The 69,259-nt window shown below is 37.6% G+C and overlaps 4 protein-coding genes across 5 annotated transcripts in view; 2 read left to right on the forward strand and 2 right to left on the reverse strand.

Moving 5' to 3' along the window:
• LOC109216920 (annexin D5-like) overlaps positions 1-4,020 on the forward strand; it is a 14,922-nt gene extending 10,902 nt beyond the window's left edge. The window contains exons 4-6 of the mRNA XM_019381144.1: positions 2,749-2,964; positions 3,037-3,126; positions 3,348-4,020. Of these exons, the coding sequence (XP_019236689.1) occupies positions 2,749-2,964; positions 3,037-3,126; positions 3,348-3,551 (510 nt within the window). The 3' untranslated portion in view covers positions 3,552-4,020. The remainder of the gene's footprint in view (positions 1-2,748; positions 2,965-3,036; positions 3,127-3,347) is intronic.
• A 27,556-nt stretch (positions 4,021-31,576) lies between these two features.
• On the forward strand, positions 31,577-38,618 carry LOC109216919 (purple acid phosphatase 3-like). Its single transcript, XM_019381143.1, has 7 exons — positions 31,577-31,918; positions 35,325-35,481; positions 36,751-36,858; positions 36,947-37,074; positions 37,493-37,621; positions 37,993-38,060; positions 38,168-38,618. The coding sequence occupies exons 1-7, from the start codon at positions 31,727-31,729 to the stop codon at positions 38,379-38,381; spliced, it is 996 nt and encodes a 331-aa protein (XP_019236688.1). The 5' UTR covers positions 31,577-31,726; the 3' UTR covers positions 38,382-38,618.
• A 1,834-nt stretch (positions 38,619-40,452) lies between these two features.
• On the reverse strand, positions 40,453-45,897 carry LOC109216922 (purple acid phosphatase 8-like). Its single transcript, XM_019381146.1, has 7 exons — positions 45,520-45,897; positions 43,522-43,678; positions 42,975-43,082; positions 42,604-42,731; positions 41,195-41,323; positions 41,013-41,080; positions 40,453-40,924 (listed from the first exon to the last, which is right to left on the reverse strand). Exons 1-7 carry the CDS (start codon positions 45,721-45,723, stop codon positions 40,708-40,710), a joined length of 1,011 nt encoding a protein of 336 aa, XP_019236691.1. The 5' UTR covers positions 45,724-45,897; the 3' UTR covers positions 40,453-40,707.
• Positions 45,898-48,224: 2,327 nt separating this feature from the next.
• LOC109216918 lies at positions 48,225-56,107 on the reverse strand. 2 transcript variants are annotated; one of them, XM_019381141.1, is made up of 9 exons: positions 55,214-56,107; positions 53,123-53,239; positions 52,683-52,795; positions 52,268-52,385; positions 50,616-50,651; positions 50,422-50,541; positions 50,226-50,338; positions 49,985-50,139; positions 48,225-49,280 (listed from the first exon to the last, which is right to left on the reverse strand). In XM_019381141.1, exons 1-9 carry the CDS (start codon positions 55,740-55,742, stop codon positions 48,647-48,649), a joined length of 1,935 nt encoding a protein of 644 aa, XP_019236686.1. In that variant the 5' UTR covers positions 55,743-56,107; the 3' UTR covers positions 48,225-48,646. The 2 variants fall into 2 exon arrangements, with proteins under 2 accessions (XP_019236686.1, XP_019236687.1); XM_019381142.1 differs by lacking the exon at positions 50,616-50,651 and having other exon boundaries at positions 48,511-49,280; positions 55,214-56,106.
• Between the last annotated feature and the right edge of the window lie 13,152 nt (positions 56,108-69,259).

Raw genomic sequence — 69,259 nt, forward strand, 5'->3', positions numbered from 1 at the left:
TAGTTAGCTTAGGAACTGACAAAAGATTGAATTTAAACTCAGGCACAAATAGCACATCATCCAATTCCACTTTTTCAAGAATGACTGCTTTTCCAATATGTGAAACACTAGCCTTTTCTCTTGTGGGTAAGTGAACTTGTTCATTGCTATATGCATTTACTTTGTCTTTGACTTCTAATGCATCTAAATCACCAGCAATATGATGTGTAGCTCTAGAGTCAATTATCCATTCTGTACAAGGAAAGTTTGTCATTAAAGAGGTAGCAATACCTGCCATGTTGGCTTGACATCCAGGAGTTTCTTTGTTCAGCAATGCTTAAGATCTGCCTGTACTGATCTTCAGTGAAGTATGGACCTGCCTTCAGTCCATCACTGCTGCTTTTCCCTTCATCTTCCTGCGTTGGCTTATCATTTTCAGAACCTCCGGTCACTATGTCAGCTGCATATGATCTCTTATTTTTGAAATCATTTGGGTAACCAACAAGCTTGTAACAGTTTTCCTTAGAATGGCCAGGCTTGTTACAGTATTCACACTTCACAAATGGCTTCTTTCCTTTGTATTGTTGTCCTCTATTGGTTTGTATTCCTAGTTGTCCTCTACCTGCTTGCATAGAAATAGGATCTCCTCTATTTCCTACAGTGGAATTGGAATTTTGACTTTCATCTTCAATGATTAGAGCATAAGCTTGATTCAGTGTTGGCTCTGTAGTTTTCATTAGGATCTGTTGTCTTGGCTTGATCATAGGTCTCATTCAGTCCACTCAGAAACTGCACTAACCTTTGCTGCTGAAGGTGGTCAACATATTCCTTCGAATTAGGAATGGGCACTATTGCATGATATTCAGCCCACAGCTCTTTAAGCTTAGTGAAATATGCAGATATAGAATCTGTTCCCTGTGAGATGGTGGCTATCTCTCTGTGCAATTGAAAAATTCTCACCCAATTCACTCTGTCAAACCTTTCTCTCAGATCCTCCCAAACCTAATGCGCATTAGATGCGTACACAATGCCGCTAAGCAAATCCGGAGAAACTATGTTCATGATCCAGGGCAGTAAAATTGCATTACATGTTTCTCAGTCCTCATGTAATTCAGACTTGAATGAGTCCTTCTTGCATATCCCAAGCACAAACCCTAGCTTCCTCTTAGCTTGCAGTGCAATTCGCATTGATTGACGCCACAGTCCATAATTTTCTGATCCTATGAGCTTTACAGGAATCAAATCGAACTAGGAGTATCTGAAGGATGGACGAACAGAGGATGCGTGTGATCAATTTTATCGGCCGCCATTGACAATCGTCAGTCGGAGCTTCGCGAGGAAGACGATGATGTAACTACTGTTAAATTGAATGAAAATTTGCGGAATTGTAGATCTTCACCGCTCTGATACCATGTGAGTTTGATGAATCTGAGTTTATCTCTCAGATTCATCCATGCATTCTCAGATGAAGCTCAGTTGTGACTATGCTTGAGAGAAGAAGATGAACGCAGAGAATGGGAAAATGAAATTCTGTATTTCCACACAATGTAATTATAAATATATATACTCTAACTTAACTCTTGTTCTAACAACCTAACCATGGTCAACTGGGACCCACCACTAACTACTTTTAACTAACTAAAACTAGCTTAACTATTTTAACCACCTAGCTTAAATACTTGTTCTTCACACTTATGTGAATGGGATCTAACAATTTAATATACGTGGAGCAAAATTTCTTTTTACCCCATTCACGAAGTATAACTTTTTGAGAAAGATATTCAATTGAACCCCTTCGGACCATGTAGCTCCGCCTTTGCGGCCTTTAGTTATGGGGCACCTGAAGTCACTGGTGCTGTCAATTAGGAACTGAGGTCCATCCGTGGGATGCTGAACTTCCTTTCATGTAGTATCCGTTATACATTAGAGAAGAATATAGAAAGAGTCAGCTTCTCCAGTTATGTTCTTTCCTTCACCTCTTATTGCTCTAACATATTCAAGATGCATGTATGATCTTATTAGCTGATATTAAGGCTGGGAGGTTCATACCTGATATCTTTTGAAGATGTGAATGCAATCAGTTGCTTATGGTAACACTGGAGAATGCCCTGATAAGTTTTCATGTGCCTTTGCTACTATGATGGTAGTCATTGTTGGTACACTTACATTAGATTAGGTGTTGCCAAGATCCCTTTTAGTCTGGTTAGAGATTTATATGTCGGTGCAGGTTTATGATTTGGTGAATCTCCAACCTTAGGAAATCCTGATTTATATTGTGAGACAGATAATTGAATATTGGACCGGTGCAGTGTTATCAAAGGCGAAAAGCGCAAAAAAACTTTAAGGTTCGTTGGGGCTTTAATCGCAAAGCCAACTAAAGATGGGCTTTAATGATCAAGAATATAAAAAAATTGTAAAAAAAATTACGATAAAGTAAAATATCAATTGTTCGCCTCTTCATGATTACACTTATTGTCAAGGAAAAGTATGCTTTGAGTCTTGATGACGACACTGAAGCGCCCGCTAAGCGAGGTGAAGCGCTCAACATGTTTTGCGCCTTGCTTCAGGGCTTAAGCGCGCCTTTGACAACACTGGACCAGTGGCTTAAAATTTAAATAGAGGGCAACAGGTAATTTGGGATTTAGACGTAGTAGTTGTGTATCTAACTCCTTTTGTTGTCTAGAATTTAAACTAAGTCATCAATCCATAATGCTGAGATTTCTCAAAAGAAGAAATTGATATATTGGTATCTTTTCTTTATATTTATAGTTGCTTCTATCATATGTACGTACAATACGCTACGAAGGACCAGAAGTTGACAGTGTTATGGCAGAATGTGATGCTAAAGCTCTTTATAAAGCTGGGGAGAAGAGATGGGGAACTGATGAGAAGACTTTTATACGCATCTTTTGTGAAAGCAGCAGTGCACATTTGGCTGCTGTTAGTTATGCTTATCAAAGCAAGTATAAGAACAAATTGAAAAAGGTAAATCTCTTATCAGCTTAATTAACCTTTATGATAACTAGTTAACTAATGGATATATACCTGATATTGCAGGCTGTAAAAAGTGAAACCTCAGGGCTCTTTAGATTTGCACTCTTGACTATCTTGCGATGTGCTAAGAAACCAGCAAGATACTTTGCAAAGGTATTGTCTAATTCTCCAAAGTCCTCATGAAATTCACAAAAGCAAAGGTAGTAGTGCCTATCATGATGTTGATTTTTGTGAATGCATTTTTTGGATTTGTAGTGTTATATTGTGTTTAACTTAGTAAAACCAGTATCGACTTAATCTTATACATGTTCAAATGTAGAATATATGTTCAAAGCACTACTTTATATAACATAAACTATGTTTACTGTATTCAGCAATTGCACAAGGCTATGAAGGGCTTGGGAACAAATGATGCAACTCTTATTAGAATAATAATAACACGAGCTGAGATTGATATGCAGTATATAAAAGCAGAGTACCGAAAGAAATACAAGAAATGTCTGAATGATGCTGTTTATTCGGAGACTTCTGGCAATTATCGGAACTTCCTACTGGATCTTTTGGGGCCAAATTACTAGCGGATATGTCACACGTGAAAATGAGTGTATCATACAGTTTGAGTGAGGCCTTAGCTTTGTGGAGTTCAGTTTTGTTACAAATTCATGTCCTAAGCAGGCAGTGTTGTTTGCAATTTTGGTAAGCCATAGGCCTAGAAGCATTTTCATAATATTGGACTGGGACGGGCTTAATAAAATGGAGCAACCTGTACAATGAGAATTCATATAGCTGATTCCAACTTGTTTGTGATTGGCGTGATTGTTTTTATAGGCTAATAAGCAGCTATGCATTTTCCGTTTGTGTTTAAATGTTGATCCTGCTGGCTCTTGATCTTGAACATCATTCGGAAAACATCTGTATATGTTTTCTTTATTGTAATTTATGTATAAGTTTCCTGGTTTGTGGCTAATGCAACTGTTTCCAAAAGGTGCTTTCTTAAGATGCTTATTAAAGGTGCTTTAATATGATGGTGTAAATTTTGTTCCTTTATATTAAGTGTATCCTTCCGAAGATAACACAGAGAAAGGTACTTTTATGTTCATCTGTATAACAAGGATGTCTTTAACGATGACACTTTGAGTCCAACCCCATTTAACCCACCCGAGGTTGGGTCGGTCGTTGATCGTCAATTTGTTGAACTTAGCCCACCTTGACCCAGTCCATCTCAGCCTATCTAAAGTTGGGCTGATTTTTAGGCCAAATTGATCCATGGGTAACTTTGCTAAAATGTCCTTAAAATAATTCTTTTTTTTGTTATATATGTTATATATGACCATAACAAAAGGAAAAAAATCGTATTTGATAATTACACAATTCATAAGAAAATGATACATATTAATAAAAGCTTGGTAAGAGTTGGGCAGGTTAGGCTATGACGCAAATTTTAGCTCATCTTAACCCTGCCCAAATAACTTTTGGGCAGATCATTGACCCGCCCATTTATTGATTCTGCTCATTCTGACCTGCCTAAAATCAGCCTAACCCCATCTATTTGACATCCCTAGTATGTCTTCAGTGTTCTATTTCTAAGTATATTTCTGTAACAGCCCAGCCCGCTAGTGATATTGTCCGTTCTGGGCCTAGGCCATCACGGCTTTAAAACGTATCACTAGTGTCTAAGGGTTGTTAACTTATATACCCAGCATCCCTCTTGTGTTTTGCCGATGTGGGAGACACCCCATCTTGTGGACTCAGCGTCCTCGCTGATGTTTGCCCTACCGCATGGGATTCGCCTAGCCTCAGCACTAAGATTTGTCCCGCCTAATCGGGATTTACCTAAACTCAGTTGAACTCTGACCTACCATCGGCAAGGCTGACACAAGAGTGGCTCTGATACCATCGTAACAGCCCAGCCCGCTAGTGATATTGTGCACTTTGGGCCTAGGCCCTCACGCGTTAAAACGCATCACTAGGGTCTAAGGCTTGTTAACTTATATACCCAGCATCCCTCTTGTGTTTGCCGATGTGGGACTCTATCTTAAGTCTGGTGGGTATATAAATTAACAAGCCTTAGACCCTAGTGACGCGTTTTAAACCCGTGAGGACCTAGGCCCAGAGCGGACAATATCACTACCAGGTTGGGCTGTTACAGATGATCAGGGGCGGATGCACGTAGGCCCAAGAGATTTCACGTGACACTGCTTCGTCGGAAACTTTAACTAATTTTGTTTATGGTAGATGATATGCAAAAACAGAACAAGATATAATAATGTAAAGTGGCACTGCTTAACAAATCTAGTTCTTAGTCCAATGGTTCAGCGCCTGGTTCTCCTACTGAAGGTGGATTGTTCGATTCTACATGCCTGCATGATTTCACTTATTTGAGTTTATTTTTGTTAATAAAAAAGAGGTTCAGTTAGCACGGATTATAGTATCTAATCAGTAAAACTCCCTTTTCAATGTTTGGGCTTGCTACTACTGTCACCTTCTACCGATTAATTTTGACCCCACTTATGAAATCACCGTCTACGATTAATTGTGACACCGCTTATGAAAAGTTTTACGTACGCCACCGCAGATAATATCAGAGTCATTCTTGTGTTAGCCTTGCCGATGGTGGGCCAGAGTTCAACTGAGTTTAGAAAAATCCCGGTTAGGTGGGGCAAATCTCAATGCTGAGTCTAGGCGAATTCCATACGGTGGGATAAACCTCAGCGAGGACGCGGAGTCCATAAAAGGGGGTGTATGTAACACCCTAGACTTAAGACAGAGTCCCACATCGGCAAAACACAAGTGAGATGCTACGTATATAAGTTAACAAGCCTTAGATCCTAGTGACTCGTTTTAAACCCGTAAGGGCCTAGGCCTAGAGCGGACAAATATCACTAGCGGACTGGTTGTTACATATATATAACACCCCAGACTTAAGACAATGCCCCACATCGGCTTAACACAAGAGGGTTGCTGGGTATATAAGTTAACAAGCCTTAGACCCTAGTGATGCATTTTAAACCCGTGAGGGCCTAGGCATAGAGCTGCCAATATCGCTTGCGGGCTGGGCTGCTACAGATGGTATCAGAGCCACTTTTGTGTCAGCCTTGGCGATGGTGGATCAGAGTTCAACTGAGTTCAGGCAAATACCGGTTAGGCGAGGCAAACCTCAGTGCTGAGTCTAGGCGAATCCGATGCGGTGGGGCAAATCTTAGCGAGGACATTGAGTTGATAAGAGGGGGTGTATGTTACACCCCAAACTTAAGACAGAGTCTCACATCGGCTAAACACAAGAGGGATGCTAGATATATAAATTAACAAGTCTTAGACCCTAGTGACGCATTTTAGGCCCGGGAGCGCGTAAGCCCAGAGTGGACAATATCACTAGCGGGCTAGGCTGTTACATATATGTAGCACCCCAGACTTAAGACATAGTGTCACATCGGCAAAACACAAGAGGGATGTTTGGTATATAAGTTAACAAACCTTAGACTCTAGTGATGCGTTTTAAACTCGTGAGGGCCTAGGACCAGAGCCAACAATATCACTAGCGGGATGGGCTATTACAGATGGTATCAGAGCCATTCTTGTGTCAGCCTTGACGATGGTGGGTCAGAGTTCAACTGTTTTAGGCAAATCCCGATTAGGCGGGGAAACCTCCGTGCTGAGTCTTGGCGAATGTCATACGGCGGGGCAAACCTCAGCGAGGACGCTGAATCCATAAGAGGGGGTGTATGTAACACCCCACACTTAAGACAGAGTGCCACATCGGCTAAAAACAAGAGGGAGGCTGGGTATATAAGTTAACAAGCCTTAAACCCTAGTGACGCGTTTTAAACCCGTGAGGGCCTAGGCCCAAAGTGGGACTATATCACAAGCGGGCTGGGCTGTTACAGATGGTATCAGAGCCACTCCGCGTGCAACCATGAACGGTGGTAGGGCAAACCTCAGCGAGGACGCTGAGTCCCAAGGGGAGGGTGTATGTGACACTTAGGCGAATCCCACATCGATAAAACACAGGAGAGATGCTGGGTATATAAGTAAACCGACTTTAGAGTCTAGTGACGCGTTTTAAACCCGTGAGGGACTAGGCCCAGAGCGGACAATATCACTAGACGGCTGGGCTGCTACAATTTCTTACATGGTATTGTTTCTGCGCCAACAAAATATCATGATTCACAGTTCGATAGCCAAGTTGTCTTCGAGTTTACCTAAGTTTTGACTTGTTTACATAAAACTTATGGAGAATGAGATATATTGATAAACTGCGTACAAATTAATATAGATCACATATTATATAGTTCATCGAGGAAAACCTTAGAAGAAATAGTTATTTCTCTTTAAATAGGAGTAGTTGTTGTGTAAATAGGGAGTTAAACAATCCTATGGGCCTCAAACTCACGGGCCATTATTGTGGTACCGCAGGCTAACCCAATTTACATATTTGTAGAGATATAAGAAAATGACAAAAATGGGTAAAAATTGCACGGGGCGCCCTATCTGGTCGCCCCCATTTAACCTATACCCTTTTTTTTAAAACTTTTAATCTGTACCCAGTTTTTAAACAACTTCAGCCCCTTTCTCCTCCTCCTTCTCCTCCTTCATTTTCTTCTTCTTCTATTAACAACTGAAAGGCACTATGATTAATTCTCTAATACTACCACCATTCTCAAGCAATGGCTTAAAGAAGAAGAACTCATCCTCAAATTTGTCAAATTTGCAGGAAAACTTTTCCACCAGTAGTTAGTCACTGGAGTAAGAAGAATTGCTCCAGCCAATCTGTTACATATTACTCCTGTTTACATTGATCGGAAACCCTTCTTCTTTGTAGGGCAAATAAAGCTAATTTTAATATCACTACAATTTGTTCTAACTAAGAAGACTCTAAAATTAGACTACTTGTTTCTGCAACTGAAAGGAAATGATTGTGCTCGCCTTCGTACGTAACAATCAGCATGGTGCAACTAAGCAAGTTAACAACAATCAAAAACTTCAGCTGAAGTTCGCTAGTTATAAAACAAAAACTTCAGCTCTAGAGCTGAAGTTCGCGAGTTACAAAAATAAAAACTTCAGCTCTAGAGCTGAAGTTCGCGAGTTACAAAACAAAAATTTCAGCTCTAGAGCTGAAGTTTGCCAGTTACAAAAACAAAAACCGCCAGCTACAAACAAAAACTTCAGCTCTAGAGCTGGAGTTCGCCAATTACAAAACAAAAACTTTAGCTCTAAAGTTGAAGTTCGCCAGTTACAAAACAAAAACTTCAGCTCTAGAGCTGAAGTTTGCCAGTTACAAAAACAAAAACTTCAGCAACAAAAACTTCAGCTCTAGAGCTGAAGTTCGCCAGTTACAAACAAAAACTTCAGCTCTAGAGCTGAAGTTCGCTAGTTACAAAACAAAAACTTCACCAGTTACAAAACAAAAACTTCAGCTCTAGAGCTGAACTTCAGGCCCGACTACTAGAATGCTGAAGTTTTGCGTGATTGCCTTTGCTACTTCAGCCCCGTATGCTGAAGTTATGCGAAAAAGCAGGTACGCTTGCAAATTTTTTTTGCAAAGCGGGCATAAGTTAAAACGTGACACAAAAAGCGGGTATAGACGCAAATGCCCTAAAAATGGCCCCTTATGTTTGGGGTTGGTCTAAATAGTACCTTAAATGTACCTTTGAGCAGTTTTAATCCTTTAAGTTTGTCAAAAATAAGCATTTTTATCTGTCGTCAAAATATTCAATAACTTCTAGTTGCTAGATTTATCAAGAATTTTGAAAGAAAAAAACAAGAATTAACGAGATCTCATAGTTAGATCTGTAGTTTTTGTAATCTTTGCTTTTTTGGTCTATTCTTAATGTATGATTTAGTTTTTGGGGGTGTATTTTTTATTTTTATTTTTGGTATATTTCTGGGAGTTTAGTGTAGCTTTTCGTATTGCGGTTTGGGGGTTTTGATGGACTTTCCTAGAGTTTCTATTTATTTATTTTACAGTTTTCGCTAAATCTAGCGACCAGTGTTTGTTAAATATCTGAAGAAAACAAAAAAGATTTGCTTTGACACACTTAAAGTGCCAAAACCGAAAAAGGGATCAAAATTGCTCAAGAGTATTAGAGACTATTTTACACATATTCTCAAACATAAGGGATCGTTTGTTATTTCACTAGAGATGTATATTGGTGCTAAAAGATTGCACTAAATAAAAGGTGAAAACATGTCATAATTTTTTCTTTTTTAAATCTACTTTTTTTTTTGTAAAAAAAAACTAAATTCTACCTTGCGGATCAAAGAATGTTAAATTTGAAGGTGTCTTTGACTTTTGAAGAATTAACGAGCACTTCTACAAAAGGTTTCCCTCTGGCTTTGTTTCGTTATATTTACTTCATCTTCATATAATTACACTACTATTAATTAAAGAGACAAAATTTTGAATTTTGGACTATACTAGCTTATACTAAAAAATCGTGTAGTTTCTAGTAGATATATATATTAATTTAATATAAATTTTTTTGAAGCATTTATATTCGAATTTACACTAAAGATTAGATACTTTACCCTCGTACTCCAAATCTCTCCACTTAAAATAGGGCTGAGAGAATAATTAATTCCTCTTAACTTTTTAAAGGTACATTTACAACTTGTAGCATATACAAGAGAGTGATTTGAAGAAGCTATTTTCTCCATAAACTTGCAAGAAACCTTTAAAAGCGTGCGTAAATTCACTATATTACGTGAAAGTAAAATTAGAATAAGGTGCTTTAAGAGGGCGTTTGGACATAAGAATTGTAAAATTTCCAAAAAAAAAAGTGAAAAAATTTCAAATGAAAATGGTATTTAAAAATCAGAGTTGTGTTTGGACATGAATATAATTTTGGGTTGTTTTTAAAGTTTCTTGAGTGATCTGAGTGAAAATTTTGAAAAATAACTTTTTGGAGTTTTTCAAAATTTCGAAAAATTTCAAAGTTCATCTTCAAGTGAAAATTGAATATTCTATGATCAAATAATGATTTCGAAAAAAGTAAAAAAAATTCCAAAAAAAAAAAATTGTATGTCCAAGCGGGCTATAGACTTCATATAAATAAAAGTTGTATCCGCAAAACGCCAGAGAGTATTTCTAACATTCTCATTTGTAGATTTCATATAAATAAAAGTTTCAGTCAAAAAAATTCAAACATGTCTAAAAATAAAACAAAAGGCAAGGATTCTCTTAAAGGCAACTTGTGCACAAAGCATTTCGCATTCACGCAGGGTCTGGAAAAGGGTTGCACCCTAGGCCCTATTGTCAGGAGTGTAATGTAACCTACCCTAATGCAAGCATTAATTAGTGCCTGCTTCCACGCCTCGAACCTATAACCTATAGGTCACACGAATACAACTTGTTGATATGAGACTCCTCTTAAAAAAAAACAAGGCTTTCTGGTTCAAAACAATTCAAACTCGATCCAATAATTCCATTCACAGTTGGGCAATGGAACTATCTGTCAAAGGCAGATAATGCTAGAAATGAACAATTTTTTTATTTTTTTATTTTCTGAAGTATTTGGGACAAAGGAGATATGGGTATGATTCAATGATGTTTCCACTAAAAGAATAATAAGAAAAAGACAAAAGACAACCGAAAGAAACTGTTACCTAATTTAATAAAGCAAGAAAATGAGACTTGTCTGGTTCAGAAATCAGAAGTAGTTCAAATAATGGGAAATGATGCTACGACTGAACATGATTTGTCCACATAGAGTTTATATCCACCATATTAATTCTTCAGCTTTTTATGAACCATTCATTAAAAAAATAAATTTAGTGGGTTCATCCTTGTTCTACCTGTTTCCTCCACTTTGTTAATTCAAAATATCGATAGAAATAGGAATAACTTAACAACTCCTTCTAGTCTATTTTGATTGACTAGAAAAGTTTCTTTCTGAGTGGAGTGATCACTCTATAAATTGTGATAAAAATAGAATTGTAAATTTTCTCATCTCCAATTGAGTCACTTGTTTGTTAACCTACCGCTAAACAAGATAAAATTCTTGAAAAGAGTTTTACAACTAACATTAATTTAATAAGATTCTAAAACAATGAAATATATGTGAGTGACACATCATAATATATAGTTCAGACTTCAGATTTAGCAAAAAAAATTGGATAGGATAGGACTAAGGGCACATGGTTTTATCTCACTTATAGTTCTTGTCTTTGGGACCACCATTATCTTGCCATGTCATTATATCATAGACATAAAGAGAATACTTTCAGCAAACTTTTACATAGATAATGTATTTAATTTGAAATCAAAGAGACTATGGAAGACTTACTTTGTTTCTTTGTAATTAACAAAAAATTATGTTATTTTATGGTAAAATACCTTAAAACCTCCCTAAACTTGGCACGCATTATTGTTTACATCCTTGAACTATCTATGGCCTTAATTACTCCGCTATACTTGGTTATTCGATAGTTGTTACCTCCTTGGACGATCTCATCCCAGGAAAGTGGCATGCACTCGCCTGCCACCTGGATTTTCTGTCTATGTGGCATTTTTTTGAAAAATAAAATATATTATTACATTTTTAAGTATGTTACTTTTTTAGATAAATTTTTTCGAATAAAATTCATATAAAACATGGATAGAACTACATTATTTAGGCTAATTTTTTATTTGTCTAAAAATAATAAACTTTTAATTATTCTTTTGAATTTGACCTGAAAATAAAGATTTATACAATTGAAATAAATATTCAAGTATTAAAAAGTTATAAAACATACATTATAGCTCTAACTTATAGTGCTCTAAACATATTTTTTTTTTACAGATTTTACCTGAAAAAGTAAAAATACACAGTTGAAATAAATAGTCATTGCTTCAAAAGAAGAAATAAAAAGCGTGTACAATTGCAAGTTCATTATTTTGGCTATACTTTTTTTATTTGATAAAAATAATGGAGCTATGAACAATTTTTTTATTGGTTTGACTAGAAAATAAAAATACACAATTAAAAAATAGATATTATATATAAAGAAAAAAAACAGGAAATATACACAATTGGTACTCCATTATTTTTGCAATTTTTTTTATTTGGCTAAAATGATGGAGTTCCTACTAAACGTATTACAAATTCGGCTAAAAACAAAAAAAATATGCAGTTGGAACAAATAGACATTATATCTCGGAGAAAATTAAAAATAATAAAAAATAGAGTAAAGTCCACATTGTATGTTAAGGCGAAGCAAGAAGAAATACATAGTTGTAACAAATATATCATTATATATGACTATATGACAACTAAAAATTAAAAAATAACCTCTTTGGAAGCTGATTATTCAATTTTTCCTCACTCCCACGCGCTTAAAAGAGAGTGCACCCACACTCTTTGTCACATCAGCGTCCAGAGGGGTAATAGCTCTCAAAAGATCAAGTTGAGAGGGGTAATAAAAACCACGAATAGTTTAGGGCTATAAGTAATAATCCATGCCAAGTTTAGGTTTTTTTTTTAGGTATTCTGCCTTATTTTATTTACAACTAGAATAAAAAGTTGGGTGTGGTTCGACATTATTTCCTTCAATAATGATACATGTTCTTCATTTACTACTATATATATCTTAATAATTGTGTAAATGTATCAGTGGAGTAACAAAATATTATGTCGAGTAAGAGGCAAACCCGAAAATAAAGAAGATAAAGAACACAAAACTTTAACGTGAAAAACCCTCCAAATCGAAGGTAAAAACCAGGATCACATAGATCAAAAATTCTCCACTATAATAATAAGAGGTTACAAAAGTTCTCCAAATTGGCTACACAACAAGTTCCAAACACGGAGCAACAAGAGCAGTGACAAATCAATTGAAGAAAGAGGAGAAGTCATAAAACTGGAGCTACTGTTCGGGGCTCGAAATCAGATGCTACAGGCCCTTAATCCAATCTCCACCTTTTAAATCAAATATCAAGATGTTACGAACACTCAGTTAAAATATCAGCCCGATCCAAGGGTTAACGAATCGGAAAATGCGATTTGAAAGTTGGCTTGTCGGAATAAAAATCTGCAGCAAAACAAATACTTTTCTTCTCTCTCGATGAAAGCTCTCTCAAAAACCACTCTTATGTGCTTAAGTCTTTCAAAGACTTGTACCAATAAGCATAGAACAATTCTCCAAGGTTGTCCTATTTATAGATAATGAGTTGTGCTTTCTCTTAAAGCCAAAACCAACTCAAAATAGGAATAAAAATCGAATCTAATTTCGAATAGGAATCGAAACCAAAAGAGAATAGGATTAAGTCATTGGGCCTTTGGCTGGACAACATAGGCACGGGCCCAACAAACTCCTCCTCTAGCCAAAGGGCCAAATATGTCTTCAAGTAGTGGAATTATTGGCAGGCTTCATGCCTGTCAATTTTCTGCAAAATTCATGTTTATCTGCACCAGTCACGATCCCAGTTCGCCCTCCGTGAACATGTCGTGATGGCACCTAGTCCCTACGACTAGGTAAGCCTAACAAATGCGGAAATATCATAAATTGCGGAAACAAATAATTAAACTAAACAAACTAGAAGGGTAACTGTATATAAATGTCGCTCGGCATATACTACCCAATAATGCTGAAGTCTACAATATCATCCCAAAACCCGGAAACTCACGGGAACACAAGCTAACATCTCTAACTCCGGAATGTCTAAAGCAAAAGTACGAAAGGAAAAGCTAACTGCTAAAGCTAGAATAAGATAGAGACTCCTGGTCTGCAGACGTGGTAGATGTACCTCGAAGTCTCTGCTAGATCTCTCCGCCTCGAGAGTGATACGCCTGGGATGAAGTACCTGGATCTGCACATGAAAAACATGCGCAGAAGGGGCATGAGTACACCACAACGGTACTCAGTAAGTGCCAAGCCTAACCTCGGTTGGGTAGTGACGAGGAAGGTCAGGGCCCTACTGAGAATAAGCATAATAATAAATCTTGCAACAACATGAAATTAAACAGAAGTAATGAGTATAGCTATGAAGTAAGACAGGTTATACAAGGCAACAATTAACACTCAGAGAATAAGACAACACAAAGTAAAACAGCTCAATACCAATACCAACAACGAGGATCTCCCAGGATACCGTCCTGTAGTCCATTTCATCAACTGTCCAAGGAGCTCCCGGGATACCGTCCCGCAGTCCATCATATGAGTATATCCGAAGGATCTTCCGGGATACCGTCCCGTAGTCCAACTATCAATGTGCAGGGGGATCTATCGGGAATCTAACCCGCAGTCCCAAAGTAAATGTGCAGGGGGGTCTACCGGGAATCTAACCCGTAGTCCCAAAGTAACAAACAAGGGGGGAGCTACCGGAATCCCACATCCGTAGTCCCAATGTAAATACGCAGTCACAACACGAAGAATATTCAGAAATGAAGCTAAAAAATACAAGGCAACAGGTAATTCTAGCCTAACATGCTTCGCGTAGTGCAAACAAGGCAACTTGAACAAATAGATAATTTAGAACAACTAAGCATGCTTTTCTAGCTAACACAGTCTATAATTGCAAATAAAATAAAGCGGGTAAGAAAGGAACTCAGTCTAAATATTTAAAGTAAAATCGGATTTTTCAACAATTAGCTCAAGTACGCGCTCGTCACCTCACGTACAAGGCATTCAATTACAAAATATCATATCCTAAGGGGAAAGGTCCCCCACACAAGGTTAGACAAGCCACTTACCTCGAACCGGCTCCAAAATCAACTCGAAATCACACTTTTGCCACGAGTATCCAACTCCAAATGGCCCAAATCTATTCAATTCAATTACATAAACATCTCAAGCAACTGATTCTACTATTTAATTCAAAGCTAAGACGCGAAATTAGGTAAAATGACCAAAATGCCCCTCAGGCCAACGTCTCGGAACCGGATAATTTTCATATTTTCAGAACCCTCGTACTCTCACGAGTCTAAGAATATAAAAATCTCCCAAATAGGAGGTCAAACACCCACCCAAAACTCAATAGTTTGGTCTATGAAGTTTTTCCCATTTTTCATTCAAAAATCCGAAATTAAGGAGGAATTCGTGATTAGATTAGTGGGTTTTAAGCATAAGGGAGTATAGAATCGTTACCCAGTAGTTGCCCTCGAAAAACCTTCGAAATTTCTCCCAAATCCGAGCTCCCAAGCTTGTGTTTTGATAAAAATGGCTAACCCTCGGTTTTGAAATATTTATAACTGTTCTGACTTTTAATGCATCGCGAACGCGGAGGTAATCTCGCTTTCGTGGAGAAGAAAAATAGAAGTTGCCAAAAATGCCCTTCGCGAACGCGAGGTGGAGAACGCGAACGCGAAGTCCTGGGACCACGAAGCTACGCGAACACGACAGACGGAATGCGAACGCGATGAAGGAAGGCGTGAAGCTTCGCGAACGCGAAGGACTATACACGAATGCGATGAGGAAACTGGTCCTCCTCCAGAATTACTCTACGCGAACGCGTGGAGGAGGACGCGAACGTGTAGAAGAAGGAAGTCAAAGGTATGCGAACGCGAGAGGGAGGCCGCGAACGCAAAGAAGGATTTTTGGTCTGCAACAGCTGATGGAATTTCTGCAATTTTTACAACTCCGAAATGCTCCGTTGAGCATCCGAAACACACCCGAGGCCCCCGGGACCTCAACCAAACCTACGGACATATTCCATAACATCATTCAAAATTGTACCAATCCTTAAACCACCTAAAACAATGCCGGAAACTCGAATTAATCAAGGATTTGAGCCTAAGAACTTCAAATTTCATCAAAACACGATTTCGATCAAAAACCTAACCAAAACACGTCCGAATGACCTGAAATTTGGCACACACATCCCAAACGACATGACGGAGCTACTGCAGCTTTCGGAATTCCATTCCGGCCCTCGGATCAAAAACTCACTATCGGACCGGAAACTTCAAAATTTGAACTTTCGGCATTTCAAGCCTAAATTAGCTACGAACCTCCAAAACACGTTCCGAACATGCTCCCAACCCCGAAATCACCTAACGAAGCTAACAGAACCATCAGATTTCCGTTCCGAGGCCTTCTTCATACTGTTTTGACTATGGACCATTTTCCAACACTTAAGCTCTCATTTAGGGACTAAGTGTCCCAGAACTCTTCGAAACTCAAAACCGAACGTCCCGGAAAATCAAAATGGCAGAAATAAACTTGAGGAAAGCAGTTAATAGGGGATCGGGGCGTTAATTCTTAAGACGACCGGCCGGTTCGTCACATCCTCCTATACTTAAACATTCGTTAGTCCTCGGACGAGCATAAAGACATACCTGAAGTAGTGAAAAGATGAGGGTAACTGTTGCGCATATCCTGCTCGGTCTCCCAGGTCGCCTCCTCGGCCGGCTGACCCCGCCACTGAACCTTTACTGAAGCAATGTTCTTTGACCTCAACTTTCTGATCTGCCTGTCCAATATAGCCACTGGCTCCTCAACATAGGATAGATCCTTGTCCAACTGGACTGAACTGAAATCCAACACATGCGACGGGTCACCGTGGTACCTCCGGAGCATCGAAACATGAAATACCGGATGAACCCCGGCCAAACTGGGAGGTAAGGCAAGCTCATAAGCAACCTCCCCAACTCGTCTCAAAATCTCAAAAGAGCCAATAAACCTCGGACTCAACTTTCCTTTCTTCCCAAACCTCATGACGCCTTTCATAGGCGAAACCCGAAGCAGAACCCACTCACCAACCATATATGACACATCACGAACCTTCCTGTCCGCGTAGCTCTTCTGTCTGGATTGGGCTGTACGGAGTCTATCCTGAATCATCTTAACCTTCTCCATTGCGTCCTGAACCAACTCTGTGCCCAATAGCCTGGCCTCACCCGGCTCAAACCAACCCACCGGAGATCTACACCTCCTACCATATAAAGCCTCATACGACGCCATCTGAATGCTGGACTGATAACTGTTGTTGTAAGCAAACTCCGCCAATGGCAAGAACTGATCCCAAGACCCTCCAAAATCAATCACACAGGCACGGAGCATATCCTCAAGAATCTGAATAGTGCGCTCGGACTGTCCATCCGTTTGGGGGTGAAATGCTGTGCTCAACTCCACCCGAGTACCTAGGTCCTGCTGCACGGCTCTCCAGAACCGCGATGTAAACTGAGTACCTCTGTCTGAAATAATAGAAACTAGAATACCATGCAGACGGATGATCTTCCGGATATAAATCTCCGCCAACCGCTCCGATGAATAAGTGGTACACACAGGAATGAAATGAGCGGACTTGGTTAGCCGATCCACAATAACCCAAATGGCATCAAACTTTTTCAAGGTCCGTGGGAGTCCCGATACAAAGTCCATGGTGATGCGCTCCCATTTCCACTCCGGAATCTATCTGCTGAAGCAACCCACCCGGTCGCTGGTGTTCATACTTCACCTGCTGGCAGTTGAGGCATCTAGACACATACCCAACTATATCTTTCTTCATCCGCCTCCACCAATAGTGTTGCCTCAAGTCCCGGTACATCTTCGCGGCGCCCAGATGGATGGAATAGCGCGAGCTATGGGCCTCTGCTAAAATCAACTCTCGAAGCTCATCGACATTGGGCACACAAATTCGGCCCTGCATCCTCAATACCCCGTCATCTCCGATGGTCACATCTCTGGCATCACCACGCTGAACCCTGTCCTTTAGGACAAGAAAATGAGGGTCATCATACTGCCGCTCCCTGATACGATCAAATAAAGAAGACCGGGAAACCATACAAGCTAGAACCCGACTGGGCTCCGAGAGGTCCAATCTCACAAACTGGCTGGCTAAGGCCTGAACATCCATCGCTATAGGCCTCTCTGAAACTGGTAAATATGCCAAATTCCCCAAACTCTCCGCCCGATGACTCAAGGCATCCGCCACTACATTGGCCTTGCCCGGGTGATACAGAATAGTAATATCATAGTCCTTCAACAACTCTAACCACCTCCTCTGGCGCAAATTTAGATCCTTTTGCTTGAACAAATGCTGCAAACTCCGTTGGTCAGTATAGATCTCACAAGGCACACTGTACAAATAGTGACGCCAGATCTTCAAGGCATGAACAATAGCAGGTAACTCAAGGTCGTGGACAGAGTAATTCTTCTCATGTATCTTCAACTGTCTGGACGCGTAGGCAATCACCCTACCGTCCTGCATCAACACCGCTCCGAGGCCAACTCTCGAGGCATCACAATAGACAGTATAAGACCCCGAACCGGTAGGCAATATCAAAATTGGGGTTGTAGTCAAAGCTGTCTTGAGCTTCTGAAAGCTCGCCTCACACTCCTCTGTCCACTGAAATGGGGCACCCTTCTGGGTTAATCTAGTCATAGGGGCTGCAATCGAAGAAAACCCCTCCACAAAACGACGGTAGTAGCCCGCCAAACCAAGGAAACTACGAATCTCTGTAGCTGAGGACGGCCTGGGCCAACTCTGCACGGCCTCTATCTTCCTCGGATCCACCCGAATGCCCTCACTCGAAACCACGTGGCCTAAGAATGCCACAGAACTCAACCAAAACTCACATTTTGAGAACTTTGCATATAACTTCTTCTCTCTCAGGGTCTGAAGCACGGTCCTCAGGTGCTGCTCATGATCTTCCCGACTCCGGGAATACACCAGAATATCATCAATAAAAACAATAACAAACGAGTCGAGATATGGCCTGAACACACTGTGCATCAAATGCATGAAAGCTGATGGGGCATTAGTCAGCCCAAATGACATAGCGAGGAACTCGTAATGACCATACCGAGTCCTGAAGGCAGTCTTCGGGATGTCTGGCTCCCGAATCTTCAACTGATGGTAACCTGAGCGCAAGTCAATCTTAGAAAACACCTGTGCACCCTGAAGCTGGTCAAACAGATTATCAATACGAGGCAACGGGTAACGGTTCTTCACTGTAACCTTGTTCAACTGGCGATAATCAATACACATATGCATGGAACCATCCTTTTTCTTCACAAACAAGACGGGAGCACCCCACGGTGAAACACTGGGGCGAATAAAACCCTTATCAAGCAATTCCTGCAACTGATCCTTCAACTCCTTCAACTCAGGAGCAGCCATACGATACGGAGGAATGGAAATGGGCTGAGTGCCCGACAACAGATCAATGCCAAAATCAATGTCTCTATCGGGCGGCATGCTCGGAAGGTCAGCTGGAAACACATCGGGATAATCTCGTACCACTGGGACTGAATCAACAGAAGGGGTATCAGCACTGACATCTCTCACATAAGCTAAATACGCGGCACACCCCTTCTCAACCATACGCTGAGCTTTAAGGAAAGAGATAACTCTACTGGGAGTGTGATCTAAGGTACCACTCCACTCAACACGCGGAATACCTGGCATAGCCAGCGTCACGGTCTTGCCGTGACAATCAAGAATAGCAAAATGGGGCGACAACCAGTCCATGCCCAAGATAATATCAAAATTAACCATACCGAGTAGCAATAAATCCTCTCTGGTCTCAAAACCACGAATAGTAACCAGACATGACCGATAAACGCGATCCACAACAAGAGAATCCCCCACAGGAGTAGAAACATAAACAGGGGCACTCAAAGAATCCCGAGGCATACCCAAATGCGGAGCAAAGTAAGAAGACACATAAGAATAAGTAGAGCCCGGATCGAATAGAACCGATGCCTCTCTGTGACAAACCAATATAATACCTGTAATGACAGAGTCAGAGGCAACAACCTCGGTACGAGCAGGAATAGCATAATATATGGCCTGGCCTCTCTCTCGCGAGCGACCTCTACCTCCTCGACCTCCGCCCCTAGCCGGCTAGGCAGATGGGGTGGCTGCTGGAGCTGTGACCATGGCTTGAGAACTCTGAGGAGCACGCTGTGTCTGAGCAGTCTGTGAAGACGCACCCCTACCAAGTCTGGGGCAGTCCCTAATCATGTGGCATGTGTCACCACACTCGAAACAAGCTTTGGGAGGACGTGGCAGCTGTGATTGGCTCGGGCTAGGTCTGCTGGACTGACCACCGGAAGCACCCCGTGCAGGAGGCGTACTAGAGACTGGAGGTGCATAATAAGGCTCCTGAGGCCTAGGTAGAGCTGGAATACCACTGGCTGCTGGAAGAGCCGAATGAACGGGGCGACCCATATGACCCCTACCATGATGACCTGCAGCTGGGGCACGGGCACCAGAAAAATGGCCTGACTCTCGAGACCTCTTGGCCTCCCTCTCCTCCCTGTCCCTAGCATGCATACCCTCAATCCTCCTAGCAATGCTCACCGCCTGCTGATAAGACACATCCGTCTCTAACTCCCGAGCCATGCTAGATCTGATGCTGGGAATAAGCCCCTCAATGAACTGGCGAACCTTCTCGCGGACTGAAGAAACCAAAGCTGGGGCATGTCTAGCCAAGTCAATGTAGCAGACAGCATACTCCGAGACAGTCATAGCACCCTGGCGCAAACGCTCAAACTCCATGCGCTAAGCATCCCTAAGACTTTGGGGAACATACTCCCTCGTGAACATGTCTGAAAACTGAGCCCAAGTCAGGGTAGCTGCCTCGTCCGGACTGTCTAACTCATAAGCACGCCACCACTGATAGGTGGCTCCTCGAAGCTGAAAAGTAGTGAAGGAAACCCCGCTCGATCCTGATATGCCCATAATGCGGAGAATACGGTAGCACTCCTCCAGAAATCCCAAGGCATCCTCTGATGTTAACCCACTGAATACCGGAGGATTATATTTTTTGAACCTCTCAAGTCTCCGCTGCTCATCCTCTGAAGCCACTGCCCTATCCTCGGGCTGAACTGGTACTGCAGGCGGCGCAGGTATAACCTCTGGGGCCTGCTCAACATGCACTCGCTGCTCAGGAGTGCGGGCGGCGGGAGTCTGTACTCCTCCCCCGGCCTGGGATGTGGCTGCAGCAAGGGCAAGCAACCCTGCCTGAGCCAGAGTGGTGTACATACTCATGAACTGTGCCAAAGTCTCCTGGAGTGCTGGAGTAGTAGTGGCAGACGTATCGGGTGTCTGGACTCCGGCTGGTACTGCTGGTGGTACCTCGGCGGCAGCTCGCGCGGGTGCTCTGGCTGCACCGCGAGCGCGTCCTCGGCCTCTACCCCGGCCCCGGCCCCGGCCTCTAACGGCGGTAGTAGGGGACGCGGGCGCCTGGTCGTCTCGAGTAGCACGTGTCCTCACCATCTGTGAGAGAGTAGAAAGACAGAAGTTTAGTTATGATATCAAAAACCTCGCACGATAAGGAAATCAAATGAAGTGGAATTTTTTCCTAACAGTTACATAGCCTCTCGTAGATAAGTACAGACGTCTCCGTACCGATCAGCGAGACTCTAATAAACCGGCCTGTGTTCCGTGACTCCTATGAACCTAGAGCTCTGATACCAACTTGTCACGACCCCAGTTCGCCCTCCGTGAACATGTCGTGATAGCACCTAGTCCTACGACTAGGTAAGCCTAACAAATGCGGAAATAACATAAATTACCGAAACAAATAATTAAACTAAACAAACTACAAGGGTAACTGTATATAAATGCCGCTCGGCATATACAACCCAATAATTCTGAAGTCTAAAATATCATCCCAAAACCCGGAAACTCACGGGAACACAAGCTAACGGAAAGTAATACACGGCTCTAACTCCAGAATGTCTAAAGCAAAAGTACGAAAGGAAAAGCTAATTGCTAAAGCTAGAATAAGATAGAGACTCCTGGTCTGCGGACGCGACAGATGTACCTCGAAGTCTCTACTAGATCTCTCCGCCTCGAGAGTGATACGCCTGGGATGAAGTACCTGGATCTGCACATGAAAAACATGCGTAGAAGGGGCATGAGTACACCACAACGGTACTCAATAAGTGCCAAGCCTAACCTCGGTTGGGTAGTGACGAGGAAGGTCAGGGCCCTACTGAGAATAAGCATAATAATAAATCTTGCAACAACATGAAATTAAACGGAAGTAATGAGTACATCTATGAAGTAAGACAGATTATACAAGGCAACAATTAACACTCAGGGAATAAGATAACACAGAGTAAAACAGCTCAATACCAATACCAACAACGAGGATCTCCCAGGATACCTTCCTGTCGTCCATTTCATCAACTGTCCAAGGAGCTCCCGGGATACCGTCCCGTAGTCCATCATATGAGTATATCTGAAGGATCTTCCGGGATACCGTCCCGTAGTCCAACTATCAATGTGGGGGGTCTATCGAGAATCTAACCCGCAGTCCCAAAGTAAATGTGCAGGGGATCTACAGGGAATCTAACCCGTAGTCCCAAAGTAAACAAACAAGGGGGGAAGCTACCGGAATCCCACATCCGTAGTCCCAATGTAAATACGCAGTCACAGCACGAAGAATATTCAAAAATGAAGCTCAAAAATACAAGGCAACAGGTAGTTCTAGCCTAACATGCTTCGCGTAGTGCAAACAAGGCAACTTGAACAAATAGACAATTTAGAACAATTAAGCATGCTTTTCTAGCTAACACAGTCTATAATTGCAAATAAAATAAAGCGGGTAAGAAAGGAACTCAGTCTAAATATTTAAAGTAAAACCGAATTATTCAACAATTAGCTCAAGTACTTGCTCGTCACCTCACGTACAAGGCATTCAATTACCAAATATCATATCCTAAGGGAAAAGGTCCCCCACACAAGGTTAGACAAGCCACTTACCTCGAACCGGCTCCAAAATCAACTCGAAATCACACTTTTGCGACGAGTATACGACTCCAAATGGACCAAATCTATTCAATTCAATTACATATCTTAAATAACATCTCAAGCAACTGATTCTACTATTTAATTCAAAGCTAAGACGCGAAATTAGGTGAAATGACCAAAATACCCCTCAGGCCAACGTCTCGGAACCGGATAATTTTCACATTTTCAGAACCCTCGTACTCTCACGAGTCTAAGCATATAAAAATCTTCCAAATCGGAGGTCAAACACCCACCCAAAACTCAATAGTTTGGTCTATAAAGTTTTCCCCATTTTTCATTCAAAAGTCCGAAATTAAGGAGAAATTCATGATTAGATTAGTGGATTTTAAGCATAAGGGAGTAGAGAATCGTTACCCAGTAGTTGCCCTCAAAAAACCTTCGAAATTTCTCCCAAATCCGAGCTCCCAAGCTTGTGTTTTGATAAAAATGGCTAACCCTCGATTTTGAAATGTTTATAACTGTTCAGACTTTTAATGCACCGCGAACGCGGAGGTGATATCGCGTTCGCGGAGAAGAAAAATAGAAGTTGCCAAAAATGCCCTTCGCGATCGCGAGGTGGAGAACGCGAACGCGAAGGCCTGGGACCACGAAGCTACGCGAACGCGACAGACGGAATGCGAACGCGATGAAGGATGGCGTGAAGCTTCGCGAACGCGATGAGGAAACTGGTCCTCCTCCAGAATTACTCTACGCGAACGCGTGGAGGAGGACGCGAACGCATAGAAGAAGGAAGTCAAAGGTACGCGAACGCGAGAGGGAAGCCGCGAACGCGAAGAAGGATTTTTGGTCTGCAACAGCTGAAGGAATTTCTGCAATTTTTACAACTCCGAAATGCTCCGTTGAGCATCCGAAACACACCCGAGGCTCTCGGGACCTCAACCAAACCTACAGACATATTCCATAACATCATTCAAACTCTTACCAATCCTTAAACCACCTAAAACAACGCCGGAAACCTGAATTAATCAAGGATTTGAGCCTAAGAGCTTCAATTTTCATCAAAACATGCTTTCGATCAAAAACCTAATCCGAAACACGTCCCAATGACCTGAAATTTGGCACACACATCCCAAACGACATGAGGGAGCTACTGCAGCTTCCGGAATTCCATTCCGACCCTCGGATCAAAAATTCACTATCGAACCGGAAACTTCAAAATTCGAACTTTCGGCATTTCAAGCCTAAATTAGCTACGAACCTCCAAAACACGTTACGAACACGCTCCCAACCCCGAAATCACCTAACAAAGCTAACGGAACCATCGAATTTCCGNCCACTCTTATGTGCTTAAGTCTTTCAAAGACTTGTATCAATGAGCATAGAATAATTCTCCAAGGTTGTCCTATTTATAGATCATGAGTGGTGCTTTCTCTTAAAGCCAAAACTCACTCAAAATAGGAATAAACACCGAATCCAATTTCGAATAGGAATGGAAACCAAAAGAGAATAGGATTAGGCCATTGGGCATTTGGCTGGACAACATGGGCATGTGCCCAACAAACTCCCCCTCCAGCCAAGGGGCCAAATGTGTCTTCAAGTAGAGGAACTATTGACAGGCTTCATGTCTGCCAATTTTATGCAAAAATCATGTTTACAACCACAACCTTTGTCAGCATATCCAAAGGATTTTCATCAGTGTTATTTTTCTAACCTCAAATAATTTCTCTTCCACGGCCATTCTTATCCAATGATACTTTCTATTTATATTTTTGGTCTTAGAATGAAAAATGGAGTGCTTGGTGAGACAGATAGCACTCTGATTATCACAAAATAAGATGTACCTTGGCTGCTCAAAGCCAATATCATTAATAAAGTCCTTTATCCATAATAGTTCTTTGGCACCTTCTGTGACAGTAATATATTCGGCTTCTGTGGCAGATAGAACTATGCATTTCTGTAGTCTAGATTGCCAAGAAATAACCCCCCCCCCTCCCGCAAAAGTGATCAAATAACCGAAGTGGATCTTGAACTATCAAGATTGCCTCCTAAATCAAAGGATGTGTAACAAACAAGTTCAGGCTTGCCACTGCCAAAGCACAGCTTCAAATCTGCAATACCTTTCAAATACCTTAATATCCATTTTACTGCATCCCAATGTTCTTTTCCAGGGTTAGAAAGGGATCTACTAATAGTACCAACGGCATGTGCAACATCTGGTCTAGTACAAACCATAGCATACATCAAGCTACCAACGACAGAAGAGTAAGGAATACGAGACATCTCCTCTTTTTTTTCATCAATAGATGGACTCTGACTAATACTCAATTTGAAGTATTTAGCAAGAGGAGTACTAACCACTTTTGCATCTGTCATATTGAACATCTTGAGTTCCTTCTCAATGTATTGCTTTTTGGACAAAAATAACTCCTTTCTATCTCTGTGTCGGTGGATTTGAGTGCCCAAGATTTTATTTGTTGGCCCCAAGTCCTTCATCGCAAACGATTTGCTCAACTACTTCTTAAGGACCAATTCTGGATTTATTCTTGCCAACAATAAGCATATCATCCACGTAAAACAATAAGATAATAAAATCATCATTAGAGAACTTCTGGAAGAATACACAGTGGTCTGAAGAAGTTTTCTTGTACCCTTATTTTTCTATGACAGATTCAAACTTCAAATACCATTGCCTTGGAGCTTGTTTTAATCCATACAAGCTCTTTTTCAATTTGCAGACATAGTTTTCTTTTCCCTCAGTTACAAAACCCTCAGGTTACTTCATATAAATCTCCTCATCTAGATCGTCATGAAGAAAAGCAGTCTTGACATCCATCTGCTCAACCTCTAAATCTAGACTTGCGGCTAAGCCCAGAACCACACGAATAGAAGACATCTTCACAACAGGGGAGAAAATTTCATCAAAAAACCTTTAACAACTAACCTCGCCTTGTACCTAGGCGCAGAGTATGATTATCTTACTTTAATCTGGATATCCATTTGTTTGATAAAGCTTTCTTACCTTTCGGCATTTTCACTAACTCATATGTGCTATTCCCATGGAGTGACTTCATCTCATCTTCCATGGCTTCTGTCCACTGATTTTTGAGAGTATCTTGCATGGCTTCATCATAATTCTTAGGTTCTCCCATGTCAGTCAAAAATACATACTCATCAAGAGGATAACGCATAAATTTTTGCTTCTTCCTTGTAGATTTTCTAAGAGAGGTTTCAGGTGCATTCAATAGTTATCTGAGCAGGAATTGGTTGTTGATCAACTACAACCTCATCAACTGGAGCATCTATAACATCTACATCATGATGATCATTTTGATCTTGATCTCTATTTTCATTATTGTCCTAGGTTCCTTCATGTGCAATAGGTGCCTTGGCAATAGAAATTGGATCAATATCAACTAAGCTCTCATTACTCTGAGAATCTATCTTCTCAACTTTGTCAATATTCAATAGTCTGGTCTTCAAAGAATATTGCATCACGACTTCTAATAAGCTTATTGTCAGCGGGATCATAAAAACGATATCCAAACTCATCTTGACCAACAATTGATAAAGATGCACTACTTAGTTTTGACATCAAGTTTCAATCTCTAATCCTTAGGAACATGCATACAAGCTTTACACTCAAAAACTCTCAGGTGATCATAAGCAACATATTTGGCAAACCAAACTCTGTCTGGGACATTACTATCCAAAGCAATAGTAGGAGACAAATTGATAATATAGGCAAAAGTGTTAAGTGCTTCCGCCCAAAATGTATTTGGAAGATTAGCCTCTGAAAGCAAGCATCTAACTCTCTCAACTAGAGTTCTATTTATCCTCTCTGCCAAACCATTCAATTGAGGCATCTTGGGCGGAGTTTTCTGATGACGAATTCCTTGTTCCTTGCTAAAGTTATCAAAGAGACCATAATATTCACCGCCATTGTCAGTACGAATATATTTTAATTCTTCCCCGTCTGTATCTCAGCTAAGGCCTGAAATTCCTTAACACGCAAAGTGTTTGATCTTTGGATTTTAAAGGATACACCCAGAGCTTGTGAGAATGATCATCAATGAAGGTCACAAAGTAAAGTACACCACCTTTTGACTTTACTTTAAAAGGACCACACAAATTAGAGTGTACTAACTCCAATAATTCAGGATTTCTTGAAGGAGGATGGCTATGAAAGGAAACCCTTTTCGGTTTGCTAGCTAAACAATGGATACACCTTTTCAGCTTTGCTTGTTTAACTCCAGAAAACAAACTTTTCTTAGCCAAACACGTAACCCCTCTCTTGCTCATATGACTCAATTTTCTGTGCCACAATTCTGATAAAGTGTCACTTTCCACCAGATTTATGGAGTCATTAAGAATAGAGCCCTGTGTCACATATAATTGAGAAGACTTGACTCCTCGATCCATTACTAATAAACTCTTGGTAAGCTTCCATTGGTCATTAAAGAGGTCATTATGGTAACCTTCATCGTCTAATCTTCCTGTAGAGATCAAATTGAAAGGAAAGTCTGGAGCATGCTTGATATTTTAAAGAACTAACGTTGAACCATTGTTAGTTTTCAGACAAACTGTTCCAACACCAAACACCTTAACTTCACTAGCACTGCCCATCTTTAACACTCTAAAATCAACAGGAGTACAAGATGAGAAAATGTCCTTTCTTGGTCTGACATGTGAGGTAGCTCTAGAATATATTATCCAGTTCGTCTCATGGGATACCAAATTGATGACGTTTTCATCATAAGCAAAAAGAAGGTCATCTCAAACAATAGCAACAACATTGTTCTCGTTATTTTCAACTTTCTTTCCTTCTCTAATGTCTTGTTTCAACTTGTGGCAAAACCTTTTGATATGTCCTTTCTTGCCATAGTAGTTGCATGTAATATTATGGTATTTGGACCTTGACTTACTTCTGCTTTTATCTCTATTCCTCGAACCTCTTGTTCTGTCTCTCCCCCGGTCTTCTGTAACCAAAATATCTTTTTGTGAGGACGAACCCTGAGATTTTCTCCTTACTTCCTCTTTCAACACACCACTCTTGGGATATTCCATGGTTACTGATAGTAGGCTATAATTATGTAGTTTAGCTACCATTTACGCTCCAAATTAGCCGCACTGTATTGATATATGAATGTTAAATGATAAGAAATTGCTCTAATTAAGAACTTTATGCTTTGTAAGAGCAATTCCAGGCTATGAGGATATTAAAGAGTGTTTTGGAGTTAATATGAAGCAATGAAGTCCAATCGGAGGTGAGTGCGCGCAAAAGAAGAAAGAAAATTGAAGGAAGAAATATCCTCCAGGTGCGCGGTCGATCCGCGGCCGCGCACTGGCTGCGCTCGTCAGGCAAAACAATGGGCAATATGCGCGGTCCATCCGCGGTTGATCCACGGCCGCGCACGTCGCTCCAAGGATTCTTATTTCAGGGATAAATTTGTAAGTTTAGAGGTGACTCTCCTTGACCTATATGAAGCCCAGCTCGCCCAAAAAGAGGGTATCTTGGTTTTTGGAAGGATTTTGAAGGAAGAACAGGCAAGAAGCAAGACGGAAGATTCGGCATAGAGTTTTTATCTTTCTTCCTCTTGTTTTTATCATTGATGATGAATTCTATTGTGATGATTGTGAAAACAATTATGCATAGCTAAACTCCTTATCTAGGGTTTTGATGGAACCTATTGGAGGATGATTTTCTTGTTATGTTAATATAGATTTGCCATAGTATTCTCTCTATTTGTTCAACTATATTATGATTGCTGTTGATTGAAGGGCCCTCAATCGACTGTGCCTATTTAGTATGTATTACTCGGGAGAGAGTGCATATTTAGGTAGTTGTTGAACAACACCACTCCTAACGTATATGAAGGATCAATACGAAGGATTTAAAGGTGGGATTAGGGATAACGAAACCTTGGGTGCGATCTAAGTGAGCTATACTTAAAGCTAGCTAGCGTAATTCGGGAGAATATGTCTAGTATATTATTGTAATTACTCGGGAGAGAGTTACGACAGTCAGAGTGCTCATGATCGATAGAGAAGACTTAGGCAAATTTATAGCAAACATAGCGGAAAGGATTCCAACAATAGGGGAAATCATAACCTTAGATCATTCCTATTCTTGTCTACAACCCGTTCGTAGTTAGTTCTTAATTATTGCATTGTCATTACATAATATTTAGTTAGTAAACATTCAATCTGTTACTCAAATATTTCTGAAGATTGAATACGTGAATTTGTGTAAGTCCAATAGCTGTGATTGATAGGTTAATTCCATGTGGGATTCGACTCCGGACTTGTTAACGGAATATATTTGCAGTGACCACTTTGTCCTTTTTATAAGGCATAGTTGGGCTTGATCAGTTACCTTACCTTTGGGAGCTGAATTTTTCAAAGAAACACGAAGAGTTTTCCCAAGAGTCTGGGAGAGTATTAAGAAGCCAAAGTCCTTGTATCTCATCATCAAAATTAACTCCCATTCCAGACAGCTGATCAAGGACACCCTAAAAATCATTTATATGATCAAGGATATAACTGCCCTCCTTGTATTTAAAGATCATCAATTGCTTTAGTAGGAACAACTTATTGTTCCCAGTTTTTGAAGCATAAAGAGTCTCATGCTTTTTCCACAACGATATCGCATGTGTCTCATTCACAATATGATTGCGAACATTATCTTCAACCCATTGTCGTATATATCCACATACTTGCTGGTTTTCGATATCCCAATCTTCATCAGATATACTCTCGGGTTTATGAGCTGCAAAAACGGGTAGAAGCATCTTCTTCACGAACAACAAGTCTTTCATCTTGCTTGTCCAAGCATTATAATAGCTCCCATTTAAACATATCATCTTGCTCATATTCGCCTCAATTCCGTAAAAATCTGGATAAATAACGAAGGCTTTGATACAATTGTTATGTCGAGGAAGAGGCAAACCCAAAAATAAAGAAAATAAAGAACACAAAATACAAGATCCAATCGTGTATTGAGTCTTCTATTTGTCAATCAAACTCGAGCTATTCATCTTTACACTAAGACATTTTTCATTTTTAAACACAAAAGAACATGTATTCCATGTGATATCTAGTTTTAGGTTCTAAAATAATTTAGTGAAGAAATGATTAGGGGGAATCATGAGTTTACGAGAATAGACAATGAATTTTTAAGGGGTCTGTTTGACATAATGGATAAGCAAATAATTTTGGGATAAATTGTCATGCTCATTTTTAGAGTCACTTTACGCGCAACTTCTGAAAGCTGAAATATGTCAAATAATTTGAAATGCATGAAGAAGGATATAACAAAGTATTATGAACTACTCAGTACTCCCTCTGTCTCAAAAAGGATAGTGGGGTTCGTTGTATAAGAGTTACCGCATGTAGTATTATTATTAGAGTTTAAGTTATATACATAAGCATCCGTCATTATTACGTATTTTGTTAATTAATTTGTCTTATTTTTAGATTACAAATTACACATTTTAAGAAGTTTTATACATAAATATTCTTTGAGCGACCTGATAATGTAAGAAACTATTTATGATATACATAACTACAACTCTTATTATATTCCAAATTATTGAGTTCCTTATCATTAAATCTAATGTCTTTTGTCGTTGGCAGAATAGCCTAAATGGCACCTATACTTGTCCCACTTTATCATGCCGGTCCCCAAACTTAACAATTTGCCAATTGAACACTTACACTCCTTCAAACCGTATATAATAAACGCTTATGACACGACGCTGTCATTGCGTGTAACACAATCTCATACATGTAGGATGCCACGTCAAGAAATTAAACCAAGTAGGCTCCACGTCATTTATTATGGCCACATAGGAAAATAAAATTAGTAATGATTATTAATCCCCCAAACCCAAATTTTCCCCTTATTTTACACTAACTCACTTAGGTTTAGTCCCTGATGAAGGCGGCGACTTGGGTCGGCGGCGGGAGTTTGTCTGCTCAGCACCTTGCCTTTCTTGAACATTCTTCTACGCCTCTGCTTACAACACCACCATCTTCTGCAACTTCTCATTTTCTTCAAATTATTCTTCTCTTTTTCGTTTACTCTCTTCATTTTTGCTTCTATAGGAGTTGTGGGCTGGTATAAAAATTCATCTTAATTTCTTCTCTTCCCCCCTGCTCACTCTTGCTGACTTGTTTTGGCTTACTGGGTCACTCAAATTATAACAATTGATTCAGCTTCATCAAGTTTCTTGAAGTTTTAATCACTTTGTTTGAGGAGATTTTTTTTTCAATCCTTGACTCTGCGACAATGGTTCAGATAAAAGAATTGTTCCTTTTTCAAAAGCCATAACCTTATATCCCTCTTAGCTATGGTTCCAGCTCCCCAAAGTGATCTGCATCTGAATGAGAATGACTCACAGGAGATAATATTATATGAAGTCCTCAATGAAGCTAATGCTCTTAACATACCATATTTACCCCAAAGAAACCAACTTCTTCCCAAAAATGTCTGTCGTCCATCACAGACCATAGGAAAGAAGTACAGAGGCGTAAAACGGAGACCATGGGGAAAATAGCTTTGGATATTAAATCAAAATAAGGAGAAAGAGAAAGTTGGGTATGGGGAAGAACAGATTACTTATTTGGATCCACCCTTTGCTTCAGTTATTTGGATCCACCTGTTTGCTTTTTTCTTTTTTTTCTTATTGTATATTTTTTTATTTTAATGATTTTTTCTTTTATTTTAATTATTTCTGGTTCAAAATGCTCATATTCACGCTCATTATCCGCGTGAATTACACTCACTTTGTCCAGCTCAACCATTATTTTGCCACATGCTTGGTCAACGGTCAGAGGGGTTTGAATAATAGGCTTTGATCAAGTTAAAGTGTCTGGATGAAAATAAGTGAAGTTTGGGGACCGGTATGACAAAGTGGGACAAGTATAGGTGCCATTTAGGCTATTCTGCGTTTGTCCTTTGTTCTAAACTTTAGCTGAACATTTATCAAACTCATTTCAGGACGGAAACTTCCTATTTTCTTCTCTCTCACTAAATCTCCTCCACTCTTCCCCACCCCCACCCACACTCATCATATGACCATATAAATCTCTCCATTTTTGTTACAAGTTTAAACACTATTATTCTTCCAAATGGCGTCCATGAAAATGCTTATGTTTATTCTTCAACTCAACTATTTTACTTTCTTCTTCTTGTTACTTCAGGCCTCGGCTGAGCTTCACCGGTTGGAACATCCGGCGAAAACCGACGGCTCCCTTAGTATTTTGGTCGTCGGAGATTGGGGACGGAAAGGAACCTATAACCAAACTGAAGTTGCTCAGCAGGTAATTAACATTAGACTTAATCTTTACAACAAAGGGTTAGTTAATTTGAATTTAATTGCCTTCCATAATTTTCTTGGAATGCAACTTTGAAATTTATAAAAAGGAAAGAGTGTATGTTTGTAAAATAAGTTATACTTCCTCCGTTTTAATTCATGTGAACTCATTTAACTGATTATAAAATTTAAAATTAAGGTCATACTGAGTAGCAAGAAGAAAAGAATGTTTTACCCCCTTTTTCTTAATTTATATGACATACTTTGTTTTAGTACGGAGCTTAAAAAAAAAAAAATAATTCTGAAACTATAGTTTAAATGTGTCATAACAATTATGTGATTATAAGATTTTTAAAATATGCCACATAATATTTGCGTGGCTATAAAAAAATAATTAAATGAGAGAGAAAAATTTGTCAGACAATTGCATATTACGGGAGAAAGACACTCTAAATGGAGGGCAATACTAGATAGGATAAATAGTTATCCATGTTAGCATATAGTCTGAGTTCGAGCTGTGGAACTTAAGTGTTACGAAGCATAGGTTATTTTTGTGAGACCCGACCTAGAGTCCAATGAGCGGGAGGTTGTATATATTTACACTTGGTTAAATAAAATTTTCAGTTTAACCAAAAAACAACTTTTATTAAATATAATAAAAATTTAAATTAAATTATTTTCAAATACCAAATATATTCTTCTTCTTGAACAACAACAACATCCCAGTAAAATTTTATTAGTGGGGTTTGGAGAGAGTAATGTGTACGCAGACCTTATCCTACCCCGAAAGAGTAAAAAGACTATTTCCGAAAGACCCTCGGCTCAAGAACACTTTTTTCTTCTTTGAAATGGCTTAATAAAAAAAGTTTTTTTTTTGTTGCTAATAAGTGAAACCATGGTCAGCCATTTGAAAGAATACAAGTGGTGGAAGTCAAAAGTTATAAGTTTCTTTTAATGCCTTTTTCCCACTTCTCAATTCTCATTGCCTTTGGTCGTAAAGAATGATACCTTGCAGATTCCAAATATGATCCTATAACCTGTGATGGATTTAGATCACAATTTATGGTTCACAGAAACTCAATAACTTTATCCAAATCTTATATTCCCTCCGATTTACTTTAATTAATTTTTATGTATACTAAGGAATCTATTTTTTAGCTCTGTTTTAAAAGGCAGAATTGGGACTCGCCCGGGGCTCGCCCCAGGGCGGAGCACTCGTAAAACGCCCCTGGGCTTATGTGTGAGACTTAGTTCCGTGATACTTACGCCTCGGTCACTGGAAATTTGGGAAAATGCTAGAGAATTTTAAATTGTGAATTATGTTTATACATAAATTCTCTTTCAAATAAAAATCATATTAAATAAAAGGAGTATTTAAGTAAAATATCAAATTATAGTATTGAAATTCTTTCAAGATTTATTACTCCTTAATAGATACATATAAGATTTCATATCGAATTCATTACTTTTGATGTTTGAGTTGTAACGACGTTGCAACTAATTTACATATTATGATATATGTCATACTTCTCATATTATTCATAGCCGAATTATAATTTTTTAAATAGATTATTTGTTATAATTTTGTGATTTTGATGTAATTTTTATAATTATTTTTTATTTTGTACTATCTTAAACTTCTTGAAATTTGTAAAATTTAAAGATCCGTGGGACTCACGCCCAATGTCTCAGGGCTTACGTCTCGCCTCGTCAGAGGTAAAACGTCTCGCCTCTCGCCCCCGCCTTTTAAAATATTGTTTTTTAGCATTAGTAACAATGACATTGACCAGATTAATCTTAATTTGTTCATTAAAAATACAATAAATACTCCTATGCTCTATACTCCAGGGATAACTTTGGGAAAAAAAGTTAATTCCTTCTTGATATCTGGAAAAAATCAAAAATTGTAGACCACACTAAAAGACCAAAAAATTAATTAAAGTGGACAGAAGGAAATATATATTAAAAAATATTCATAAATATAGACGATAAATTTAATTATTATTTTATATATTAATTTAAGCTTATTATAGGAATGCTATAAGCTTTAATTCTTCTAATCCTATTCCTCAATGACGTGTATCCTATTCCTCGATGACAAATAACTAATGACACCGTCACCATAATTAATTAAGCATGTGGGTCCTCAAAATTGTCGATTATCTGACATTATCTCACTAATGAAAGAGTCATAATCATACTTCGACACTAATCAACTCAGCTTCTTTTTCTTGTTGCTTATCGTTCAACTTCATTTTGTTTCTCTTTGTATTATTTCTTCAATAAAGACATTTGATTAATGCCTCCTAACCTCTATGGTTTTTATCACGTTATACATGAAATTGACAGAACATTAAGCTATATGAGTAATATCTTTACTTCTTGAGGTCCCATTTTCTTTTTCTGTTTTATTTAATCCATTCATATATTGACACCCAGCTAATAATTATTGTGTATTTCTGCTTTATTTTTCTTTTTGTCGGTTCACTTAAATATGACAACGTGGCTTCATATCTTTCATTGATGCTGTCTTACTATTTTAAAAGGCATAATTTGTCACTAATCACTACAAATATTAACCTTCCACTTTTAAAGTATGATTTAATTAAAAATTAACTTTGAAACCCCCAATTAGGGGTGTTCATGGTTCGGTTTGGATCGGTTTTTTCCTAAAAAGAAACCAAATTAAGTAAGTCGGTTTTTCAAATATTAGAACCAAACCAAACCAATTCGATTTTTTCTCGATTCGGTTTATGTCGGGTTTCTTGGGTTTTTCGGTTTTTTCGGTTATTTGTCGGTTTTTTCTTAAATATAGAACATACACTACCAAACACATATTTCGGCGACCACATTTTCAATGTAACACTATCAAATCAATTGCCCTTTGAGAAATCTATTATTTACCAAGATATATTGATGATAATTGAATCAAATAGTGATGAATAATTTAAGGACTCAACTAAAAATATATTATTTTTAACACGAAATGGATTCTTACATTTAACAAAAGAAAACTACCAATCAAACTAGAATGTAAAGGTAAAGAACTATACTAAAAGTGCAAACTATTAATATTTACCATAAAATTTTTGAAACTTTGTATAAAAATATACATATATATATATATAGGTGTAATAATAAATTTGAAATAACTACTCCTATAGTCGGTTTGGTTCGATTTTTTTCGGTTTTTTCCTGATTAAAACCAAAACCAAACCAAATTTGATCGGTTTTTAAAATTCAAAATCAAAACCAAACCAAATCAATAAGATCATGATATGCAGATATTTGCAGAGGAAGTAAAATATACGCCTACCAATACTTTCAAAGATGAATAGATAAATGGTAAAATATAATTTTTCTCCATTCTATATTTCCTAAAGTATTGTTTCTTTATCTCGAATTTTATGTAGATGGGAATAATTGGAGAGAGATTAAACATTGATTTTGTTGTATCAACTGGCGACAATTTCTATGATAATGGATTGACTGGTTTAGATGATTCAGCTTTTGAGGAGTCATTTACCAATGTTTACACTGCTCCGAGCTTACAGAAAAAGTGGTACAATGGTGAGTTTCTTTCTTTTTCCCCTTTTAACCAGTATAAAATATATACGTACAAATATATTAGAGTAATAAAAAGTAGGGACGTATTCAAGTTTTAAATTTGATGAGTTCAACGTTTCAGATTCTAATATAATATTTAATTATTTCTTGCAACTTTAAGTAAATTCACACACACATAATATATATAAGGGTCCGTTTGGCCATAAGAAATTTTTTACTTTTTTGGAAATTCTTTTACTTTTTTCGGAATCAGTGTTTGTCCATGAAAAATTTCAAATTTCATTTAAAGAGGGTGTTTGGCTAAGCTTATAAGCTGGTCAAACTGGCTTATAAGCACTTTTTGGCTTATCTACGCGTTTGGTAAAATTAAAAGTGCTTATAAGTTAAGTGCTTATAAGCCAAAAATAAGCCAAAAGTCATAAATTGGTCTCCCCCAACTCATCAAATTTCAGCTTATAAGCAGTTTAAGTTTGACCAAAATATTTACTATTCGATCCCTAAAATACTTCTTTTTAAAACAAAACACTTGGTATACCCATTTCTTTAGCTGCATATTATTAATTTCAGCACTTTTATCCAAACACGTAACTGCTTATTTTTTAAATCAACTTCAGCACTTAAAAGTGCTTTTTAGCACCTAATACTTATCAGTTACTCTAAATCAGCAAAGCCAAACGGGCTCAAAGTTGAATTTCAGAATTTTTTGGAAAGTTGAAAAACTCCAAAAAGGTTTTTTTCAAAATTTTCACTTTAAATCACTCACAAAAATTAAAAAATAACTCCAAATTGTATTCATGTCCAAACACTATTTTAATTTTCAAATATTATTTTCAGTTTAAATCTTTTTCACTTTTTTTCGAAATTTTACAATTCTTATATCCAAATGCCCACTAACAATAGCATGTGGATATATGTACTTCCCACGTTTGATTTTATGCATGCATTTGTGGCTATCATTTTTCAAAAATTAATTGGGCATCAGCTAAGTACTATTTTGGACCACTGTATAATTCCAACAACTAATGGTACGATTATTTAATGCGTTGTTAAAATGGTAAGGTAATTTATCAGGAAAATATGAGGCACAATACTGGTGAAATTCATGGATAAATACTTATTCGCATACAATATTTATATAAAATCAATTTTAATTTTTATTAACTAGTGATAATGATGCATGTGAAGACATATGTTTATGTTCCAGAAAAAAATATTTTTTAAAAACTATTTGGGCCATTTTGAAAATTTTATTTGCTTATATTTTTATTGCAGTTTTAGGGAACCATGACTACAGAGGTGATGCTTTAGCACAATTAAGTCCCATCCTTAAGCAAAAGGATAGCAGGTGGATATGTTTAAGGTCTTATATTGTTAATACAGGTAACAACTTGTTTAAGTTAAGCTTAATTAGGAAATTTTAAATTTCACTAATATTTAAACATTTTATCTCCTTCCCTGGCTTGAGCAGATGTGGCAGAATTTTTCTTTATAGATACAACTCCTTTCCAAGATATGTATTTCACAAATCCTAAAGATCATACTTATGACTGGAGAGACATTTTGCCTCGACAAGATTATCTTGACAATATTTTGAAGGTAAAGTTAAATTATGTATTAGCCGTTTTTGTAAACTGAATTTGTTTCAAGATGTTTGACGGCTTAGAAAACACAAACCTAAGGGCTCGTTAGGCAAAAAAAAAAATCACTTTTTTCTGATTTTTTTTTTTCGAATTCAGTAGCCATGAAATCTTCAATTTTAACTTGAAAATCTGAATGTTTCGAAAATTTAAAAAACTCCAAAAAATTATTTTTCAAAATTTTTTCTTTAGATCACTCACAAAAAATTCAAAAATAGCCCAAAATTATATTCATATCCAAACACAACTCTAATTTTTAAATACCATTTCAACTTAATTTTTTTTTTTTTTTTTTACGTTTTTCTAAATTTTACCATTCTTATGTCCAAACGCCCACTAAGTATTATTAACTGCGTTTTAAATTTTGACCAAATTAGGACTTGGACTTTGCATTAAGGGAATCAAGTGCAAAATGGAAGATTGTTGTTGGTCACCATACAATCCAAAGTGCTGGTCACCACGGTAACACCAAGGAGCTTGAAATCCAGTTACTCCCTGTCTTGCAGGTAAAGAATCGGGCAAAATACAAAATTGATCGTTCAGTCGAAATTATTTTTATTTTCTAGCCAAAGAGTATACAAAAAATGTATATTTTTGGTATATAATACCCATATATACAAAAAGATATACATTTTGTCGGCTATATTTCTTGGAAGTGGCTAAATATAAATTTCTCTAAAGAATTTTGATATTTTTCATCAAGTACAAATTCTTGTAGTTTTTATATCAAATTAAATTTCCGGAGATCTTTATTTTTGAAAATAAAATACAAGTGATATTTGCAGGCAAACAATGTTGACTTTTTAATAAATTGAAACAATAATATTGTTTCCTAAGTACTTATTTCTTCTCTTTTTCTTTTTCCTTCATTTTTCAGGCAAATGATGTTGACTTCTACATAAATGGACATGATCACTGCTTAGAGCATATAAGCAGTTCAGACAGGTAAATATTAAACACAATTAAAACAAAAAATTGGACTTTAATTTAATTCAAAAAAATAAAAAAAGGGGGTCAAAATTTTTAAAACAATTTTTTTTTTTTTTTTGCAGTCCACTTCAATTTTTGACAAGTGGTGGGGGGTCAAAAGCATGGAGGGGTGACATCAATTGGTGGAACCCAAAGGAAATGAAGTTCTATTATGATGGACAAGGCTTTATGGCAATGCAAATTACTCAAACAGAAGTTGGAATCCAATTCTTTGACATTTTTGGCAACCTTTTGCATAAATGGAGTGCCTTAAAACCCCTATTTTCCATTATGTAAATAGCTCCAAAAAGAAGAAAAAAATTGATGGATTTAATTTGCTTCTTCTTAGCAGCTAAATCTCCATACTATTGATGTAATTGAAAACTAGTGCAGCTTCTTGTCTATAATTCATTTCCCTCTAGTTGTCCCATTTCATAGGCGGATGTACTGCTGCTACTACCTTATATTGCCATATTCATGGTAAAATGACCAAATTTGCTCTTCTACTTTGTGGAAATGATTAATTTAATACAATATACTTTTCGCAGAAATACTCCCGTCGTTATTCAAGCAGTTCATCAAATATACGTCTCCTCTATTAGGGCTATATCTAAGATGGACGTCCAATCTCACACAAAATTAATATTTTTGTGAGGTGGACATCATCTGGCACGCCACCTCACCATGATCCCGACCCATTCTACCTCCCCCCCACCCCACCCCACCCCACCCCCCTCTCTTGCAATTCTTCTTCCACCACCATCACCTCCTCACCAACCACTATCAGCATATAAATTAAATTTATCAATGAATTTACTCCATAGAGTTTCGTGTATGGATCCTAAAGCTTAAACCATGGCATGGCGCAGTAAGTTCACCTAGTCTTTCGCCCAGCCTTCGCCTTCTTCAGTGGCCAAGTTGAAGCGTTCAACGTCGGTCTACCACCTTTCGGTTTTTTGTTTTTTAGAAAAACCTCTTACCAAATGGTTGTTCGCTACAGTCTTTAAGTCTCGCCTAGCCTCTCCCACCGTTCTCCAGAAAACTAGCGGCTCGCAACTGTTCAGTCGTTCTCTAGGAAATAGGAGATGTGCCACTGACTGGGTTCACAACACAACCATCGTTTTATCTGTGTTCAAACCAAAAGCTAACATAGATGTTATTGTTAGAATTTTCGAATTTTGTTCACATCTTAGATGTAGGGCTGTGCATAATTTGGTAAATACCGAATTACCGTACCAAAACCGAAAAATTTTGGTATTTGGTATTCGATATTTGGTACTCGGTATGGTATTTGGTTTAGGTTTTAAAAAATATTGGTATTTGGTACTTTAAAAATACCGAAATACCGATACCGTACCGAAATATATATTATATTACACAATACATATATTACTAATTATAACATAAATATGAAAATCTAAGATTTTACTTTCCTTCATTCTCTAAGTTCATGAGTTAACTCTAAGCAAGTAACACGACATTTCTAATGATCAAATTTATTCTTTTATGTCAGTTTTTCTCTCTGGGTTGATATTTGCTAGTTTTGGACAAAACTTTTGTCAACAAATATTTTTAGTTTTGTACTTTTGAGTACTTTAGTTTAAAATATTCAGTCTATGACTCTATGCACTAGTTAGTATTCAAACCGAATAAACCGAAATTACCAAACCGAATAAACCGAAACCGAATGGAGAAAAACCGAACTGTACCGAATTTAATTAGGTACGGTATTGGTATTACATTTTAAGAAATCGAATACCGAAAATACCGAACCGAAATGTCTAAATACCGTACCGATCGACGATCACCCCTACTTACATGTATAAATTAACTCATCTTTGTAAAGGAGCCGAATGAATCTAATATTTTATGTTCAGTTTGAATTAGAGACGTTAAAAAATAATAATACATGCAAGTAGACAAGACAAGAAACATATTTGTATTGGGAAAAATTGAGTTTATATATATTGAAGTGATTGAAAGATGACATGTCATGACACGTAGACTGGTCAAAGAATGATGATCAGCAAAGAGGCACGAGTTGCAACAGATACGAGCAGAGACACGAGCAGAGACGCGAGCAGAGACACGAGCAGAGATTCAAAAGACTCGGCGCTCGTACCTATTTAAGTTCAACAGTTAAAGAGAATGAACTTGATAGCAAAAGAGAGTACGGATACAGTATTTAATAGACATTAATTACTGGAAACGTTATAGAATCTGTATTGAATTACAATGATTATCATTTATAACGTAGCATTAGATGCCTTTAATTGTCTATAATGGCCTTATTATGACAAAGGCAAAACGTATATCTTAAAAATAGCTATAAAAAGGAGAAGACTGATCATTTGTAAGGACAGAAAAAGACTATTGAATATACTGATTTACTTCGCTTTCTATTCATCCTTTATTTACATCCATTATTCTTATTTCTATTTGATTATCAGTAACCCGAGTTCTTCTAAAATAAGCTTTGACTGAAATGTCACTTTTTGATTAAACAATATTGTACACAATAATCATTCCTATCTCTATCAGATTACATAGAAAACAATCAATAACACTAAAATACACTTTAATATCGATATTCATCGTGCTCTTATGTAACATTTACCCCTAACTATTGACTATCTAAATAAGAGTCCTTTGACACTTTGAATTTGTGTAAGACATTTCCAAAAACATCGTAATATACAAACTCAGCTTCTAATTTGTTCAATTCCACTGAAACAAATCCTTGTCCATCATAATAAAATTTCAATTCTGCCGGATTCCACCATTTAATATCGCCCCTCCATGCTTTGGATCCGCCTCCGCTTGTTAAAAATTCTAAGTTGCTAAACAAATAATTAACCCATAATTAATTATGATTACGTAATAATAGTGTATGTAAAGATACAACATGTATACTTGACGTCTGGTTACCTGTCTATGCTTCCAATGCGTTCCAAGCAGTGATCATGTCCATTAATGTAAAAATCAACATTATGTTCCTAAATGAAATAATTGGATAAAGTTACCAAAAATTATAAATCCAAATTTTTTTTTGAAGATCAGCTCATATTTAACTCTCAAAACTAATATATGTGTAGTAATTAATAAATTACCTGAAGTACTGGAGTTAATTGTTCAGCAAGCTCTGTAATAATACCATGATGTCCAGCACTTTTAATCGTATGGTGACCAATCACCATCTTCCATTTTGCAGTAGACCTACTTAATGCCAAATCCAAATCCTATTTTGAAAACACCAAATGAGAAATAAGAAAAAAGGGTTTAGAGAAATTAAAGAAAAAGGGTTCTCAATATATTAATTCTATAAAGTATTATATATATAACCATTTTACATGGCACCAAAAGTCCTCGGATTATATGTTTTGATCTATGTTTTCCTCTTAATTTTTTGTTGTTTTAAAATTGTGAAGATATCACGACTCTTATTAACTCATAGGTCAAAAGTTGAAATGGACCAATATGTAATGATCTAATTAGAGCCGTAAATATGGGCCTGGCCCGTTAGGCCGACTCAGCCTAGCCCAGCCGTGATTTAATAGGGTTGGGCTAAGATTTTTGAAGCCCATTTATAACGAGGTTTTTAAGCCCTGCCCAAGTGAGCCCGTGGCCCATGAGGCTTGACCGATGCTGGATTGTGCCGGCCCGTGGGCTTAATAAACGTATTTAATTAAAAATATAGGGAACTAAAAATAACAAGAAGACTAGTCCAATCTCAAACTTGTAATATTTTTTGTTCTTAAATTTCAGTTATTTCTTAATGTTTAACTAATTAACTTTGCACATAACTATAGATTTAGATGAAAATAAAGATATTAAGACATTTTTGTTTTACAAAAGGATTCAAATGTGCTTGAAAAAGATGATTTGTTGGTGTTGGATATTCCATGAGCACCTTGAAGATATTTTTAAGTGTAGTTTATTTTGAGAAGTGACTTTTAATGAATGAAATATTGTCCTCATCTTTTGTGTTTTATAACAATCTATTAGAACAATATCAAAAGTAATTAAGTTTTGCAAAAGCTTTATATATATATATATATATATATATATATATATATATATATATATATATATATATATATATAAAACTTTAAAAATGGTGGGTCACCCCTATATATATATATAACTTTAAAAATGGTGGGTCACCCCGTGGGGCCCGTGGCCCATGTAGGACTGGGTTGGTCTGACCATTTTAAAGCCCACCAATATAGTGGGCCAGCCCAACCCAGCCGGTCAAACGTCAAAGCCGGCATAGGCTGGGCGAGGCTGGGCCGGGCCAGCCCATATTGACAGTCTAGATCTAATAATGTGAGATACAATAATAATTATTATTATAATTTAAGTTATATACACTAATAATTTTTTATACGATCAATGAATTATAACTTACGATAGCAAGTTGGTTTTTATTTTTATCAAATATTAACTTGTATTTATCAAAAAAATTACTTATAATTATCTAAAATTGTCGGTGCAACAAACTTAAACTCAACATTATTACCTTTAAGAGATCGTTGAAGTATTTGTCCCTTGGCAAGACACCTTTCCAGTCATAAGTGTGATCTTTTGGGTGTGTAAAATAGTCGTCAACAAAGGGGGTAGTGTCTATGAAGAAAAATTCCACAATTTCTGCCTCACCAAAAAATAAGGACAAGAATATCAATATTTGCTTTTAAGAATATGCACCTCTCTTTAGTGTTAATCTTTTTCTTATCTTATTTGAAAAAAGAGAATGAAAAACAATGGATTTTGCACCTTTATAATGTTAAAAACCCCTAAATCTCAGAGTACGAGAGTTAAAATATTTAATTTTCGAGAGACGACGATTCTTTTTTGAAAATAAAAATTGTAGTCAAATATTCTTATTTTTACCTGCATCAAGAACATAAGATCTCAAACAAAACCATCTTTCGTCCTTTTCTCTAAGAACTGGACTTAATTGCGCCTCTACATCACCCCTGTAGTCATGGTTTCCCAACACTGCCACAACAAAAAAAAAAAAAAATAGGAACTTAATTATACAAAACGATTTTTTGGATATTCAGTTTCATGCAATATATTACACGTTAATTTAGTTTTATGTTCTTTATGATTAATCACATGGAATTACGCGTTTACATAATCTTGTTTATACGTCCCCGTAACTTTTCAAAGGCTTGTAATCATAATAAACTACAATCAGGGCTCAGGGGTAGATCTAGAGTGTCATTTATGGGTAGTTTTTGTTCAAATCATATATATGTATTAATGAATTCACTACAAATTTATAAGCGATATTTATTTCTGAACTAATTATTATTTTATATTAATTTAAGATTGTTGCAGCCGCTTATAAGAACCAATAAACTACTAACTCATGAATCCGCCTCTAAGTAGTAAGTACAATAATGATGATGAAAAATTTGCATAAAAGATTTACCATTGTACCACGTCTTTTTCAAGCTAGGAGCTGTATAAATATTGACGAATGAATCATAAAATGCAGGATCATCTATATCTTTGAGCCCATCGTCGTAGAAATTGTCACCAGTTGATATTACAAAATCAATATTTAGCTTCTCTCCTATCTTTCCCATCTACACATTTAATAAACCAAAAACAAACAACAACAAAAAAACTTAAACGATTATTATTACATAATAATGTGTCACAAATCAAAAACACAAAAGTTTAATATTCAAGTTCTACCAATATTCAAATTATAGCCACACCAAGTTCTCGATAAGCATGTTTGTTTATGTAATGTTTTGCTTTTAAGGAAAAGTACTTTTACAATAATAGGTGGATCCGCGATTTAAAGTTTATATGTTCCTACAATAACCTCACGTTAATACATATATAGTATTTGAGCAAAAGTTACTTGCATATACAGAGGCGGATCAAGGATTTAATGTTTATGGGTTCCTGCAACGACCTTGAGTAAATTTTTAGTAGTAACTGGGTTCATATTCAAACATTTATAGATACTTAGTGAATATTTGAAACACATTTACACTGTTTGGACAAAAGTTACTGAGTTCACGTGAACACGTACTTGTGCACCTGAACTTGTATGTGCCATTGTAGATCCGCCCCAGTTTACAACTAACTTTAACTGGATAGGTCAATCAAATTCTAGCTATTTTTAGTACTATTATTCTGCTTAATTTCAATCCAAACATATGTATGGCATTCTTCTCCTTTGCTTTTAATTACGTACCCCAATAAAACAGTACAAATATGGATATAACGTTAAAAACTTAAAAGGGTGTTTAAAACGTAAGAGAAATCGAGTTTAAAATGGGATACAGAGGAGTAAAAAGAATTTTTGTGTTGCTTAAAGTAATGAATTTTTTGAAAGAATGACTTTTGGAAGGAATATGCCTTTTCCCTTTAACTCCATCATCAAATAAGATCAATCTGGTATCTCCACAGAATTATTTCTTTTTTATTTGCGTGAAGAAAAAAAACTTGTCTCTTACACTCTAATAACATATATATATATATATATATATATATATATATATATATGGATTGTGGTTGAGTGATCTTCATTTTTGTTAGGCAGAGTTTTATCCCTCAATATATGACCTCGGGTGCGATTTTATATTTAATCGAACTCCAATAAAAGGATCGGACACTAGGTGAGAAATAATGGGGAAAAAAGAGGTAATAATATATATGCAAAAATTCATATTGCTTTGAATCCCCCACAACTCTTCCTTTCTCCCACCCTACCCCTAATTAAATAATCAGAAGAGAAGTAGGTGTTCAAAGGTCAGTAAGAAGTTTATTTAATTAACTACGGCATTATTATTATTAAGATGCAAAAATTTAATTTTTAAATTGATGCCTCACATGCATATTTAAATGTCAAAAAAAAAAAGATATAATGAAACGTAGATTCAAAATTATATTAACAGCCTATTATATTGCATTGGTAGCAATAGATTTATTGCCTCTCCCTCCTATACCTATTGAAATGTCTTATCATTTAATGCCAAACTTAATAACAAAAATACAAAATTTTCTTTCTCCCTATATCTTACAATAATATCACTGTCAGGGTTAATCAAGTATTTATCAAACACCAACTTTCAACAGACTTATATAAAACGCGAAAACAATAGAAAAGAACTCAAGAAGTGGTTTTTTTTTTTTTTACGTTCTCACAATAACTTTTTATTAATCACCAATTTTCAACATTTAAAGAATTCTATAAAACCAGAAACTTTATAAATTTTTAAAAGAAAAAACACCAAGGGACGTAACTGGTATAAGTATTATGATCAGAGGAATTAAAACTTGAAGAAGACAATCATGTTTTTTTTAACTAACCATATATTAAAGAAGAAGAACAACAACAACAACTCATATATATGAAAAGAAAATAATGAGATTTCAGGTTCAAATCCTAGCGGAGAAAGAAGAGAAGAACCTGAAAGGCGACGTCGGATTGATTATAGAGCCCTTTCCTCCCCCAATCTCCAACCACCAAAAAACTAAGTGAGCCATCAGCTTTTACAGATTGCTTCAAATATGGAAATTCAGCAGCACAAAGAAGAACATACACTCCAAAACTAGCCAAGAAAATTAGATACTGAAAATGCATAGTTTTCTTGAGAAAAAAAAAAGCTCTCATTTGATATGAAAAATGAAAGACTTTAATTTGGAGGGAATATTTATCACACAATATTGGCCTCTTTATTTGGTTTGCTTTCGTAAGGGGAAATGGTTTTATGAATGAAGAGTATATTAATGGAATATCCAAAAAAATTCTTTGTGTACAACATGCTATTTGGAAAGGAATATGAGTAAGAAATTGCAATGATGTGACAGCCTTATATCTATGTTTAAAGCCAATGTATCGTGCCTTTTATTTTATTCAAATCCTTGCTTATACGTATATCTCACATGATATACATTTTTTAACAAATTGGTACTCGAAATTCATTGACCAACTAATCTTTAGGGCCGTGTAAAATCCATTTAAGGAGAATCTTATTATTAATTCTCCATTTTCCAGATTCGATCGGAACTTTTTGTTAAAGGTGAAGGGATCTCATTCATCCTATCATAATTCTTAGTGGCAAAATACTGGGAATTTACTTAAGAGTTAGTGGTCAATATATTAAGCCAAAATTAGAAAAGCTTAAAAGTATATTGTTTCCAAAAGGAAGCACACTTTTGAACAACTCTCAACAATAATTAAATGTTTCACACGTACTTTCATGTGAACAATTAGTTGGAAGTTTCGTGTGGCCAAGTTGATAGGAGTATTTTTATTTTCTAAGTTAGGCCGTTATTCAATTAATTTATATTTCAATTTCAAGTACAATATAATAGATATTTGAACCCTGACACATTTACTCGTTTTTTAATCCTCATTTTACATGACTGGGGGTTGGAGTTGGTGAATAAATAATAAAAGTCTCGGCGTGCCATTAGAAAAACAACTAATGGAGTGCTTCATTAATAAATAATATAATTTTTGGAAGAGGAAAAAGGAAAAACAATTCTCCTAATACTTGACTTCATTGAAAAGGAGTGGGAGATCCTAGAAAATGAAGAAAAAGAACTTGGGCACGTCGTAATAAATGCCTTTAAGATTCTTCGAAACTAATTTCATTCGATCCCAGTGGTTCGCAAAAAATTCCGAGCTAGCTACATCACGTTTATGCTTACTATTTTTATCAATTTGGGATCCATGACTGTCTCATTCAAATTTTAGAAGGTAACTCGGTATTCTCAACAAGGAGAAATTGTTCGTGGTGTTGACATTCGGCCTAAGGGGCAAAATGTCTCAAGCTCGAAAGGGTGTAAAGTGTCACTTTCCAGACTTGTTGGATTTAAATAATTTAACAAAAGGTGTACACATATTTGGCTCCACTCTAACAAATGGTCGATAAAAGTAAATGATGTGTAGTGAAAGATGTTGGATACGTAAGAAAGCAAGCCTTTAGACTCTAGTGTTGCAGACAATATCGGTCCCGTGATGTTACAGATCATTGCAGAAGAATTCTGCAGGCAACCTCAGGCGATAGTGGGGCAAACCTCAGCGTTCAACTGAATTTAGATGAATCTCACATCTTTGAGATAATAGTAGAGCAAAACTCCGCAAGGAAGCTTAGTCCGTGAATGGGGTATACATATGTAACACCCAAGACAAATCCCACATCGATAGAACACAAGAGATATGACGGGTATATAAGGAAGCAAGCTTCTAAACGCTGTAACATGCAGGCGGGCCTAAGCACAAAGCATATGATAACAGTAATGGGCTAAACTACTACCATAAACAGGAGACTCTATAACCAGAGAATAATAGCCCGTTTGGCCAAGCTGCAAAAATCAGCTTATTTTGAGAAGTGCTTTTTTTCAAAAGTACTTTTGGTGAGAAACAGTTTGTGTTTGGCTAATTAGTTTGAAAAGCACTTCTGAGCAGCAATTAGTGCTTGGCCAAGCTTTAAAAAACTGCTTCTAAGTATATTTTTCTCAAAAGTGCTTCTCAAAAAAGTGCTTTTGGAGAGAAGCTATTTTTTTCCGCTTCTCCAAAACTGCTTCCGCTTCCCTCAAAAGCACTTTTTTCCTTCCAAAAGCTTGGCCAAACACCTCAATTTTTGGCCAAAAGTGTTTTTGGCAAAAAAAAAAAAGCACTTTTGGCCAAAAAAAAGCTTGGCCAAACAGGCTATAACGCTGCTCAATTTCGATGTTTTGATTAAATCTTGAAAGGAACGAAAGAGAGTGAGACAGGAAATCAACACAAGTGTTACCTCCTCCATCTCAGATAATAAGCTAAGAGATTATAGATTCTACTGACACAATATGACAACAAATAATCAGCTAAAAAACAACATATTCTACACACATTAATAGTGACAAGTACAAGAAACACAATGATAGAACAGTTATTCTACTAGAACAGTTTTACCTTCTGCTTGGCAGTAGTATTTGGCCCCAGCAGAAATGCAAGCTAATATGGTTTTATCAATTTCCATGTTTGTTAAATAGAGGAAAGAATATTTTTTGGTCGTCACAGAAAAGGAAAAAGATTTTACCTGTCAAGCATCAGCATAGGAAAGAAAGTGTTCCGGACAACAGGAAAATTCGCAATGCAACCAAGGGGAGGAGTAAGAAAGCACCTAAAAGAAAATGTCCAAGTTCATTTTAGTATAAATATTTTAAGCATACAAGTTTGCTGATTTCATATAGGAGAACAGGGCAGCAGCTGACAGAAAGAAATCCTCATTACTTCTATTCAATGAGTTAAAATTTTCTGTGGAGCTATAATATAGTTTTGTAACTAAGTTCCTCATTTAATATAAGAGATATATATTTATGTTTGATAAGACAACAAAAAGGAAGAGCAAGCAAAGGGGATCATGGAGAACAGATAACTCCCTTCCTTTGCTCTACTGGATGTGTGAATGGCCGCTCTTTACATTTGGCTTCAAAACTCACTGCAGTTTCTAACCTAAAACTTTCCCTCCGACAAAACAGTCACCCTTTTTCTGTTCTGGTTCCTGCACTGCTTCAACTGGTTTACGAGCTGCTGAAATCAGCAGTTAGTGTTGTTCTTCATCAGCCACTGCTTTCTCTGCACCACTATCATCTATCTTTCCGTTGCACTCTTGTGTTTGTACTTCACTATCCATGTTATCTTTCAGAGAAGCACCTGCATTGTCCTTTTCTGAGGAAGCTGGATTTTCAGCAGGATTGTTGCCAGTGGCTGAAGCTCCAGAGCCTGGAGGAAGGAAAACGCCAGTGCCAGGGAGTGGAAGTCGTGGTGCGGGATGCCTAGGAGGGGGTGCTGGCCATCCACCTGAGGCAGGTGGAAGAGCAACTGGTGCAGGAAAAGCCATAGGTGGTGCAACCGCAGCGGGAACAAAAATTGGCTGGATACCATTTGGAGGAGCTAACTGTGAACGAACAGCTGGAACAGGTAATACGCCGGTTGTTGGCATGGAACCATAATGCTTGGGCCCAAAAGGATGACGGATATGATTTGGTGACCTGCTAAGAGGGGGGACCCACTGGGGGGCAGGACCTCCTGCTGATGAAGAGAAACGCTGACTATCACCAGACTTGAATCTTCTTGGCTGCACCTTTGTAAAGGTCACAAGTATACGCTGCTTACGGATGGATGGAATAGCATGTCTAGCAAAATCGGATGATCTTCCCTGCATTGCAAGTACGGATCTGTGCATTTTCACAGCAGAAAGATTCAGTAGGTGATTAACCAAGAAAAACAATTAAACAGACAAAAGTAGCAAAGTGGAAAAAGAAGCAATGGAACATAAAGTGCCGTGCATATATAAGCGTGTGAGTGTGTCTGCGTTATTTGCGCATTCGCAGTCCAAATAAGTGGGATAATCTTGATTTTGGTCTCATATAAACACATATATCCTTCTAGTAATTGTGTCAACTAATTGGATGAGATTTGCTGTGGCTTCTACAACCTTTAACCCTTTCCATTTGCTGCCAAGTCCATTAAGACTCTTTTCTCATCCTAACTTGTCACCATTACAGCATTGCAAGTTACTGCAACCTCAAGTTATTTTAGGAAGGGGGATGAGGATTTGTAGTATTCAGTACAAAGTAATTGGCGTAACCGCGTAAGGGATGTTTGTGGAGGTTTGAGGAATGGATGGAAGGAACAAAAGACATGAAAAGTCCATAATATTGTTAAAACTTCTTTCCAATACCTATAGCAAAAGGACTAAATCTACTCATTGAATGCAATTTGAAGGTTTAATGCGCTAGGCTGGATAATGTAGCAACTTAACTTCGAATCAAGTTATATCAACGAAAAGTGCAATTTCCCCTATACAAGCACAAGACAAACTAGTAAATAAAACAAAAGATATAACCAACCAAACAACAAAGCCCGAGGAAAGGATTACCCTGGTGCAAAAGAAAGTTTGAGAGAGCCTCGATAATCGCCAGGATGGTCCACACCAATCATCTTACCGAAAGTCATTTCACATTCTGTCAAGAACAACATAGCTACAGGCCGCCCGTACCAATAAGGCCACATATGAGGTTGTGAGTGGTCTCCCTACAATTACAAACAATGTATCAAGTCTGCTAAGCTTCCTAAACAAAATCGCCATGACCATAAGAACTAAAACTACTGCTTGTAACCTCATTGAAGATGTCAATAGTGCAAGCATCTGGCTTTGCAGTTAAAACTTGCATAGCACTCAATCGTTCAATAGCATCTTGGAACAAGCCAGGAATTACTTCCATTTTCCGCTCTGCAAAATTTTGATTAACCCGATAAATACACAAGAAAGCAAAGATATATAAGTTTACCCTACTTCATAAATGTTAAACATGCCTTTAAATGTTGCAAAGGCAGCTTCATCTTCAGGGGGTGCATCTGCAACGGGTAAGCCCAACTGGATCATCTCCCTTCCGTGCCCCTTCATCGGTCTCTTTGAGATTATAAATGTCTGCGCTGCTTGTCACAACATTTCTAATCATTGACATCTATATTAAGGCGTCAGATACAAAGAATAGCACTTCACTCACAAGAATCTAATATCCAGATGTGCTTGAATGGTAAACCTGCATAAAGTGCACATTGAAGCTGCATCTGTATGACAATTGTTTTTTGACTTAAGCGTTTATAGTAGTCCTAATGAGTAAAAGCGTTAGCCCCAAGAAAGTATTTCACACAAGTTTGGAGCAAACCAAACCAGTTCTATGTTTAAGGATATAACTGCATTCCTCTATTCTATTACTACATATAACGTGCTACATGCCCAGAGAAAATGTAAACCATTTTCAATTTTTACTACTAGTAACAATCACCAGAGAACCATGCCCCAGAACAACCTCAGCTACTATCACATGCTACTGACCTTTAGGTTCAACCAAAGACACCAAAAATGTAAATTGAGGATTAGCATCCTAATCTTTTTATCAGTAGAAATACTTTAGTAATATAGAAGACTTCCTAAAAAAGTTATTTTATTACATTTTCTTTCAGATAAGAACGGACTAATCAAAGATGAAGATTAAGCAGATGAAAAAAAGAAGGAATAATACAATGCAAAAACTGCATGATATAAAATATATGAGACAAAGTAAAAGGACGAAGAAATGAATTCATGACAAATTTATGTAAAAGACCTAGCAATACCCGAGGGCAGAGGGCCAGCTAGCCTACAGTTCGGAACTTGGTGGATAATGGGTTGTCCCTCTACCCTTCTCCTCACTTAAATACCAGGCACTTTGTCTATGGTAGAGTTCAAACATGTGAAGTGCACCTAATCCACACATCACATGTTTATTTACTTTGTTCAATAAAGAAAAATGTGAATTGGATATGCCCACTAAAGTTGAAATCTATTTTATTTTATTTTTTTGGTAACTTAATTTCGAAGTTCATCCTCAGGCGACTCAACATTACACTATTTCCCCCAGTAATAGCAGAAAAACTCAATCCTGCATGGTCTAGCCCTTACAATTCGGGATTTGCATTCAAAAGGCAGATTCAGAGTAAAAAACTCTAGCTTATGACTTAACTCTTGTAAAGGCATCGTTTGTAGTCTTCAATGATCTTGCTTCACATTCCAAGATAAATTCACCCTTAAAAAGAGTCACCCATAACTTATCTCAATTAGAGACATTATTATTAGTCTCCAATACCATGCTGACTATTGAAGTCTCACAACCTAACCAACAAACACACCCACTAAGGCAATCCATCCACAGTATACTTCGTAGACGTCTTATTTCCCCCAACAAACCTTTGATCATGCTCAGAAATAGTTTCAAAAGCATGTCAGGCACTTGGGTAATACATGCACACAACACATCTAATAAACTTGCATACAGTCTAAAAGAAAATATCTTTTTGATGGAGTCATGGAGATATGAGATGCAAAGAGGATATATTTTACTGAGAAGCAATAGATGAGGAAATTCTGGCAAAAGGTGCCAAGTTACTTTCAATTATCCAGCATCCATGTCAACATCGCGTTGTATGTTTAAGAAGACACTTCAGGTGTCTGTATGTGGGTCCATCACACATATTCCTTCAGAACATTAATGTGCTTAAACCCAATTCAATCCCCCCTCCTCCCCCTCCCAAACACCAAAACAAGACGAAGGGTAAAAAGAAGCTAGTACTTTCCTATTGTCACGTCACCACCCCAAACACAGATTAAACTACTTACCAGAAAGCTGTCCTCTTCTCCCAGAAGCTCTCAAATCATTTACCAAAGTAACAAGTTTTGAAACTTCTGAACTGCTTAGCAGTTCCTCGTACAGTTTCATGCCATCAACAACATTAACCTACAGAAGACACCGCTGCATCTTAGTGTAAGAACAAAGAGATTTTAGTCTTGTACTTAAGTTTTTTATTTATATGTAGGATTTTAAATTGCACCAAGAAGGTGCTAATATGTACAGTAAAACGACTTCTGGTTCCCTTTTATGCAGGGAGTCCAACAGGACAACAAAAGTATTACATGATACGCATTATTCAAATTACATCAAGAATACAAAAACTGTAATGTCCTAATCTTCACAAAATGTGTTGATGTATATTTGTTCTCAACTTCAAAAAGGAGCTGTAAATTTTATCATTACCGGTTTCCCATCGCATATCTCTGTAGCAACAAAAGTTTTTGGTACAACTGTAACATTCTGCTTCTCGTTTGGTAATTGGCTGGATTGGGATTCATTCTCCACATTACAAGACCCTTAAAAGGTAAACATGCAAATGAGTACTGATTGAGGATTGTAATTAGCTAAGATAAACAAGTAAAACGTAAACAAGACCATATTATTCCACACCCATCACAATCAATGTCCACAAACATAAACAACACAAGTAGGAAACATAATTCCCTTAATAGAAGTAGTTGATATGGCTGATCATTGCAGTCTTTCTTTCTCCTTTTTTTTTGTTTGGGTATTGTGATATGGCTTATTAGTGAATTATAAAGCACGATGCACTCCTTAAAAATGCAGCTCCAACAAACAATCGAAATCTAAGAAGATCTAAATCAGAAAAATAAACTTTGTACCATCAGACTTTGAATCACGTTTATGATCAGTTTTGTCTGTTTCACTTTGTGAGTGAGCAGCTTCTATGCAAACTGAACTCTTCGTTGAGCTATTTCCTTCTGGATTTCCAACCAATTCTGTTTCATCATAAATGAAAAAGAGGAAAAATCGTTTTCTTAGCTTACAACGCATAAGAGAAACTACAATAAACATTTATGCGTTTGCAATTAAAACGATGAACAAATTTTAGTTCATATGGATGTACTTTACTCTGGTTCACCCATTGGTTTGCGCGATGTGATAATAAGTTATACAATGTACAAAAACAAAAAGATAAGTAAGGCTTGCATCAAGTTAAAGGGATAAATTCCTTTCAAGTTCAGAATAATAAACATTACATGATCAAATGATTTCCTCAAAAAAATCTGATTAAGCTTGATCATGAGGTACCAATGGCCATCTGACACATGTAGCTTTGGAAACAATTAAAAGATAGAATATGAATCTAGGATATGTCAAAATTATTTGCTAATTTTGAAGTGCATTCAATCATACGAAGCTAACTAAAGGCATTCATTATCCTTGCTTCAATCAAGATCCTGTCATCCTAATTGTCTTGACAGAATAATCTGCAAGACCCGAATTATGTCGATACCACAAAATACAAACTGCAACACTCTTCCCAGTGTCCAATTGCCTTATGGATGATAAAACTATAAAGTATCTCAGCAAAAGAAGCAACCAACCCCCCCCCCCCAAGGCTATGCACAGAGAAGAGGGGTCACCAGACCCTGCTAAACTCAGCAAAAATTCTAGATATATATGTTGAACACGTTTATATATTTTGCCGATGGAGCATAGTTGAGCAGTCAGCGCTCAAGTGCCCCCACCACCTTCAAATCCTGGGTCCCCCCCCCCCCCCTGCCTCACACTGACAATTAAATATCCTAGCATTAGAACTTCTTCGATTCACGCTCAATAGCTTCAACACATAACTGCAAGCACTGAACTGTTGTAATTTAACCTTGAGATGTCCGCAATACCCTTGAAACCATCAGTTAAACTTGTTAACTAGCATTGCAAATTAGCAATAAATGCATATTCTGCTCCGAAATATTTTGAAACACCTAGTAAAAACTAAAAGAATAAGGAGCGGTCCCAGCTTGAAAAGGGTGGACCAGATATTTTTCAAACCAGGACACAAATGAAATGACAAAAGCTCACCTCGTCATGGGCAGTTATCGTGTGGTCAGTCTCACAAAATATTCGAATTCACAGATGATTTCACTTATTCTAAAGTGGAAACTATGGTTTTTAACAAGCAGCACTCAATCTGCCTTTCCATTATTTAATATAATCCCTTACTAAATAGGTAATAGCAAATTAGATAACACTCTTATTGAGGGAACTAACAACTATCATTATCATTAAATGGTGATAAATCCAAATATCCACAACCCACGACTGCCAATTTGCTAAATTATTAATAATCACCTTATCGTGTCTCTTAACCAGTAAATAGAAAAGTAAGCAAAGATTCTGAAATTTAATACTTTCCTAATAGGTCATCAATTTCAATTTAGTAATCACTAAAGACCCTATAGAATCACATATTCCTTCAATCAATAAATTCCAACGAACACTCCTTTAATCAGAACACAAATATAAAAGGGTTTAAGCTCTACGCATTGGCGCTGTAAAATTTTTTTACAGTCAGGTCATTTAAAAGGTAATAGCAACTTATTTACTAAGCATTCATTGGTAACCTACAATATATGGCAAGTTTACCTACTATAAAAGATTAAATAACACTGGTGTTATAGCAGATTACTCATCATTTATTTTAGATTACTAATTATTGAATAACAAATAGAATTTCCTTTTAAGTAACCTGATTGTGTAAATCTTTTCTACACTTCCAGTGCATAGTACTTAAACTAAAGACTTTCCAAATATATGATCTATTTCAACTTAGTAATCACTAAAGACCCTATAGAATCTTATGTCCTTCAATCAATAATCTTCAAGTAATAGTCCTTTAAACACAAAATACATACACCATCATGTAATACATAAAAATGGAAAATCTGGCAAGTATTGCATAATCTCACCTTTCTTCTCCCCTGGCTTCACATCTATTTCTTTTTCTATATCATCAATCTTTTCGACCCCGTTTGATTTACTATAAAACTCTTTACTATTAGCATCCATAGAAATATTATGACCCTCACTTCTCCAACCCCCTCCTCCTCCTCCTCTAGACCCCCCACCATTCCTCTTATTATTAAAACCCCCTTTTTGTTGCTTCCTCCACTCAACCTGATGCAATGCATAGATCACTTCAGCTACTGAAAAGTACTGCTGCATATGCAACACAGTGCTCCAATTCCCTCTCCTTTGTTGTACACATCCAATTACACCATCATATTCACCTGGCTGCTCACCTACTAACCTTAAATGATGACACAAAGCATCAATTATAGCATTTGCTGCTGCAAATTCACCTCTTAACCATGATATAAACCCATCCCGCTCATCACCCATAAACCACTGCTGCTGATGTGGCGGTGGTGCCACCGCCTCTCCTCCACCACCGCCGTGCATTTTCTCCGGAACTAACGTGGCATTTCCCGATTGCATTGTTAACGTGTCTAGTACTATCTACTACTATAACTATATATTATTATTAATCTTTTTTAATAGATCTGAAAAAAAAAGGGGGTTGTTGTAAATAGCAAAATAAAAATGGGAATGTTGAATTCTTGAATTTTTTTGGTTACACCCAGAAAATAAGGCAATGTGTGAGATGGAGCTGAGGGTGTAGATCTGAAGAAGGTCACTGTGTGACTGTGTGAAGATCTACAAAGGGTTTGAAGAAGAATTTGGCTTAATGAGCACGCGTATGTTTTTCTTTTTTCTAGTCCTAAAAATGGTGGTTCTTTGTGGGTTTCTGTTTTTGACTAACTCTCAGACTCTATTTAGGAATTCAGGTTCCTTTTTGTTTGTTTGTTTTGCTTTTTCACCTTTCTCTTTTATTTTTATATTTTTTACTGTGTGTTTCAATGGTCCAAGATGTCTACTAGTACTGGTCTACTCTACAATGTGATTGGAGGTGGGCTGAGGATTTTTGAGGCAGGAAGAATCTAGAAGAATATTCTGAAAACTATTTAATGGTTTTTTTTTTTCCTTAAATTTTATTCATCTTGATTTTTTTTTTTTTTGGGTTCCCACCCGGTGTCCACGTACCCGTATTGAAGACCGACTATATCCGTATTCATGTCGCGTAGGGCCCCATTCGGGGGGAAGCGCTCCCTATTAAGGATTTTTCCATACCCGGGGTTCAAAACCGAAACCTCTGGTTAAAGGAAGAGCAGTCACATACACTGCATCACATTCTTTGGTGGTCATCTTGATTTTTTTTGCATAAATACAAAATGGTTTGTATACAAATTTTATTTGGTTTTTACTTTCGAGCTTGATTAGTTCCAATTCTTTAGAAAGTCGACTTTAAAAACTCTCCCTACCAACTATTTCCTAGAGCTTGAAAGCAAACTTATTGAGCTTGATCAGTTTGAATTCCTTAGAAAGTCCACTTTAAAAGTAAAATGCTCCCTGCCAACTCTATTTCCTAGAGCTTGAAAGCAAATTTTCTTTGTTAGATGATGAAAGAGATTTCACCACAGCCTTTGGTGGTTATTTACATTTTTAGAATTTAAACCTTTGTGATAAATATAATAGCTTAATTATTATTATGCAAGATAATAAAGGCAGTCCGGTGCAGAAGGTATTTCGCGTTCACGCAGGATTTGAATAAGAGTTGTACCATATGGGTTATAATGTAGACAGTCTACCCTAACACAAGCATTAGTAGCTGCTTCCACGGCTTGAATCTATGACTTATAGATCGCACGGAGACAACTTTACTGGTGCTCCAAAGCTCCCTTTGTTGTTATGCAAGATATGTTTAATATTTTTAATTAATCATAGACTTGTATTTTAATAAAGAATAACTGTGATTTTAAAGAATTTTATCTGAAACTCCGAGTTATTTATTTTGGTAGAAATGAAGTAACCCTAAATAAAGTATATAATGGTATATATAATTGGTTCATAAAGATGATATCAACTAATTTCAGGTTAAGGTGCCTAATTAATAAGTTGTCATATTCAATAAGTAATTATTTCTCTATGACATTATCCCCGCCTAACTTTGCCATTTAGATGAAGTACAATTATATCAAGTGATGTCAAATTTAGAGGTGTCTTGTTTGAAATTGTGTGTGGAAAGATTTTCATTACTTATATCTTTCAAACTTAAAAAGGTAATATAGTTAGTACTCGACAACATTAGAGCGAATGTGTAAGGTATTCGTTGACTTTTGGTTGTTTAATTTTGACATTATCTCCAACAACAAATTCATTTATAGTAGTGTTTAACTTCAAAAACGTAACTAGCATGTTATTTACTTTTATTATAAAAAATATAGAAATATTTGCTTGCATAATTTACATGTCATTAATATAATACTTGTTTGAATTATTTTCATGGTTATATAATGGAACCAGTAAATGGGCAAGTAGATAGTAAGATTTTTTTTCCTTTTTTTTTTTTCATCCGGTGTTCGATATTGTCCCGTACTCGTCGGGTCTTGATTAATCCCGATTCATATAACATAAAAGGTCATTAAAGGAGAAAGTGCTTTCTAACAAAAAAAATTTATTTTATTTTTAGTACTTGAAGGCGGGATCTCTAATTAATAAGTAGCATGTTTGGCCAAGCTTATGTTTTGGCCAAAGTACTTTTTTTTAGTCAAAAGTATTTTTTTTGCCAAAATTAAGGTGTTTGGCCAAGCTTTTTAAAGGAAAAAAGTATTTTTGAGTAGAGGAGAAGCAGTTTTGGAGAAGTAGAAATAAATAGTAGCTTCTATCCAAAAAAGTATTTTTGAGAAAAATACACTTGGAAGCACCTTTTAAAAGCTTGACCAAACACTAATTGTTGCTCAAAAGTGTTTTACAAATTAATTAGCCAAACACAAACTACTTCTCACAAAAAGTATTTTTTTTTAAAAACGTTTTTTTAAAAATCGCATTTTAAAACAAACAGATTTTAGAAGTTTGACTATAAAAATAAAGAAATTCTATTCATTCTATCCCACTGTTTAGTGGTGAAGATAGTAAAAATCTCCTATTAGTTTTAGTGATGAACATGAAAAAATTAGTGTCGCAGTAACAATAAAGTGTGTTACAGAAATACAAAAGAAAGCACAATTTGACTTTTCAAATATTAATAACTATTTAGCATAATAATAAAAGATAAGTACTTAAATACATGTAGCCGCGTTTACACCTAAAAGTGAAGATCATTAATATACCCAGTAGACTTATGGCTCATTTGGTGCCAACCCTAGGACTTCAGGCTTGCCCGCTTCGGGACAACAGCCATGGACGAATATATATAGCTAAGGGGGAGGAGCTAGAGGAGTCCGAAACCAAAGTAATGGTTTTTGAGACTCAAAATACGCTTTTACAGTTTACATTTCTAACTAATACGCAGTATTATACTGCGTTTTAGTTTAACGGAAATTTAACCGTTAAGGTAAAACGCAGTATAGTACTGCGTTTTAGGAAAATGCAGTATTACACTGCGTTTTCCTTCTTTGTTGGGCCCATCAATAAGTGTTCTGCACTGACATAACATTCAAATGCCTAAAACGCAGTATAATACTGCGTTTTAGCAAAACGCATTATTATACTGTTTTGCTTCTTTGTTGGGCCCACCAATAAGTGTTTTGCGGTTAACTGACATAACAATAATTCAAATGCATAAAGCGCAGTATTATACTGCGTTTTACATAAAAAAAATCTGCACCCGGGGCTAGGACTTGCCTTATTTAAAATCGTTAGGATTTTATGAAAATTCATTCAAAACTTTCCTTCAAACATCCGTTCATAGTTTTCTTCTTGTTATCAAGGTTTTTTTATAATGTCTGAAGAGCCAAAAATAAGGGTTTTTATTATATTATGGGGGTGAGGTTGTAATGGAGAATAACTCTGTGAGGTATAGTTCACATCCACAGTGTAATGTTAAATTGCCGCTTAAAATGGAGTACGACAAATTGGTATCGTTGTTATGTAAGAAAATGAGTGTGAGGAAACGTTCGTTGAACCTTAAAGTAACCAGTAGATTTCCGTATTCGGTGACTCCGCAGGGGTTTGCTTATTATTCTGAGTTTAACATCGAAGATGATGAAACTCTTAGAGATTTTTTTGCGGATTCTGGATGAATACAGGGAATTTATTGTAATAAAATTATTGGAAATGTACGTCAAGGTTGAAGACGCTCCCAATAATGACGTTGTGCATAGTAGGGATAACCCTCAGTCATCGGGTGGTTATTCTAGAGCAGTTTTTGCCGGACAGATTCCTGATGAAAGATCTTGCCTTGATTTAAACTTATCACCACCGGCGAATCAGCAGCGAGGAAATAATTTTTCGCCTTTATATAATCCTCAAGACGACTGGTAAACTTCAATTTTTCTACGCTTTAGCGATGTTTATTTTATGTTTGAATTGGATTCGTATTAACACTCATATTTTTCATAGGGGTACCGTCCGGATATGAATTTTACAAGTTATGACCCTGCTCCTAGTTGGAATATGCGTAGTTCTGGCATGTTGGTCCACGGTGGTCCATCCGGGAGTCATCACCAACAAGAAAATGTCCATCATGGAACGTCAACACAGTACGACTTGTAAGTGAAGTGATATAGCTATATGTCAAGTATTTATCAAGCTGAGTAGCTTATCATTTTGTTCTTTTTGTGCAGTGAAAACGGGCAACTTGATGTTCCTGACCTCACACAGTTGCCCATAGACGACGTATTCACTCGTGATTTGGCAGATGCGCAGAGTCAGGAAGATGATAGTGATTATGACAACAATGCCGATGATTCTGGAGATGACACACCCTTCCCTGATGAGGGTGATGATGAGGAGGAAGTGAATGTCGAACCTGAGCCGACGAGGGAGCATGCTCCTCCACCTCCCGTTAGACCAAGAGCGTACGAGTCCCACGTGCCGTTTCATGAGCGGAATATTGCCTACCTTGATAATTTGCCAAGTATGCCGGATGTAGATGTCCTCACAAGGGATGCTGACGAATTTCGGTCAGCAATGTGGGATGAGTCTAGACCAGCCATGCTGGCAAAGGGCATGTATTTTCCCGATAAAGCTCACCTAATCAGAGCTGTAAAAATCTACAGCGTAAGAGAGTGCCGTGAGATGACGGTAAGGGAATCAACTACGGAGGTATACAAGGCTGTATGCCGTAGAGACTTTATAGGTTGTCACTGGATGTTGCGTGCCAGCAAGAAAAAATCAGGGTTGTGGAAAGTGGGTAAATATGCTAGCACCCATAGATGTGAAATGGACACATTCAATGAGAATCACTTCAACTTGGATGAAGACTTGATTTCTCTTGTCTTGATTCCATACATGGAAGTGTCCATTAGGTTCAAGAGTAAAGAGTGTATTACAGCCGTCCACCAGGAGTATAGTTGTACTATAACAAAAAAAAAGGCATATCTCGGGCGCGAACGTGCTTTTGAAATTATTTATGGTGATTGGAATAAGTCATTTTCATCTTTACCGAGGTACATGGCCGCACTGCAACACTTTAACCCCGGGACTGTTGTTGAATGGAAGCGTGAGCGGAGTCCGAACAGACCCGAATGTATTTTCAACTATGTATTCTGGTCATTTAAACCAGCAATTGATGGTTTTGTGCATTGCCGTCCGGTAATTCCATAGACGGTACTCATGTCTATGGAAAGTATGATATTAAGCTTTTGATCGCAGTTGCAGTAGATGCCAACAGACAAATATTTCCACTAGCTTTGCCATTTGTGCCAATGAAAGCGAAGAGACGTGGACGCTTTTTTTGAACCACTTGAAGTAGCACGTTGTCAAACAACGTTCATGTATTTATCTAATATCCGATTGACATGGTGGTATTTTAAGTTCCGTAAGGCATTTGCTTGAATGGCAGGAACCCTATGCATACCACCGTTATTGTGTGAGGCACCTGAAGGCCAATTTTCAGAAGAAATATCACGACAAGGCCTTGCATGATTTAATGTGGATGGTTTCAACTGAGCACCAGCAGTGCAAATTCACGAGGCGCATGGAAGCGATCCGGCAGATTGATCCACGAGCATATACTTGGCTGATTGGACATGAGCTTCACATGTGGACATTGTATGCTGATGGTGGCAGACGATGGGGAGCCCTGACTATAAATGTGTCGGAGTCATTCAACGACTTATTGAAGTCTGCACGTGGATTGCCTGTCACTGCCATGGTCCGGATGACATTCAAACAGATTGCGAAGAGGTTTGTTGAAAGGCATAGAGTTGCATCGGAATTGATGGACAGGGGTGTTTAATTTATGCCAATACCGATGAGAAGATTTGAAAAGTACAGGGGGCGAGCATATTGGCATTCATTTTTACAGTACGATCACGATCGGGGTATTTTTGAAGTTCGCACCGCTATCTGCGGACACCGGGGGAATAATCTATAGACGGTGAATGAAGCCAGTAGCTTGTGTTCATGTGGGAAATTGACCATCTACCACATGCCGTGTGCACATGCCTTGAAGTGCTTTAAACAAGTTGGTTTAGGGGCAACCAACTATATTGATAGGCAATACAGTGTTGCTGCATACGTAGACGCAAATAGTGGGCAGTTGCAACCATTGGGTGCTGAGCATTATTGGCCGCCGGAACCATTTAAAATGGTGTGTAACAAGGACTATTTGCGCAAGTTGCAAGTGCAAAAGAGAACGCGTATACGGAACCAAATGGATGTTGGTGATACCGTTTATGCGTGTAAATGTGGCATATGCTCGCAAACATGTCACGACCGTCGTAAATGTCCTTCAGCTGGTGTGGGTGGCGGTGGTAATCCAGCTCCTGGTACAAGTTCGTCGAATGTACCCAACTATCAAGGATACACCTAGTGTTTTGTTTTCGTAATGTTTTTTGTAATCAGTGTCTGTACTTGTGTATATTGCAATATCTCTCAAAGAAAATTATGTTCCACAATCTTGTTACATCTTATTTTTTAACATGAACTTTTGAATTGGTATGATGATATGGTAGTCCAACATTCAACTTATTGGTGTTAGTAAAGAAGATCAATCTGAAGATTGAAATTTCATAACATAATATTCGAAGAGATAAAAGCACAACAACCATAAATAAAGCAACAAACATGAAAATAAAAGATAACAAAGAAAAAATCAAGACATTGTTTTTTTGTTTCAGAAAAATTGAATATGTAAAGCGCGGTATTATACTGCATTTTGTGTGTTGTCTTGTCGGTCTGAAAAAGCTGAACCGACTGCGCAAAAGCTGTTTCGTTTGAGAAAAATTTAATATGTAAAGCGCGGCATTATACTGCATTTTGTGTGTTGTTTTGCCTATAAATAACGGGCGCATTCTACTTATTTTCTGCGCTTAACAATAACCAATAGCAAATATTTCCATAAAATCAAGGTTTTTCTTTACGCTTTAACAAATGTCTGAACCCCTTTATGTCCCAAGGTGCGAGTGCGGCAAAAAATGCATGAGTTTCGACGAACCTGTTTGCAATTTTGAGGTAAGGATTGATGAACCCTGTCAGCAGGAATACTACAAAGAAAAGTTGCAGCATCTTCATAGTTTGTGTTTGAAGTAGTGGGAAAGAGAGCGACAATCCAAACGAGAAGTTGCGGAGTTGAAGGAGAAACTCAAGGAGGTGGAAGAAGAAAAAAATAAGCTGGAAGACAAATTTAAGTGGTTGGAGCAGAGAATACTAGGCGATCGTGACTAAACAATGACATGTACGTGTTGAGCGTAGTAGTGTATCTTTATGTTTCCCGTGTCATGTGTTTTCATTAGTTGTACTGAATTTATGTTATGTTAGGTTTGCTATGTTTGTGTATGTGTTGTAGTGTTAAAATAAAATTGTTGTTCAAAATAAAATTCTTTCCATTACTTACATAATGTAATATTTACATAAAATATAAACAAAAACAAAAATCAATGTGTCCCACAGCCTGTGTGCTTCAATGCAGCCGCTGGCCTGAGGCACATCCCCTGGCGCCCGGGTACACTACCAGGATCATCCTCATCGAGTCGCCTCTTTATGTGAGGATGCGCTGCACCATGATCGTCAGTAGAGATGGCAGGATCGGTAGAAGGGACCGTCGGTCCGTCAGCAACCTACAAAATAATTAGTAAGCTTAGTATATGAATATGTATATTAGTAATGTACGTGTTAAGTCAAAAACATTTTCTTACCATGGTCTCGTCGGGCTCCTGAATATAAGCATCCGTGGTGTCTGCATCATCGCATAAAGTGTGCTCCGTGATGGGCTGGGACGAAGCCTTAATTAGGAAATTAAAAATTAATTTATGATAAATCATTAAGGAAAAAAACAAATTAAAATTTGATAGTAATACAAACATACCTGCGCCTGTGATAAATCCGCAGCAACCGCCGGGGATGAGCCAAAACTCAACCTGCGCCTACCATCCACGTCTCGGGTCGGCCGATCCTCAGCTGCGGTAGATGGACCTGAAAAGAACTGCTGTACATCTCCGTCGAATGTACCCGTGATAAACAATGGATATGACGGGGTGACCTGCGATGCTGGCAGCTCCAGCTGAAGGCTGTACGACGACATGCTGCTGGACGGCTCGTCTTGCTGAGGGGTGTAACCCTGCTGATCATCTCCAAGATCCTCATCAGGTGCCTCAACAGGTGCCTCAACGACCCCTTGCTGGGGACCACCTCCTCGCCGTCCCCCACGACCCCGTGGGGCACCCCTGCCTCGTGGGGCACCCCTGGCTCGTGCCCGACCCCTGCCTCGTGCGACTGGCCTACCTCGATGGTGCTGCTCTGGCGACACATACTCAGCAGCGTGATCTAACCTCTCGTCCTCTCTGGCTCGCTGCAGTGTCCAGAGAGCCAGCTCTACCACCTGCCGGCCATACTCAGCGACTGCAGGATTATCGTCATGCTGCTGCATCTGCAGTCCCGACCGGTAGACTAAATGATGACCAATAGCCTGCACAACATTTAAAATATTAATTACATAACGTTATATCACAGTTATAACAATGGGTTCCAAAAAAAAAATACCAGTGCCTCGTGCCTCCCGGCGTATGGTCTGTATCGACCGCCACCTTGATAAACGGGGTTCCCGATCATCAGTCGAGTGTGACGGCGGTACCAGGACGTATGTTGATACCCAATTTTTTCCTAAGTATTTTTTATATACTCAAAATATCCTCAAAATAGCATATACATACATATATAAGCATTCCCAAGAGTTTTGGTATTTTTCCTTATTTTAAATCAATTTATTGTCTATTTAACAGTACAAAATCCAATAATTATTCCCAAAATTATCATTTTTTGTGAATAACTTATTTTATTCTCATATTTACACCAAATATAATTAAGGTAATTTTTTGTATATTTTTACAAATTTGTTTGGTATTTTTAAAGCTAATTGCATATAAAGGCAATTATAGCCTATTTTACGATTAATAGTGTTTTATAATTGTAAAATTAGTTCTAATATTTTTAAATTAATACATATGTATTATTAATTGGTTCAACATCTTCAATTTTCTTTTAAAATCATTTTCACTATTTTTATAAAATAACAGGGGAAAAACTGGCTATTTCAATTTTGGCCACATTTCATTTCAATTATAGCCTCAATTTCATTTTAATCTTAAACCCAATTGGCCCCAATCCTAATGCCCAATTGGGCCAGCCCAATTCCAATTTAACTCGACCCCTGACCCATTAAACTAAACCCGCCCGGGATCCCTTTAAATCCAGGCCGTTGATCCTTTTGATCAACGACCACAAATAACCCTTTCCTTTTTAATTCCAAACGACCTAACCCTAACCCTCATTTCTCTCAGACAGCCGCCCCCAAACTCTCTCCTCCTCTCAAACGCTCCCTAGCACTCGAAACCTTAATCGCCTCCGCCGTCTTCTCCGAGCAATCTCATCGGAGTCCATGGCTTCTCCGGCCATGGACATCCTATGCTTACCTTCCTTTCCCCCAAACCGTGGTTGTTAGAGATTTCGAGGCCTGACCTCGATAAAGTCCGTTCAGATCCATTGTAGATCTGTGGTTCTATGGCTTCTCCGGCCATGTCCCGGTGTGTTCGAGCTTTAAGAGCCTAGCTATGGCTCAGATCTGTTCGAGACCATACCCCTTTCCACGCCTTCTCATTTCTAGGGTTTCTCAGAAACCCTAAACTATTCGAGGTTCTTTCTTTGTTTATTTGCCTAGATCTGTGTTGAACCTATGCTATATTTGACGTTTTGAGTGTTTTCCCCAAATTTCCTTTTCAAAATCGTTGGTTTTTCAAAATTAGGGTTTCTGAAAGTCTTTCGATTCTTGTTGTTCTTTTCTTTTAGATGTTTGTCTGTATTATGCTCGTATGTTTTCCTCTCTATTACGCATGTATTGTCTTTCTACTTTTATATGTATGCTCACATGATTAGTCTGTTTTTCTCACTCTTCTACCATGCATATTTACTATTGAGTTTCTTGATGTTTTGCTTTCCTGAACTATGTTCGTGTTCTTGTTAAGCATGTTTTCTTAAATGCCAAAGTTTTTCTGAGCATGTTCTTCATGCCTTAAAGTGGTTTCCTTTCTTTGATTGTTTCAAGCCCGCTATCGTATTTGCCTGATTCTCATGAGACTCCTTGAGTCTGTTCATTTGCCTTCTCGTTTCTGTGTTTGATTCGATGGGGAAACCCTAGAATTTGGGGGGTTTTCTTGGTAAATTGAATTAGGGTTCCACTTTGGGGACCCTGTACCTTCAGACTCACTATGAGTCTCCGGTTGAACTCGTATTCTTTTGTTACGATTCTAAACACTTCAATGTTAAACTCTTCTGTATGAATTGTTTGCTTTATATGCAAGAAGCTCCTCTTCCAAGGTTTTTGGTGATTTCTTGATTGATTTTGGATCCCTTTGATAGGGTCTTGATTGATTGCCACTGATTTTCTTTGGTTAAGCCCTCTTTACCAATTTCTGGTTTGGTTCATTCGATTTAAACTTAGTACTTTGATTTTGTTAATTGTTTGATTGATTCCCTTTCCTTTCTCTTTACAAATCAAGTACTATTGAAACATTTCCTTAAATATACCTCTTGTATTTTCCCTTCTTATGCTACTGTGAAGGATTTTATTCAAAATTCCTTTCCTTTTTTACACTTTTCCGTTTGAAATTAAATCCCTTGACTAAAGGGAGAATATTTGAGACTGATTTTTTTTAAAAGGGTTTTCTTATCCTTTGTTTACTTCTCTACACTATAAAATAGTCTCCCCTTTTTCTTTTACACACGAACACAGAATACCATCTGAGTTCACAATTCCCTTTCACTTTCTCTCTTTCTGATACTCACACTGCTGTGGACTTTGCTCGCTTTCTTCTGCATTCTTTACTTCTATACCGGTATGTTTCAATTAGTTTATACGCCCCAAGAACAATGTGTTTAATTCTGTCCACATGTTTTCTAGCATATTATAACGTGTTTCCCCTTCTCTTACAGTCCAGCATTTAAATAATCTGTGCAGTTGTTTGTTTGTTGTGAATATGATGCTTTATGAATTCCCTTACCCCTTTTACCCCTATTGTATGTGAGTTTATTGTTCAGGGCCTAGCAGCACCCCAATATTGCTGTCTATGATCCTGAACTGGGTTCATTGAACTCCTCAACTCAATCAATTCCCACTTCCCATTCTCCCCATTATGTGCTTGAGCCTTGACTTCGGTCTGATAGTGTCCTAATCACTATCCAGACCTTTGTCTGACCATCAAAAGGCCTGCTCCTAACTTGTTCATCTCTCAAGTGGTCAGGGGTGTGCCAGCGTACCTTATGGCTAGGTATGACCACCACTTGTCATGGCCCCTTAATTCCCTTTCACTTTGCACTTACTCCTAGCTATAAGTTCTGCCCCTCTCTTGCAAGCCATGCTTTGGGACCCCTGAGCTCCCTCTGAACTTGGATGCCTGAGGGCTGGCTATTCCACACTGCACCATCCTGTTCATAATGGCATCCTGGGTGTAAGCAATGCCTGGAATCCCTGAGGTTCCTTGAAACTTTGAAACGCCCTGGATAATGAGAAGGCTTTGGAGATCTGGACCCCGGAGTTGGTTAAATACATATTATTGGACATTAAGATTGAATTAGGCTGCTTGGATCTAGCTGTTAGTTTTTGATGTATTTCTATTATTTCAGTTGATTCATTGGGTTGTAATAACTTGTATAGAACTCGGAGAATCTAGTAAAAGGGTGTGGGAGGGGTTTTACTTTCTTGCATCAATAAAGGGTAGATATCATGACTTTAGGACTTTAATTTTTTCACTAGAAATACTGCACATAAGATGGTTCGATGTTTCTGATTCAAGTCACCTAGATACTATGCCTATAGGGTTTAACGTTTAATTATGATATAAGTCATCTAGAAATCCTGCCTATAGGACCTTAACGTTCATGTAATCAGTGCATATAGAAATCGTGCCTATAGGGAATGCATATGCATTAGGCAAACTGTAGGGTAATTAAATAATTACCTCTTCTTACCAGTTCTTAACAGACTTTTTTTAATCAGATATAGATATCATAGGATTCCGCATCAAGTTCGTTCGATTCTTCTTAAGCAATAACAATCTGTTAAATGGTCTCTAATGTCTTAATGTTTTCAGCCTCAATCTTTTGACAAAACTCTTTTGAATCAGTATACATTTGAGTTCTTCAAATCAGCACCTCTTCTGAAATGGTTTCTTTCTAAAATTCTGCCTAAACATTTTCCAACTAAGTTTTGGTCTTCCTGAAATTGTCTTTAAAACAGTTCTGCAGTTTACTCTTTCCTTAAGTATTTTTGACTTTGGAACTCCTTTTATGGTTTATACTCATGATTCTCTTAAAACTTATTTCTAAACTGACTGCAGTCCGTACTTTCCGGCATTAGACTACTTTTCTAGAACCAGTACTTTCTAAATCACTCGCTTAAAATACCTTAAGTTCTGACAATTGGATCCAAGTTGCCTAATGTGGGCTTCCTGTCTAAACGTATGTATCGAACCAGTTCGCTCGCTGCTTAATTTTTAATTTTAAAGACTAAACCAGTATGTGTAAAGGCATGCTAAACTATATGTTATCTGATTTACGGGGTTTATGTGAGCCTTACCTGTTTGTCTGTTCATTCCCCCTACTTGTTACTTGTTTTTGAATGTCGATTAGAATTTTTGTCCTTTAAAACTCCATAAAGGCCCCTTCTCCCCCTTTTAGGATTAGTAGTCCTAATGCCCCGGGACTGATAGCTTGGGACGGGTAATAGCATGCGATAGGCAAACGATACCATTCTGCGCTCCAATACCTTAACGGGGTGGGAAAGGGTAGACATGGAGATGATGATTACACGATAACACTATGCGTACAATTGAGTACCAGTGTTGTGCGAATGATCCATGTAATATATAAACCTAGGACCCCCCTCCCTCTTTACTAGTTTAACAATTTTCTGAATCTTAAAAAGCTGTTGCACTTTCGACTTCTGTTTTTTACATAATTTTCAGATTGTTCGCACTAAGTACTTGACTTCTTCCTACTTGCACTTTTAACTAAACTGCTCCTTCCCTAAAATTCAGCACTTTTTTTAACCTTTTGTGCTCCTTATTTGTAATAGTTTTTTCGTATTTGCAATGCTTGCTTGTTTACTTGTTTGTTTGCATTCAAAGTCACAATTGTAGCATGGCCGGGAACCACACTAGTGGATCTTGAGGGGTGCCTAACACCTTCCCCTCGAGAAAATTTCTAGCCCTTACCCAAACTCTGGTTCTTCATCTCAAATTCTTCCTTAAAGTGTCCTAATGCACTATAATTATTAGGTGGCGACTCTTCAAACTCCAAAAATCCAATTCTCGCAAGGGAATGGAGTTGTCCTCACGAATGTCGTATACCCGATTCCGAACTCCGTTTTGGAAGAAAAAAGGGGGCGTCGACAACCACGTCGGGTATTCTACTACCCTGAGGACCTTAGCGTTGATCTGCTTGGTAACTTCTTCCTTGAT

Source organism: Nicotiana attenuata, unplaced genomic scaffold (genome assembly GCF_001879085.1).
Source record: "Nicotiana attenuata strain UT unplaced genomic scaffold, NIATTr2, whole genome shotgun sequence".
Taxonomy (NCBI): Eukaryota; Viridiplantae; Streptophyta; class Magnoliopsida; order Solanales; family Solanaceae; genus Nicotiana; species Nicotiana attenuata.

What these genes read in the sequence shown, in the direction of transcription:
- LOC109216919 (XM_019381143.1), top strand. Translation starts at nt 31,727, where the DNA reads ATGGCGTCCATGAAAATGCTTATGTTTATTCTTCAACTCAACTATTTT. An exon ending in AAACTGAAGTTGCTCAGCAG is followed by an intron (nt 31,919 to 35,324) that starts GTAATTAACATT and finishes AATTTTATGTAG; the next exon opens with ATGGGAATAATTGGAGAGAG. An exon ending in AGTTACTCCCTGTCTTGCAG is followed by an intron (nt 37,622 to 37,992) that starts GTAAAGAATCGG and finishes TTCATTTTTCAG; the next exon opens with GCAAATGATGTTGACTTCTA.
- LOC109216922 (XM_019381146.1), bottom strand. Translation starts at nt 45,723, where the DNA reads ATGAGAGCTTTTTTTTTTCTCAAGAAAACTATGCATTTTCAGTATCTA. An exon ending in ACTTCAACGATCTCTTAAAG is followed by an intron (nt 41,324 to 42,603) that starts GTAATAATGTTG and finishes TTTTCAAAATAG; the next exon opens with GATTTGGATTTGGCATTAAG. An exon ending in AATTAACTCCAGTACTTCAG is followed by an intron (nt 41,081 to 41,194) that starts GTAATTTATTAA and finishes TATTTCATTTAG; the next exon opens with GAACATAATGTTGATTTTTA.
- LOC109216918 (XM_019381141.1), bottom strand. Translation starts at nt 55,742, where the DNA reads ATGCAATCGGGAAATGCCACGTTAGTTCCGGAGAAAATGCACGGCGGT. An exon ending in ACGTGATTCAAAGTCTGATG is followed by an intron (nt 52,796 to 53,122) that starts GTACAAAGTTTA and finishes TTACCTTTTAAG; the next exon opens with GGTCTTGTAATGTGGAGAAT. An exon ending in TGCCTTTGCAACATTTAAAG is followed by an intron (nt 50,339 to 50,421) that starts GCATGTTTAACA and finishes AAAATTTTGCAG; the next exon opens with AGCGGAAAATGGAAGTAATT.